General features: G+C 45.1%; 3 protein-coding genes across 3 annotated transcripts; 1 reads left to right on the top strand and 2 right to left on the bottom strand.

The window, feature by feature from the left end:
- Positions 1–10,851: 10,851 nt before the first annotated feature.
- On the bottom strand, positions 10,852–13,257 carry PtA15_2A376 (uncharacterized protein; the record flags this gene model as incomplete). The annotated part of the gene is made up of 2 exons (XM_053166391.1): positions 10,852–11,171; positions 13,131–13,257. 2 exons carry the CDS (start codon positions 13,255–13,257, stop codon positions 10,852–10,854), a joined length of 447 nt encoding a protein of 148 aa, XP_053017618.1.
- A 21-nt stretch (positions 13,258–13,278) lies between these two features.
- On the top strand, positions 13,279–13,673 carry PtA15_2A377 (uncharacterized protein; the record flags this gene model as incomplete). Its single annotated transcript, XM_053166392.1, has 2 exons — positions 13,279–13,380; positions 13,461–13,673. The coding sequence occupies 2 exons, from the start codon at positions 13,279–13,281 to the stop codon at positions 13,671–13,673; spliced, it is 315 nt and encodes a 104-aa protein (XP_053017619.1).
- A 1,285-nt stretch (positions 13,674–14,958) lies between these two features.
- PtA15_2A378 (uncharacterized protein) lies at positions 14,959–60,459 on the bottom strand (the record flags this gene model as incomplete). The annotated part of the gene is made up of 5 exons (XM_053166393.1): positions 14,959–14,979; positions 15,041–15,562; positions 15,707–15,770; positions 59,861–60,185; positions 60,276–60,459. The coding sequence occupies 5 exons, from the start codon at positions 60,457–60,459 to the stop codon at positions 14,959–14,961; spliced, it is 1,116 nt and encodes a 371-aa protein (XP_053017620.1).
- Between the last annotated feature and the right edge of the window lie 489 nt (positions 60,460–60,948).

Here is a 60,948-nt window from a genome sequence, read left to right on the forward strand (position 1 = left end):
TCACAATTTCGGGAAAGAAATTTGCATGCTGCGTCCCCGCGTTGGATCTCGTAGGTCATGTTGTGTGCAAGGAGGGCAGAAGAATTTCGGAAAAACAGCTAAATAAAATTGAAACATGGCCAGTACCGAAAAATGCAACGGAAGTTCGAGGTTTTCTAGGAGTCTGCGTCTATGTCAGGATGTTTATTAAGGGACTTTCAGAGCTTGCCGCACCGCTTAGAAAATTAACCAGAAAAGACGCGGAATGGAACTGGAAAAAGGAGTGCCAGGATGCGTTTGATCTTTTGAAACAGATAGTAGGTCATGATATAACTCTAAAGAAATTGGACTACTCTGAAGGAGCGGGAAAAATAAAATTAGCGGTGGATTCTAGCTACATTGCGGCAGGAGCAGTACTCACTCAAGAAGATAACCAGAAAGACAGGCCAGTCTTATACGAATCCGTGGTTTTTTCGCCGGTGGAATCCAGATATTCTCAATCAAAACTGGAGCTCTGTGGCGTCGCAAAAATCCTAAAAAAATTACAAACTCAGCTTTGGGGCCAGCAATTCGACCTCTTAGTGGACGCTAAAAGCCTTATAGAAATGATTAACTCACCTGATCTTCCAAATGCTCCCATGACTCGTTGGGTGGCTTTTATTCAATTATTCTCTTATAATTTGGTTCACGTCCCTGGGAAAACTTTCACTATGCCCGACGGATTATCTAGAAGACCGCCAGACGATGATGAAGGAGAGCAGCCCAGTTTTGACGAAGATGAGAAATGGATTAAGCCTCACCCCGGTTTTGGCGTCAAAGAGGTTAACACTTTAAATTTGGGGGTGGAGTGCGGTCAATTTCAGCAAGAAGGAATTTGGGGCAAGCTTCAAGAATATTTGCTCACTCTAAATAGGCCAACAGATACCTCTGACGCGGATTGGAAAGTCATAAAGCTTAAATCTGCCGGCTTCATGGTCTCTGACGGCAAACTTAAAAAGAGAAATAAACCTTTCCCGCAACTAGTTATCAGCAATCCAAAATACCAAGAACACATTCTGGAGGCGCTTCACGAACAACTTGGCCATAGAGGAGTGGAAGAAACTTACAAACGGACTAAGCTTAGGTTTTGGTGGCCGCACATGAAAATAAAAGTCAAGAGTTGGGTCCAGTCCTGCGACGCCCGTCAGAAGAGAAGCCCCTTGAAACCTTTGGAACATAAGCACGCAACAGGGAAATCTACCATTTTTGGGCGCGTCAGTATGGATACAGTACATATTAAAGCGGGAAAGTGGAAATACCTAGTGATTGCAAGAGATGATCTCTCCGGATGGGTCGAAGCTGTGGGATTGGAAACTCTTAAAGCTAAGAAGATTGCGCAGTGGTTTACGGACGAATGGATTTTCAGATATGGCGCACCTCACACAGTTGTAGTCGACGGCGGGGCGGAATTTGGGAAGGAACTTCAGGATTGCTTAAAGCAGAAAGGATCCATGGTAAAAGTCACTACGCCATATTATCCGGAAGCAAACGGGATGGTAGAAAGAGGTCATCAGCCCATCAAAGATACCTTGGTTAAACTGGCTGGGACGGACGGGAAGAAATGGCGCAGCTACTTATCTCTTGTCCTTTTTGCGGATAGAGTTTCTACAAAGAGAACCACTGGTTATACGCCTTATGAACTCATGTTTGGCCAACCGGCGGTTTTACCAATTGACCTCGAACTGGAAACTTTCTTAGGGACTGATTGGGAGTCAGTAAAATCAACCGCAGACCTCCTATTTGCCAGAGTTTGCCAACTGGAGAGGAGAGAATCAATTTTGCAAGAGGCTTACAAGAACATGAAGGACTCCAGGGAAAATTCTGCCGAATATTGGAATCAGAAGAAACCAGACAGAGGACCGCTTGCGCCGGGATCCCTAGTTCTTGTGTACAATAAATCTCTAGAAAGTCAGTGGGGAAAGCTCTTTGAAAACCGCTGGAATGGGCCGTACCGCATAAAATCACAAGAAAAAAGTGGCTCATATACTTTAGAAGAACTTGACGGTCAAGAACTCAAGCGCAGGTATGCGGCGCCTCATGTGAAGCTGTTCCATTCAAGAAAACTCTGATTTTATTCTGGTGTCGTTGCTTTTTTTTGGGAAAGATTAAATTTTCTATGGCTATTCACATTTCAGACGTTAGATCTATAAGGGCTTTCAAGATTTAAAACAAAAAAAAAAAAAAATATAAAAGAATAACTCAAGAAAAGAATAGAAGATGATTTCTGTCAAAACAGGGGTCGAAAAATAAGTGCTAAACCAATAAAAACACACAAAAAAAAAAAAAAAAGAAAGAAAGAGAAAAAGAAGTGGGGGACTGGTGTCGCCGATAGGAAGCATAAATTAGTAAAATAAAAGAGTTAATTTCAGTAAAAAAAAAAAGAAATTAGGGGCTTACTTAGTAGGCCATTTGAATCTCAAAGCTACCATTTATCAGCGCCTCAAATTCGCGCTCAACATGGCGGAATTCCAGGACCACCGGACGACTGCCGCGGGCACGGCCATTTCAACGAGCTCTTCTAGTTGGTTGATTATGTTGGAATTGCGCTCTGGCGACAAGGAGGCGGAGGCGTTGCCGAAAAACATGAAGTTGCGGGAGCTCAACAACCCGAGTAACATAGGAGGCTGCTACATGTGCTCCAGCGATGAAATCTTCGTCGTCGGAGTGGATTAAGATAGGATAGTTTTGTGAACCTAGGGGATAATTATTTACTAAAGATAAGGGAGTATTGGTTTCGCCGTAACCGCTGCGCGCGTTTGTTTGGGAGTTTGGGTCCCAGGCACCATCAACAGGCGATTCGGGAATAAAAGACATGGTCAACAGGAGAAGAGGCGAAGTTTGTGTGTTGGTTTAGCAAGGACTGATAGTAATGAGGAATTTGGGGGTGGATGTGGATTTTTGTCATCATCTCAATCCCCTTTATGTAGCTTTGGGTGCTCTCCTTTTGCTCGGAAGAATCCGAGGACTTCGGACTTTCGGCTAGTTGGGAACAAGACCATTGGCTTAGATCTCTGCGACCACGCCGGACTACAAGCTTTTGTCTAGCCAGTAACATGACCTTCGGCCCATCTCCATGACCACAAGGACTCACAGCTTTCGGCTGGCCCGTAACATGATCTTTGGCCTACATCTCTGCGACCACACCGACTTCGAGCTCTCGGCGGGTCAGTAAAAATAACATCGGTATAAATTAAAGAAAACAAGTTTCCGGCCTAGGCCGGTCCAAAAACAAAAACATCAAGCATAGCTTGCACAACTTGGACTGGAAATGGTGCTTGAGGCGATAGCGGTAGCGCCGTCCTCAGTCAAAGGTGGCCTTGCTAACAACGCGGCGCACAATACCATCTAGAAGCTAGACCGGAGACGAATCGTGTGGTGCTTGCTGTTTGAGGGGTTTGACCGACCAGCGCACTCCCCAGTTTCTTTCCTCCATCTCGCGAGAGCTTTCTTACCACGACACACTTACATCTCGCCAACCTGTTCGGATAAGCATTTTTCGTGATCAGCTCAGTAACAAACCCTTCAAAATGAGTGAAAATTATAAAGTCCCTTCACATCAGCCAGCAGAAATCTCCTTAGCACAGTTCTGGCCCATCTATCTCTTTAATATCGCGCCGGGAACGTCCGCCGCAGACATCACAGAAGCTCTAAAAGAGCACGGACCTATCAGAGAATCTTTTACGCCACACGTCGGATCTGGGATGGAGTTATTTGCGCTGGTTGTGTTCACAAGTCGGGAGGGGGCTAGTAAAGCTATTGGAGCTCTTGATGGCGCGAAAGCCGACGGATTGCTATTGGAAGCGCGAGCAACGACGAAGGAGGAGCGCCGAGATCTGGAACTTCTAGCACGGATGACATAAACAGCCCTGGAGACGAAACTAAGGATAGCTACGCCGCAAGGATCACACCAATTTGGGGGTGGTTTCTCCACCCATTTCCACTAAAAATTCTTGTTACATTTTTCCTTTAGTTCTTCATCTAGCTATACCTTTTCATCGTCACATTATTTCCTGGAAGATTACTATAAAATCAAACAAGAAAAACAGCATAAAATTCACTAAAGAAATATAAATCAACCAAATCCTATTTCTGTCTCACTTGTTCATATCTTTTCTATTCTTCAAACTCAACTCAATTCTTTTTACGCTAGAAGGAAAATCAAACATACAAAAAAATCTGCCCAAAAAACAACTTGCCACGTCACAGTCTTCTTTTGCCTTGCCCTATTTTCTTTCTCCTCTCTTTGTCACACCTCACTCAAGGTTGGATGATGGGGACATCATCTAATTTGGGGGTGGATGTGGTGAGCCTAATCAAAACCTTATTACATCACTCAGACACTCACCAGGAAGGGATCACCGCCCAACACCCTCTAGAAATCACTCTGGTACATGTAATCCACGCCCACAGACACTTTATAATAGCCTAGAATCATCTCTACAAGGCGCCTCAACTTCTCAGTATTCACTTTCATGGATGGCCCTCCACAATGGGTAATAAAATATGTACAAAATCAGGTTCAAAGTGGGAGAAAGTCCACCATCAAACAGAGCCAGACTATTAGGAAGGACCCTGAGTGTTCACTAGAATTAACTCCTCTATATTCCAGCAAGGCATAACTCTTTCTCAGATGCATGGCGGCTGATGCGCCATGGTTATTGTTTTCCTCTTATGTCATCCCAAGCCATGTAGTAGATGCCTTGTTGGTTTGTTGCCTTGTCACCTTGTTGGAGGCTTTTTGTACTCTGTTCCCATCTTTCTCTTCGTCTCAGAACCACCTGTTGTCCCCTCACTATAAATGTAGAGCCTTTTTGGCCCATTCTGTTTGTCCCCCATCAGATTGTCACTTTGCATCCCTGGTCACAGAATAAGAATTACATAGCCTATTTTACCACATATTTTACAGTATATTTTCCCCCTTGATTTCGTCTAGAAAGCACTATTCTCAATACTTCATCAGCCACACTTTTCTTTAAGAGTCCATACTCTTATTCTTGTCCCATATTACTCTCCCAACCTGAGAGGCAGCTTTTCACGCACTCATCCCTCTCTAAACTCTATTCCCCCAAAGAGTAGTTCCACACCGCGGGAACAAGTAGCTGGTTGCATCAGTATTTCTTCATGCGCTTGGCTGCCTCCCAGTCATGTCGTTGGTAGTGATTAAGGTGGTTGAAGAGACAATCAGTTTGGACCAGTTGTTTAACAAGCCTGGCCCTGACACCAAACAACACCACTTTCTGCCCGGCGGATTGAGAGGAGCATTGTGCCTGAAGTTGTGCGGGTGGCGGGTAGGTGGTAGGGAAGTCCAAGCAACGCCGTGTTATGCCTGGCAAATCGAGAGGAGCGTTGTGCCTGGGATTTAGCAAGTGGCAGGTGGGTGGAAAAAAATGGGTGATTAGTGGTTAGGAGCTGGTCCGGGCAATACATATGTCGCTGGGGCAATGGCAGGCTGTATTTTGGGGTGTTGGGATACATTACCATGAAACCAGGGCGCAGCGGATGAGTTGCTGGGACAAGGGGGGAGGTGTGGAATGGCGAGGGGGTATATTGTACAAGTCAGACCGGCTGTCTGGGTGGTGGGTGAAGTTTTGGGACTTGCGTAGCAACACAAGCGGAGGGGCCAGGCAGATATTGGTGAATTTGAGGGCGGTTGAGGGGGTGATGCGAGTGTTGTTGTGCGGCTTGAGTGGCAGGGTTGTACGGCTGGTTAACTGTGGAGTGCGGGGTGGGGTATAAATAGGAGGACCCAAGCAAGTGTGAATCCCCAGTCGACTCGCTACGCTGCACTTCCAGCCAGTGGTAGACCCAAACCCCTCCGCTGTGGCAGTTGCACAGTTTGAGGTTTAGATAATGATGACCCCCCTTTGCAATTGCCTTCAATGCGGCGCGCTGGGGGTTGTTGGCGCAATACTTGCAACCTCTCTAGAAGAGGTTGGGTATTGGCCAGGTGGTGTTGGTTGCGGGTTTTTTTGGTTTTTTTGTTTGGGTTTTTAAAAGGGGGAAACCCTTGATTTTTGTTTTTGTGTTTGTCTGTCTTTAATAAACTTAGATTACAATTTATAGGGCTGTATTTTTATTTTTTGCACTGAATATCCCTTCTGCTCCTGCCAAAATTGAGGGATAGCAAGCAAGCCTCTCCTACGGAGAGCGCTCCGCGCGGGTCCCCCGGACCTCCGTTCGAGTGGCTTTGTTAAGCTAGACTAGGGTTTAAGGGCGGCTACGCCGCCCTGTGATACAAAAAAGGGTATGTAAAAACAGAAAAGAATTTGTGGACCCTTCTACAACAAAATGAAAAAAAACTGTTCAACAAATGGACCAAAACTTAATAATCAAACCACAAGAAATCTAAAGGAGCACAAATCTGTCAACCACATTGAATAGTTCCATAGACAATCCAATTTGGAAAACCACCAAATTTCCTGGACATTTCACCCTCAACAAAGCTACATGTAGGTGACCATGCGCAAAAACTTGAGACTTCAATAGGACAACTACATTATCCAAATTCCCGAAAATAGGGCTCTCTTGGAACGGCGGAGGAGGATTTTGTAGAGAGTATCACATAAGTGTGCAGAAGGCATTGGAGATGCACCTCCTGTTGGGGAGTAGATATAAGTGATGAAGTCATTGTTTGAAGAGATGTGGCGTAGGTTGGATAGAGGGATAGAAGCGCTGAGGGTTGGGAAAGCCATCAGGTGGAGATGAATCAAGATGTTGCATTGTTGGAAAGGTGGGAAAATCATTGGGTATTGGACGTTTTATTTATGTTGGAGGGGGGAGGGGGAGTTTTTCTGGGGAGAGGATTGTCATGAAGCGCGAAATTGGTTGTTGGTCCGCAAAAGGACAAAGCCAGTATTGGGGCGCTGGTAGTGAGAGGGGGAAGGAAAGAAGGGGAGAGCATTGTCATGAAGCGTGAAATTGGTTGATGGTCCACAAAAGGAAAAAGGCGTATTGGGGTGCTGGTAGTGAGAGGGGAAAAGGAAAGAAGCAAGGCAAAGTTTTTTATACCCGTGATGAGTGAGGCAAGATTTCTCAGAATGGCTCGGAGGAAGATCCAATACCAGGAACACACGCAAATTAATATTTTTCAAGGGCAACCCAAGTTTCCCATTTTTGGAGGGGAGGGACTTGATTTCACGAGGAAATTAAGGCAGTGAGATGTGATTGTTTCCTGGTTGAAGACATTTTCTGAGGAAGTCTTGGAAAAATGTAGGCCAGGCAATGTGGGTGGCAGTCTTTGACAGCTTCCGCACCACAAAAGTGGAAGGCAACACGGACATAGCATGACTTAAAGGAATGCGAAAGGAAATGATGGAAAAATTGTCATCTGTTCTAGTCGCTTTGTACAATGCAGACAATGGGGGGAGGGCCACATTATAAAAGCACACGGCCTGTAGATGGTTTCAGTTCATCGCTTGGCTCTTGCTCGGCGCCAATTGCTTACAGAGCCAAGCGATCCAGGGCAGATTAGACCTGTAGTTTGTTGTTGTAATGGCAAAGAGGGAGGAATGCTGCCAACAAAGTTTTTGGCGGGCACCTGTCGGTCCAGTTAATGTTAAACCGCTAATGTACGATTGGAGAATTAGCACGTTGGCTGAAGCCTAGCCTGCAGGAATTCCACAGTTCAGAATAAAACCAAGAGAGAAAATCAGCAGATACAGAAGGCTGGAAAACTTTGGTTCAAGGCCTAGGAAAGAAGCAGACGTATTACTGATGAAGGTTATTCTCATACATGGAGAGGGAAAAGGGTGATAAGTAGATGGAGCTAAGCGTCGCCAATTTAATAATTATAACAATGAATTGCAAAGGTGAAAATATTGCCATTTTAAATTTCGGCAGATCCAGCCAACTTGGACAAGATGCGCAAATCACCTATTGCTCATCCCGTCGGCGTTTTGGGATAACGCTGACAGGAGCTTTAGCTCTTCTTTAGGATGTCGGAATGCATTTGCCAGTAAGTTGGATTCCGTCCGTTGGCGAGTTACAGCGGTCGACCGGGCTGGCACCTATGAGTCATGACTTCAGATGCGGTCGGGGTAATCATAGCATCATCGACTTGGATTTGCGATGTCCCGACTGGTTGCTCAGCATCGACTGGCAAGGGAGGGATAGATGCTGAAGCCTGTGCGCTACCAGTCCAACGGGCGCTGTACGCAACATCCGAGATACATAAGCACTGTGGCAAATAGGATAGAAGACCAAAATATTTTCTTAAACCTACAGGTTTCTTCCAGGTCTTGCGGGACTGCCGTTCCCACCTGGAGGGGGCGGAAGACTGGCACCGCGGTTGCCGCTTGGTGGATTAATCCAGCTGAGGGCAAGGACCTGGGAGGGATAATATGAAATCATCAGTTGAGTCCGAAGACATACATTATTCATTTTATCTGTTATGACAAACCTCGACTACTGGCATCCCATTCTCCAAGTCCCAGTCACAAAGAAACCCAATCAGGGAAAATTCTTGGTTGACTTGAAAGAGGAAATGGGTATTGGCCATGTTGCGTCGACCGGGGATGCAGAATTTTGGACCGATCGAATTTGGACATTTTCAAAATTAGTGTATGCAATAATATGCATTGTGGGTGATTTCATGTAGATGGGCTCAGGGGGAAACCGTACTTGTGGATCCCAGTCGTGGTGGCGCATGGTCACCATAAGGTTATTTTCAACATGACCTTTATTTTCAGCTGTCTCGCGCTCAACGGCTACAGCAGTTCCAATACCGTCAACTGAAGTTTTGTTTGTCATATCGCCGAGGAAGCTCGGAGGGATGCCGGAAAAGGTGTTAAGAGGTGGAAAAAGTTCGCGGTCATTGAACTGGACATGGATTACTTATTATGGATCGGAGAAATGGTCAAAGACCTTGTCCTGGACACAACCTCAGAGGAAGTTGGGGAAGAATCCATTCCTGGCAGCGCAATAAAGTCACAATTTCTGAAATGAAACTCAGTTTCCCTTTTTTGTGGGATCAATTGCATCCAGGAAGACTCGGAGGCACTCCGGAAAAGGGCTAGGGAAATGGCTCGGGGTGATTTTAAGAGTTCTGAAAATAATCTCAGGTAACCATTTTCGAGTGATCAATTGCATATGGAAAGGTGACAATGGAAGAAAAAGGGGAGGGGGATGTGGGCGAAGGTGGGAGGGGAAAAGTAAATTAAATTAACGGAGTCCGGGTTGGATTGAATTATACGGGAAAAGTATAAAAGGAGGCAGAGAGTCGATGATTGCTGGTCATTGCTTGGCTCTTGCTCGGCGCCAATTGCTTAAAGAGCCAAGCGATCCAGGTGCATTGGTACCTGTAATTTTTTTGGGGATGGGGGAAGGGAGAAATGCTGCCATTTTTTTTGTTGGTGGGCGCGGCGGTCCACTTAATGTTAGAGCATTTCCACCGCGGGCGGTATTTTTGGGGCGCTAAAATATGATCTCTGGCAGTGCGCAGCCAGTTTTAGCGCCCCAAACTGCTGCGGCATACACCGCGAGAGTCTGTAAAAAGTCATGAAAGGCATGCGTTGCCCCCGGTCCACTCCCCCGTCAAATCCACCTGGTTATCAAAGGGAGTTCTCTTGTTGATGATCGGAACAAAGCGGGTCGTTCCGGTCATTGTGGGGAGTATATACCCCTCTCGATAACTGGAACAAACCAGCCATCGAGGGGAGTAAATATGTACCTCCCTCGATGAGGTTGGAACAATCCGGGTTGTTCCGGTCATCGTGGGGAGTATATACTCCCCTTGATAATTGGAACGAACCGGCCAACTCCCCTCAATGATCAGAACAGACCAGTTTGTTCCGGTCATCATGGGGAGTATCCTCTTGATGACTGAAAGGAACCGGACATCAAGGGGAGTATGTACTCCTCTCGATGACCGGAGAAACCGGCCATCAAAGGGAGTATGTACTCCTCTTGATGACCGGAAGGAACCGGCCATTGAGGGGAGAATGTACTCCTCTCAATGACCGGAACAAACGGGCCATCGAGGGGAGTACCTCTTGATGGCCGGCCTGACTTGGCCATCATGTGATGGGATTGTACATTCGGGGGTGTGAGCTGTAGTTTCACAAGGAGTTTGGTGTGTGAAAGGGAGTTGAGGTGGGGGTGAATGAGTCCCTAGTGAGTCCCTACATGTAGGGACTTGAGGTCGATATTTAGGGACGGCCGTAAATTTTCGACGCAAATAGCGCCCGCGGTGGGTCGGGTTGAGGCGGTAAACTCCTGAAATTTCCAACTACACCACGGGTGCATAATTTTCAAAGTTCGTTGTCGAACCGCCCAAGGCAATAATTTGACATTGACTTGCCGCAGCTACGGCAAAAAGAGGTCCCAGTGAGGCAAGACCGCCAATCACCATCTCCTGACGGGGTAAGGCTAGCCTTCCACACAGCATACCTCCTAGCCCCGTCGGGCAGGAGTTGCCATTTATGAGCCGGCAATCCCACCATGTTACAACGGTGCTGCAAGACTGTGCTGGCTCATTGTCCAAAACAAAATGCCCTGTATTTGTCCCGGCAAGAATACCACCCAGCCACGGGCATGGCATCACAACACAGCCCACCCATCACAGACATGGCTACCCGCCACGCAGTTATGTACATAGATACATTTTTTATTTCTAGTAGTCGTCATATTTCATAAATCATCAGATTTGATATCTTATTTTTCTAATTTGTGTTCGGTTACAAAAAAAATTCACATATATATGTGTAGATAGAATTCTGTCAAGTTAGATACTAAGTTAGACACTTCAAAGAAAGGAGGAGGAGGATGGATAGCTTTCTCAAGTCGGTTGGAATCGTACGAGGGTCAACGCTGAAACCGCTCCAACTAATGAAGAAGCTAGTGGAAGACAGTCGGGGCCAACTGACGCGCAGGATGGGGGACGGCAAGCGAGCAGGTGGGGGAGAAGCCGGCCAAGAAGATTATCGAGGAGCGCGCGGAGGCTGGAGGGGACGTGACGCCGGGGGAGAAAGCTGGCCGGCCGGCGCCGCCGAGCTCATGCTCCGGAACCCTGGTGCACAAAGAATTAGACCCGAGCCAGCCTTTGAAAGTCTCGTCGGAGGACGAGCTGGCGTTGATCCCGTTGGCGGACGACAGTGAGGCGCGGATCGTGACCTTCCGCTCCTTGTGGTTGGCTTCATCGTTGCTATCTTGGGCGCCTCGGTCACCCAGGTATATAAGCTCTCACTCTCCCTCACACACCCTCCCAATTTTCTTGATGACTTATGTGTTGTCAAACACCTGTTTTTTTCAGCTCTTCTTGTTCAAGCCGGTCCACATGCGTCTCCAGCCCGCCTTCCTCCAAGTACATCCAATCCCCGCAGATGATGAGTGCTGGAGTTTGAAGAAAATTTGATGTGGGTTGCGGATTAGCGTGTCAGCGATGATCTTGTTTGCATTATCAAAGTGTCACCAAGAGGCCAAACTTTTCAGCTCTGCGGGTGGCGGGTGGTCAGTTTGCATAAATTGAGCTTGGTCCTTTGGCCACAGGGGCTACTCCCTTCTCTCAGCTTGATGTGGACATAATTCAGCCACCCACCGAGCTTGAAGTCATGGTGAAGATGGTGAAAATGCTGCTCTGCCTCCCGGAGAGGCTCTGCTCTCAATCTATATATGGTTTCCAAATTTCTAACCCCCCTGTACAGAGCTCTTGTATGTCTCTTTTCTTTCCGCGCTTTCACCTTCACTTTTGTGTATTTTGTTTTGTTGTGTGTGTTTTTCCGGGCAGATTGTTTCCTACCTCGGATGTGTGCGCAATAAACAATGACTCTAACATTTCTCACGGTTATTGGTGGCATTGTGCGTTGCACATTGCGCCCCGCTACCGCAAGCGAGTGGGCAATACCTGCCAGTTTCATCTTGCCGCGGACGGTTGCACGCGGTAGTTGTGGTGGGGTGCCGTACATGTGGTGTGCAATTTTTCGGCCGTGTGGTTTATGAGCCACTGTGTAGCGGCCGTCTGTTCTGGCCACTCCGTTTGGTGGATGTGCTGCGAGCAGCCGACTAACGTCGGCTGCTTCTGTCTGGTGACGTGGGGTTTGGACGGCGGATTGGGCAAGGGGGTGGAAGACGGCTTCATGAAGCCGTCGTGGGGCCTGGCACGGGGCCCGTGACTGGGCTGTATGTTGTTGCGGGGAAGGTCCTGTCGTGAGACGTAAGGATCAGCCGAACTTAACACAAGTCCCTCCCTGTGCTCGCGGGGCGCGAGCACCCTCCCGCTTGCGGGAGGGACTTGTGCCTAATGTCCAACATTTGGCTTGAGGCTGCCCAGCCAAATGTTGAAAAATGCCTTCTAACCCAAATATCACTGTATACCCCTCTGATTTATTCACAGCCTCCGGTACCATTAGAATCCTCTTTCATTTCTACATAATCTCAGCGCTCCAAAACAACACCTACCGCCTTCCCCTAATAAAAAAATTAATGTAAAAATTCCACCTGAGAGCCTATCCGGCCTGATGTAGACCGGATCGCCCATCCGGCCTAAACACATGAAGATAAGGTTAGACATCAGACGTCAATACCCTTTTATGTCGCAAGCCACCTAAATTCTGTATTGACGAGAGACCTGTCATTCTTAAGTCAATACTGAAAAAACCCGTGAGAGCGTGTCCGACCTGGACCTTCGGATGATCCGATGGCTTCATTGCATAGCTCAAGACAACCCCTCACAGGAATGGCCGCTGAGCGGCGAGTTTGGGACAAATTTAATTGAAAAAATATGTACAAAAAAGCTGAGAAGCAGGGCTACAACATGGTGTAGGAGGCTTTGAATTTTGTACTGAGAGAAATGAGTAAAAGAGATGTAAACACAGAAATCATGATTTTCCGTGTAAATATCTCTCAGCCTCAGGCAAAGATTGGGACATTAGTCCTAAGCCTCTCCTTCGGAGACGCTTCGCGCCTCCTCGGAGAGGCTTAGTTAAGCTCGAGGATCAGCCCGTCCCCAGACGTTCTAGTGCACCCGGGTGTAGGGCCCCGATTTAGGGCCCGCGGTGGAAATGCTCTTAAACTGTTAATTGTTGAGAGGGTTGTGGCCTCTCGATGACCGGTCTATGCCGGTCATCGGTCTTTGTCGGGCTCTATCTGGCGATAAACCTCATCCTAATCATCCGCACCGGCATCAACCACCAAGTGCTCGTCCATACTACCCGGCTCCGCGAGGAGATCGAGACCTGCGCCAGGGACTACCACGCCAACCGCTGCTACCCCGCCAACCAGCGCACCCCGTTCATCGAGAAGCATTGCCTCCAATGGGAGACCTGCATGGCCCGCAATCCCTCCCTCATCAGCCGCTCCAAGATCGCCGCCGAGACGTTCGCGGAGGTCATCAACGGCTTCGTCGACATGATTTCCTGGGAGACCATGGTAATCCGCCCCGCCCCTCTCCGCCCGCGACCCCGCGCCCATGCCCAGCCAGCTGATCTTCCCTTCCCACACTCGCACAGCTGTTCATATTCCTGTCGATTGGCGCGGGGATCTACGCGACTAATATGGCGATGAACAACTACAAGGCCAAGTGGGAGTCCGTCTACAACCACCCCAAGCCCCCCTCCGCGTGGGCCCCCCGTCTGACGCCGCGCAAGAAGGCCGGCGCGGACCAGGCCGACACTCAGGCCGTCGACCCGATCACCGTCTTCGCCCGGAACCAGGAAAAATAACCCGAGCTGCTTCTTTCTCACGTCCTCTTGGATCCTCTTGGATCGCTCGCTCGCGTCGATCGCTAAGAGCCTTGTATGTTGTATGGATACTCATAGAGATCCTACCGCTCGCTCGTTCCGCCCCGTCGATCGCTAAGAGCTTTGTATGTTGTATGGATACTCATAGAGACCCTCCTTTTTTGTCTCCCTCTTTCTTTATCCCCTTGTTCGCAAACCCTCATTCAGAACATGAGAAAAGCTCAATCATCCAGTGTTGCCATCCTTCCTTTTCTTCCTGTTTCTGTTTCTGTTTTTTGTTGCATTGATTTACATTCTCTCCGTCTCTTCTCTTTCTTTGTATCTCTCATTATCACCGCCCCAAATAAATAAACACCTTGCTATCCTAATCAATCATGACTCATCTTTTCATTCACTGTTAGCTCATCAATCACATAGTTGAATTTATTGGTTTTTGCTGAGATGTGTCGCTTGGTTGTGGAGGTCTAAGAAGAGCTGTGCAACAGCTTCAATTTTTCCTCAACGCTTAAGGGAAGAAAAAGTCCATGAAATCCAGAACAGCTAGATTTCAGATTGAAACAGACAAGATTCATTATCGTCAACCAAGTGATGCAAGGCCATCAACTCTCCTCGAACTGCAAGACTGCAGCAGGTTTGTATCTGCCTTGAGGTACCGTCCCTGTTTTTGTATTTATCATTATGGTGTTTACATATGATTATACGCAGAACAAGCTGAAATTGTGTAGAAATATAACCTTTGATTTCTTATAATGGGGTGTTTCAGTATCACTTCAAAGCACTTCAAGGGCATCCAATAACTTTTGAATGGCTACAGAGAACTCAACCTTCCAAGTTATCAACCAGGTCATGAAATGTTTCTGAACTGAGAAGCTGCTGTCGTCCGCAATCAGAGGAAGAATATGGAGGCTCATGGAAAACAGAGAATGTTCGACATTTGATTGGAGATTGTTGAGTATTTGAATGAATCTGTCAGAATTTATAGGGGCTGGGCCTCGGTTCAAATGAGGCAAAAAAACTACCAAGTAGTTAAATTCGTTTTTGGCAGCTTGAGGCGAGTTAGTTAGGTGAGCCAGTTCAGCGGAGGACATCTTCGTGGAGAAGGGCCATTTTTTATTCATCCCCAGTCTTGGCAACTTCCTGTAAAAAATTCGCGCGAGTTTGGCCATTGGGATGATCAATTCAGCCAGATGGATGGCTGGTGTGCTGAGGGGATTCGAGATTTCACGTCCGTCTGATTCTCTTCCATCGATCAATTGCAAGAGGCTGACTATTTCAAGATCGATGCACTCTGCGCGCGATGGCCAATCAGATTGAACGAGGTCGATTTCAGATGCTTTGAGGACACCAACGATCAAATCAATTTTAGTCACGGATTGAGACGTGTAATGAAGCACGTCCCACTTGGACCTTATCAATTTTTCCCTGAAATCGGAATCTTTGGCCGGGTCCTTCAGATATTGAGTAACCTCATAGTACCTATGACAGGCGGGAATGATCTCATCTACCCATCTCATAAGTCCCACCATGCCGCCTTCCACCTTCGCAATTCGGTAGGGTTTGAGTTCGTTGGTGTGTTGGTCATTTGGTTCGTATGGTGGGGGGGTGTGTTGGTCATTTGGTTCGTGTGGTGTGGGCAGTTGTCCATTTAGAAAAAGGGTAGACCATGCACGTTTAATTTGATCCCAACTTTCGTCAAGCGCTTCCACAAGCTTGAGCAACAACTGAGGTTCTCCCACCGAATTATGCAGCTTTATCAAGACTTGTCGGAGTTTCGGAAGGGTCGATTGCAGTTCAAGTGACGAGTTTTTCCTCTGGGTGGCTAGTCCGGAAGAGGTACTGGCTCCTGCAGGGCGCCCGTCAAGTCTCTGTCCCTGGTTCATCCCGGCTGATCAAAACCAAACCTGAACAAACCCAATTTAGTTTTTCGACAGTCGAGTAGGGTAGTATTAGTGTGTATGGTCGAGATAAAAGTTAGGAATTCTTTATCCAAGGCGACAGCTGAGGAAAAGACTTACTACGAGTTCGTATCCTGAACACGTGTGTCTATATCGAGCACGACCACGAGGAGGATAGTAGTCGCTACATGGGATAACAGAACGGTTTGTTCTGGACAACGCTTTTTCGGCTGCGCTGCGTTTTGCGCAGCGCAGCGATCTCTTTAGTCAACGCGCAGCGGGCAGATCGCCGCGCTACCCGCTTTTTGACTTCCCAGGAAAAAAAATGTAAATCTAAAGAGCGCTAAATCAGCGGTCTCCTAGCGGGGGACCGCTGATTTTTAGTGGTAGCGCAGCGGTTTAAATAAGAAAAAACAAAAAAAAGAAGTTTCAAAGCAGAAAAAAATTCTACTATCCCCTAATTCAGCAGATAGCGTAGCAGATTTTTGCTTCCACTGCCCTGTTGCATTGTGGGAGAGTGGATGACTTCCCATTGGCATTTAGAGAGCTCTACATGCCCCTCTAAATCCTAAATTCATACCAAAACTACTACTAGCACACTCAAAAGCAGTGAGCTGTAAGGTTGAGAAAACATTTTCCCCTCTAACAAAAATTAAGCTTTTGGGTGTCTAAATTGAGATCTGGGAGGCTCCCAGACCTGATGGGAAGTCATCCAGTAGTGGTCAATTGCTAAATAGCGCAGTGATGTTTCCACTGTGCTATGGTTTTTTGGTCTGGTCATGTAGCAGTCAACCGCTGCGCTACGCTGAAAGGTCACTTTTTTTAGTGTATGTAGCCCAGCTGATATACTGTTGATAGTGAGTGATTAGTCAGCCAAAAGGGGCATCTGAATTGAATACAAAGCAGATAGTTAGACTTACCTTACCTTACTTTTTCAAAATTTACTGCAAACTAGCACTCAGGGAAAAGTTTTTGGGAGCTTTATTGCAAGACCACCATGTCAGGACAGTGCATAGCACATCAAATCAAATTGATTTGAGTATTCATATTTGTATTTTATTTGAGTCAAATAATGCCTGGGCAAATTTAAGCTTGAATATTCAAATAAATTCAAATAACGGCTCAAAGGGGCGCGTAGAGGGCCAATGCAAGCTTCTCTGGGGCCCAAAGGCTCCAGATGAGTTTGCACAGGCCCTCTACCAGCCCCTTTGGTGCAACACAAAAAAAAATCTGCCTCTGGCACTTTGGAAAGTGCGTCCGCCACTACAAAAAGTGCGTCTGCCACTATGAAAAGTGCGTCCGCACTATGAAAAGTGCGTCCGCACTATGAAAAGTGCGTCCGCCACTATGAAAAGTGTGTCCGGCACTGTGAATAGTGCGTCCACCATTATGAGATATGCATCCAGCAATATTATAAGCGCCTTCGGCACCATGATATTTTTGACGGATGACCCCCTCAAAAATATATGGCCCAGAAATGGGCCAAAACAAGTCAAAAACACAAAAAATGTCATTTCTTGGTGCTTTTAATGTATTTTGGAAGTTTTTCTGTCAAATATCTCCAAATACTCAAATATTTAATGAATCAGTATTCTAGGGGCCCAAAAAAGGTGTTGAATACCATCGTGATATGCACTGTATGCACTTTGTAAGGACCATTGGTTCCCACTGTATCTGTAACAGGGAAAACACCTGAAGTGCTTAAGGATATCTTTATATACACTGGATCAGTACTCTCAGATACAAGCTTTTGTCTCAAGTGAAAATTTGCTCAACCTATGTGCTTAATTTTTGTTTTGTTTTGTTCTCCTGACCTAGGCAAAACTTCATCTGAGCCTGACTATTCCTTCTCAACACAAAATCAGACAAAACCTCTTGAACTGGAAGGAATCCTTCCAGTTGAGAGGTTCTGCAACCCCTTTGACTGGAAGGGATTCCTTCTGGTCAAAGAGGTTACAGAACCTCTTTGAACAGAAGGAAGGCCTTCCCAGTCCTTCTGGTCGTCGTGGCAGCCGCCACCTGCCCAAACAAGAGCAGGTACCCGCTAAGAATACCCGGGTACCGCTTGATTTCTCTCAGAAATCCAGCATCCGCACCCAAACACGCACACACTGGCGGGTACCCGCCAACAAATAGCAGGTACCCGCAATGAGGCCATCTCTACTTTTTAGACCACCTTTTTTCTCAGGTGAGCATGAAACAGCAACCCATGGTGCACTCAGCCATCAATGTACATTTTCACTTTTCGTTTGTCAAAGTTTTATAGGTTCTGCCTTTTTGCAAACCAAAAAATTACCCTGTGCACACCAAGAAGGTGTGCAAGTCTATGCACACCAAATTACTTGGTGTGCATGTCTGTGCACTCCAAGTTCCATGGAGTGCGGGTCAGGTACTCCAAAGATCACGCTTCCCTGGAGTTCTCAATGACCGGTTGATGCTGGTCATTGGGAGGACTCATCTCTCTCAATGACCGGTATAGAGCGGTCATTGGGAGGAAACAGCCATCTCAATGACCGGTATGGACCGTTCATTAGGAGGAAACAGCCCTTTCAATGACCGGTGCTGGTCATTGGGAGGACTCATCCCTCCCGGTTATTGGGAGGAAACAGCCCTCTCAATGACCGGCGGTGGTCATTGGGAGACTCATCCCTCTGGATGACTGGGGCAGACCGGTCATTGAGAGAGCTGCTTCCTCCTGATGACCGGTCTATACCGCTCATCCCTCTCAATGGCTGGTATGGACCGGTCATTGGGAGGAAAAAACCCTCTTGATGACCGGTGCTGGTCATTGGGAGGAAAAAACCCTCTTGATGACTGGTGCTGGTTAGAGATGGCCCCTGTGAACCCGGGTACCTGTTTGGATGCGGGTACCCGCCAGCTTTTTTGCCAAAAGTTGGACACCTGCACCGCCTGGGGCAGTCAGAGCGGGTACCTGCAGGTACCCGCGCCGGTACCTGCCCCTCAAAATTGACCGGAAGGAATATTCCTTCCAGTCAAAGAGGTTGCAAAACCTCTTTGACTGGAAGGAATCCTTCCTCTTGAAGAGGTTGCAAAACCTCTTTGACTGGAAGGAATCCTTCCTCTTGAAGAGGTTTTGTAACCTCTTTGACTGGAAGGCTTTCAAAGAGGTTACAAAACCTCTTTGACTGGAAGGATTCAAATACCTCTTGATAACCGCTGCTGGTCATTGAGAGGATTTATTATTGAAGCTAGAACCAGAACTGAGATGAAAAAACAAGTTAGAGATCAAGGAATAGCAGACAACTACATGGCAGACTGTAACTGGAGAGAAAGTGAGCATACCACAGTGTGAGTGAGTTTTTGAGGGGACAAGCACGGAAAGCAAGGGTGCAACCGCTGTGCTGCGCTAAAAAAAGCGGCCTTTTAGCGCAGCGCAGCGGTCTATCGCTACATCCCCAGGCCAAGTAGCGGTAGCGCCACCCCTAACCGCTGACGCTAACGCTATATTTAGCGCGTGAGTGCTAATCCCCACAGCTGTTAGCGGTAGCGCAGCGCCAAAAAAGGCGCTAAAAGCTAATAAATAGCGCAGCGCAGCGGAAATCCGCTACATGTGCGCTAACCGCTATATTTAGCATTAGCTAGCGCTTAATCATTGCACGAACTTAACCCAAGACCCTTGCTGCTGCGGGCGTCTGGTCTTGCGAAGCAAGCCTCCAATAGCCCTCGGCAGGAGGGACTTGCGCGCTATCGCCCCTTTTTGGCGTGCCAAGATTCTGAGTTTGGCTGGGTGGTTTCTTCAAACCATCACAGTTCCTTGCCCTCAAACCTTAATACCCTAAAAATTTGCTTGGCGCAAAGCCTTGCTTCTTGCGCGTCATCTCATACAATCTGAGTTTCAATACACTTCTCCATCCACTCCAAATAAATTATCAAAGTAGTCAAAATTTTACCTTTGCCCCAGTTGGTTTACAGAGAGCGTCCGTGCTGACCAGCTTATGTACGTTCCTTTTTTTTTGAGTTACAGAATATCCAATGCACAATCCCACACATACACATTGTACCGCTCATCCAGGATTCAATCCGATCATTCTCAACAAACCCATTGCTTTCCTACATTTCAGGAATAAATCCCAGAACATCTCGGCAATGCGGCTTTTGCCGTACCCGGTGCCCGCAAGGACAAACGAGTTCCGACGTTTGACTAAGTCCATGACAGCAGTAATCTGGATTTCTTTTGCTTCATCGCCATATCTTTCTCTGGCACAAGACTGGATGAAAGCACGTAGATCTTTGTCGTTGAGCTTTGTGATTGACTTGGGCAGGGTGATTGCTGTTGTTTTGCCGGAGGGTGGAGTAGGCCATGGGTCTGGTTCATCACTGACTGGCGGGGGCTCTTCAGAGACATCTGAGGTGGATCCGTTATTGGACATGTTGGGGCAGTTGTTGCTGCTTGTTCAGGTCTTGCTTTCATCCATCTCAGTTCTCTACTCACCGGCACAGTGATGAGCACGGTCCTCAAACTAGCTACACCTGAGGTAAGCCGGGGTAATTGAATGAGGGCCCGTGCTCTAGCAAAATGAAATATTTGCAGATCTCCCTTACAGAGTCGGTTACTTTTTTGCGAGTATTTTGGTTTGTTTAATTTCTCAAAGAATATGTGTTGCAGTACATAAATATAAAAAAATACAAGGCTCTTGAATAACATCTTGCCCTGACAAGCAGCCAAAAAAAATTCAGAAAGAGTGATCTATGAAAAGTGTACAACAAACAAAGTGAAAAGAGGCATGAAAAATCCAATCTCCGTGCGCCAACTTGGGGTGGTATGGTCTAAGTCCCTCCTGACGGAGGCTCGCTTCGCGAGTTCAGCCTACCCCCCGGGGGCCCGAAGTCTCGAGGGACTTTGTTAAGTTCGATCATTGCAGCACTCGCTAATCTCCTGCCACGTTGCAGGTATGCTGCAGCCGCAGCACCCATAAATTCCGCCAAAACACATTGACTGTTTGTTTCCGCTCATTGCCGGACATATATATAGAATTTAGTTACCAACATACTATTACGAACAAACATCATGGCTGGATCAGTAGAAATTGTCTCTGGCTCCGATATAGAAACACCCTCTACTCCGCCCAATACAACCAGCAGTTTGAATAACCCGCCGCCGTCCACCCGCCGTGAATCTAGTCGTCTCCGTACCCCAAGCAGCCGACCCGGCTTTGTACAAACTCAAAGCGATTCTCGACGTGCCCTTGTATCCAAGTCCAACGCTCCTGTTCCCAAACCTAAAGCAAACAGAAAGATGGCTACTATTCCCTCAGCCAATAATGGAGACAATTCCCCAGAATCAGCAAATCAAGATGATGCAGGTCCTCATCCTTTTTCGGGATTAAAGCATGTTTCTGGTCGAACTGGAAAGGAGGTTCGTGTCGACACGGCGCAGGATTCAGAGGGGGAAAACAGCAAGGTTGTTGCCTCCAACAAGAAAGACTCGACAAAAGATAAGGATGGTTTTGACCACGTCAAACTTTACTTTTATTCTCCAGGCACTGGCCCCAAACAGGTATGTATCACATGTTGCGTACAAGGAATTAGAATTGTTGTTTCTTCAACTTTGGATATAAATTAATTGCATGATCTCTACCTCTAGGATTCTGAGGCGACGTCTTGGGCCTGTCGATGGTGTCCCAATGAGTATCTTGCTTCTGCTGGTTCAAATTACAATCTCAAGTCTCATCGTGATGGGGCCAGCATCAAAGGAACTATCCGTGCTGCGTGCCGAGGTCGTGCGGACGCTATCAAATCTGGATGCCACCTTCCCCCATCGGCTGCAGAACGACTTTCCGAGAAGGCGAAAGCGCAACCTGGCGCAGGAACTCTCATCCCATTCACATCAAAAGGATGCTTCAACAACGAGACCTTGAACAAACTTCTTGTCATCTGGATTCTCAGGCAGTCGCTGCCTTGGCTACGAATTGAGGACTTCATTCTCCGGGTCTCTTTTGACTATGCAGTCCACAACTCTCGACTATATTCTCGATCTTGGGCCGCATCCCTTGCTCATCGACTGTATCTTGAGCAGCGCGGACAAGTCCTTAAAGCAATTGAGGTGTGTATTCCTCAGAGTTTCCCCAATCAAACAATTAAACTCTCTTCTAATTGATTTCTTGGCCTCACTTTTACTAGGATTCCGATTCCAAAATCTCGCTGGCCTCCGATGTATGGACCACCAAGGGGAGCCATAAGGCATTCATTGGTATCACTGCTTTCCACATTACAAAGGATTGGGATTATATATGCGAGCACCTGGCGATAAAATATGTGTCATGGCATCACAATGGAAAGTATCTTGCCACTCCTTTGGCCAATGTGCTTGTTAAGCATGGGATTCACAAAAAGATAGGTTTTCTCTACTTGATTGCAGCTCGCTTGCTGTTTTTATTTTATTTGAAAGTTATATTCTTCTCACAAGTTTGCAATCCTTATCTACTTTCTAGCGCAGACAACCGACTCAGGCAGTAATAATTTTACGATGGCAACCGGAGTTGCGGCCATTTTCCGCAAGGTTGATTCTACGGACTGGGATGTGCAGAACAACCACCATTGTTGTGTCTGTCACGTTATTGCGCTAATTCTGGGAGCCGGATTGAAAGCCTTAAAGCTCTCAACCAACATAATCCGATCAAACAAGAGCGAAGAGGCTTTTCCAACTCTAGAGACGATCCTTGAGGAGGAAGACGAAGATTCAGCCAAAGAGGAAGAAGAAGAAATTGTTGATGAGTCATCTGATGTCAAGGAGGTCGATCCAGACAATGCTGAACCTGAATCCCCCCATCCGGGTTGGGAGTGGAGCACTGGCAAGGCTGAAGTTGAGTGCAATGACAAAGGTATTGGGTTCACTTTGAAAAAGGCAGGTTATGTTTCAGATTCTACAATCCCATTTCAATAAAAGAGATAACAATCACAAATTGCTTTTCCCAGATTGATTACATCTGCCGTCGAATTGCTTGATCTCCGCAGAAGCAAGCTGAATGGAAACTTTGGGCTTCAAATTTGGGGTATCGAGGAAAAGGCCTCATTGGGGGTTATGGAATTAGGTGGAATATTGCTTACGATAGCCGAAAACGAGCCTATGAGGGAAGAAAAGTTATTTGACAACTTATGGATAACAAGGACAACAGGCATGCTGGAAAATCGGCGGGAAATCACTTCTTCAAGTCGTATCAGTTAACTCCTCAGGAGTGGGAAGATGTTAATAATCTAAATAACATTTTAAAGGTACGTGTTTTTCTTATACCGCACAATTTATGTAGCATTTAAGCTTACTGATTCATGTGTTGAATTTACAGGAATTTTTAGACTGGACAAAGCGAATGGAGGTTGACGGGCCAAAACTCCTGATGGTTTTGTATGAATACGTCCAAATCCTTGATTCTCTTTCCAGAAGGAGTGAAGCCGCAGCATCAACACCTCTTGAGCCAATGTTTGAACCCATGATTAAAATCACAAAAAAGTACATCAAGCTTGCTATCAACTGCGATACTGTTGTCATAGCTACTTTCCTTCATCCGGCATGGAGAATGATGCTTTTCATCAAACGGTTTGAGAAAGATGTCACACAAATCACCCGGCTTATTAATTGGGTATTCAAAGAAAGAGAGGCTCATTTGATTTTGCTTCAGCCGGAAACATCAACTCAAGAATCACGGTTGGAACAAAATGCAACCGGTCCTGAATCCAATAGTGGTGGGGATGAATTTGACTTCTACCCTCAAAAAACCCAAGTGATTGAGATGAGCACCAAAATCGAGAGGTACAACAATGGTTCTTTTCCGATCGACAAGAAGGGGTGTGTTTTAAATTGGTGGAAGGTCAGTTCTAAATGACATTTTTTTTATTCTCCTTGCCGACACTGATCATTTATTTCTCATAGGCTCATTGCAAGGATTTCCCGATCTTGGGATCCTTGGCAAGAGATTATTTAGCTTGTCCTGCTAGCTCGGCCAGCGTTGAACGGACTTTCTTGGCGGCGGCCAAAGTATGTTCCACAGGTAGAGCGGGATTGGCAATCCGCACCATTGAGCACTGTATCAGTAGCCACATGTGGCTACGTAATGGTGTCAAGATGGGCGGAGATTTCTCAGATTGTCAAGCATTGATTGATCAGGCACACACCAACCCCAAATTCAAAAAGTACAAAGGTAAAACTAGAAAATCAACCAAATCAACTAAGGCTGCATCTAAGTAGCCCCCTCTTCGACAAATTTCCTTTTATTCTCTTGATTCCTATCCGTTTTAACTTCTGCTATTTTCATTTCTCCTTGTCTACTCCCTTTTTTTCACTGGGTTTTTTTTGTACCCCACTTGTATTCTGATTAGCGGTTTGTAGGCGCTGCGCTACCACTTTTTTTAGCGGATTAGCGCTGCGCTACCGCTAAAAACAGGGCCTCGCCGCTAATTGTTGCGCTGATTAGCGCGCTGAAATCAAGTATTTTTCCCCAGTGACTTTCAGCAGCGCTTAGCGCAGCGGCCCAAGCGCTGCACATAGCGCAGCACAGCAAACAGAGATTTCCGTAGCGCAGCGGTTGCACCCTTGCCGGAAAGACTAAGATAGATAAGATCAAATAACAAAATATAGTAGACACTGAAAAGGAAAAAGAAGGACAGTTTTAGATTATGAGTAAGTTGACAACCAGGAGTTCATTGACGGAGGTAGGACAGTGTTTTTTCTCTCCAAATTAGAAAGATCCAATTGATGAGGTCTAGAGAGTGGGTCAGAGCCACTAGAATCAGAGGAGTTGAGCTTGAGGTGTGGCCAAGATTGAGCCAGAAGCAATGAGATCGGATGATGATTGAAAAGAGAGAAGTATGTAAAGTGTAATGGATGGGAAGATGTGAAGGCGGATTGGAAACTTGAGGAGGGGAATGGTGAATGATGTCAAGGATGGGATATTGGAGCAGAGGCCAAGCAGAAAAGACTGAATGTTGAAGTTCGGTGTTGAGAAGTCTGCTGAGGAGAGGCTGGAGGGGAGAGAAGGCGCTGCTTTTATAGATGAACAGTGAGTGGCCAAGTTGTGGTTGCAGTAATTGATCCAGTTGGCCAGCTTGTGGTTGCAAGAAGGTTTCAGGAGTAACACGGCGTAGCTGGTGAGAATGGTTGACAAAGGTGTTTCAGGAAGATTTGGAGAGAAGTTTGAGATGAGAGGGAACGGAGGAGAGGACGGAAAAGAGAGGAATTGGGGACCCCAAGTGATGCGCGCTGTCATCAGTTCACCCAAGAGAAGGAGATTTCAACACAATGGATACATTCAGGTGCGCAGGATAAGATGGAAAAGTGTTAAGAACAAAATTGAAAAATGGCTCCAGGCCAGGTGAATGCTTGATAGTTGACTGTGATGTATGAGTGGTATTCTGACAATGGCAGAAGAAATGATGTGAAGTTACGTTATCCAGTTCCCCTAGGTGTGATTTAGTTATCCAGTCCTCTGGGGTGTGAAATCCAACATAAATTGAATCTGTGGGTGTCAAAAGAAAGGCTGAATGTTGATTAACAGTATGGTCCAACTTTCTTTCAAAGATACTCCTATTTTTGATGTTGAAATATCACTTTTGTGGCCAAAAATCAGTTATCTGGGTAACTTAGACCAGATAACTGATATTTGATCACAAAAGCATTATTTTAACATCAAAAAGAGGACTTCCTTGGAATAAATTGGGGTCCATATTGTTAAACAAAATTATACCTTTCTCGTGACACCCATGTAGACACCAGGGGAGACTTTGACGCACTCTCCGGAGAGTGCCAGAGTGTAATTTTATGTTGATTCAGGTCTGATGTTAGTCACATGTGCATTAGGAAGTGATTAGTAAATGATTCAGAAGTGAATGAGAATTGTGTTGGGAGTTATGTGGAAGTGATTCAAAAGTGGACGGGAAGTGATTCAGAAGTGGGTTGGAACTTTTACCAGAATTGAGTTGTAAGTGAGTGTGAATTGTGCCAGAAGTTGAGTGGGAGTTAATAAACATAACTCATTCAGTTCCTAAGTGGAAGTTTAGGCCAAATGGAAAAAGGTTCAAATTATATTGAAAGCTAATTCAGCAAGAGCTTATGTTGAAATAATGTTAGATTCTAGTTCAACTCAATCATAAATAATCTTATCCAATAAACCTCCAAAAAATGCCTTAAAGTACCTTTCAACATGTTTACTTTGCAAAACAACAGGCAGAGTTAAAATCCCTTCTGGCAAAGCGTTTTGTTTTGACATTTGGATACACATTTTCAAAATTACAAAGCTAACTACAATTACTTGATGGCTAGACAAGTTTAACTAAAATTATAGTTTCTACCATATGAAATAATTGTGCTTTTGGCCCCAATCTTATGAATTGGTACTCAGCATATCACATCAAGCAAAAAAATGTGTGTAACATACATATTTTTACAAAATAATCTTACCAATTTACAAATAATTCAGAAAGACATGATTGCGCATAGGTCTCTGAGAGATTTGATATTCGTCTAAGGGACAGGGCTAATGATTTCAGTGTTTTGATATCTTTACCTTGAAGCATGTTTTTTGCAGATCCAATCAATGTCTTCTAATAGCATTTCACCACACATCGTTCCAGTATGTGATGGTGAGGAGCCCAAATACAAGGACCAAACAAAGCTAACGATAGATTTTAGGATATCATCATGGTCAATAATATTCTTGGGGTTGGATTGCCCCAATATATGGAAAGGAGACAACCTCCTTGGATGTTTTTCTCAGTTCCCGTCTTTACCACAAAAAACAATTGAATTATCCATTGCTCTCCAAGCATGTCTTCAACTTTCTGCCTCGGCCAATTTATCATATCTTTATCTTCTTCTAGTCCTTTTGGCCTGACCTCTGATGTCCCTCAGGTAGCCTTCCTTCAATGTGGGCACCATCGAGTTCATGTATATTGTGCACCGCAGAATAGGTTTGGTGATCTCAGTGAAAACCAAAGTCGCCATCTAGGTCCCCTGTTAGGACCAGTTTCAAGCTGTTCAACTCCAGTAACAAATCGAGATATCCCCCCCAACAATGTTTCCCTTGTTAATTTGCGTGCCTTTCTTGTGAAAAAGAATTGCATAGAGCCTCAGCTCAGGGGCTGCGTCTTCAGCCGTTTGGAAAACATAGCTCAAGTAGAATTAGCCTTCAAAACTGCAAACGTGGATCTCATCCCAATCTGGAACTACAACCCAGCTGTTTTCTTTGAAATTCCACAATTAACGTCTCAAACCACTCCAGATGGCTCGAACTCCAGACTACCCCCTTGGCTTTTGGCATCACTTCAACAGTGCCAAACAGATATGAAAACACATCAGCTATCCGCCCTAGAATTCCTCCTGAAGAATGAGGACCCAGAAAATCACGAGCCAGAAGCCTTGTGGTACCACAATGATAATGCCTGGCTTCGTGATCGCTTTGATGTCGAGTCTAATTCTAGCGAGACGAATTCCCACAATCACCAAAGGTCCCGAGGATCAATACTAGCTGACGATATGGGATTAGGAAAGACGTTGACAACACTTGCATTCATTCTGGCAACAATTAACAAAGGAAAGAGCTTTCAAGACGGTAATACAAACACACGATCAGCTGCTACTCTAGTCATCTGCCCTCTAGCAACCCTGTCAAATTGGCGAAACGAAATCAGTCTTCATTTCAGAGATCACGCAATAAATTACAAGGTATTCCACGGAGATGATCGGAAAAAATTATCGAAAGAAGACCTGCAGTCTGCAATGCTTGTCTTGACAATTTACGAAATGATTGGGACAAGCGGTAACAAGAAACATACCAACCAGATTAACATTGAATCTCTGGGCATATTTTGGTTCAGGATTGTCTTGGACGAAGCACAGTAAGTGAAATAATTCATGTGAATGAGCATTGGACTTGGTTCTGATTCATATTTCTGCATGATGATAGTTTGATAAGGAATCCAGAAACCAACCGAACCCAAAGCATCCATAACCTTCAGTACCAGTTTGTTCTTTGCTTAACGGGGACACCTGTCCAAAACAGATTGACTGACTTGCAAAGCTTGATCACACTATTGAAAATATATCCTTGGAGCGAAGAATGGGTCTGGAAGAGCTGTCTGGTTCCTCAAATGAATGTTGGATCTCGAGAGGCAATCAAAAGCTTGAATAGACTGATGGAAGCAATTTGTTTGAGAAGAACCAAGGACGTTTTGTTGAATCTACCAGAAAAAGTTGAGAAATGTGTTGTAGTGAACATCAGCTCAGAATGGGAGGATATGTTGAAAAATTTGCACCAGTCTTTTATCCAACTTTTTGGAAGGTTACAAGCGGCGGGGGAGAGATGGGATTCTTTGGAGTTTTTCAAACAGTTAACAATGCTTCGCCAATTTTGCAATCATCGGTTATTTGCACGATCAGAGATACACTTCCAACCTGAATGGCGATGGCAAGATTCGGGAAAGATCATCCACCTAGTTGAGAATCTCATGTTGTTTTTGCGAGGAGTTCAAGGAGTTGAAAGGACAAAGGCGGTGGTTTTTTCCAGCTTTACTGGTTTTCTAGGAATGTAAGTGAATTTTAATTTCACAAAATTACAGTAGAAAGCTGCAGATGCTGATCTCACCTTGAAGTATTGAACGTGCACTTGAGGAGAATGATATTTAATCAACCTGGCTTACTGGGGAACAGACTATTAAAAGGCGCGATGAAAATCTGAAAAAATTTCGAATCAACAAAGAATGCAATGTTCTTTTGGCCTCAATCCAAGCTGCTGGGGTAGGAATTGATTTACGTTGTGCACAGAATGTGTACATGATGGCAAGTCATAGGCATTGTGTTACATGTATAAAGGACAAATCTGATAATAATACATTATTTAGGAGCCAGGTTGGAACCCCGCAGCAGAAACCCAAGCCATTGATTGACTTTACCGCTTGGGACAGGCACATCCAGTTCATGTCTATCGATACTATCTGAGAGGAAGTCTGGAAATGAATATCTACCAGGTACAGAAGAGGAAAGGGGAGCTTGCACTGTAAGTGACTATGAATTTATATTTTGTGTTTGCATTCACTGAAAGTAGAATTGGTGGTGGAATAGGCTCAGTGTACCATCGGGGGGAAATGAGAATTACGAATGTGCTCAGTTACTGATGAGAAATATGATGGGTTGAAAAGTAAGCACTCATTACTTACTGTATTAAAACCTATCCAACTGTTAGCAATTCAGACATATTGATTGGATCCTGAGGATTAAGTAGAATTTTCTGCGACTCGGAAAGTGTGGACAGGTATTCGGGTGCATAACAGTTTAACGGGAGATTGCGAGGGACATCTTTGAAAGAATCTCGAGACAATACGGCCAAAGTCTTCCTACGAGCTTCCAAAATGTAATCGTGTACAAATTGACGTCCTTTGGTACATGTCTTTTTCTGAATGAATATGTTGTCCAGTTCTTGAGAGAAGGTTCCAAATTCTGTTGATCTCCAACGTAAGGGTATTTTGACAAGATTTTGGGGAGGATTGATTTCGGTGTCAGAGGTAGCCTTGATGTTGTCAAATAGCGCTTTGATGTTGGAGTTGAATGGGAGTGTGGAGAGTGTTTCTTGACGATGCTGGGAAATCTAAAATCCAGGAATTCAACAAAAGAGGGATCAGGGAAGAAATGATGAAATTTGCATACCTGCATTCACACTTTGGATCTACTCTCTGATTTGCTCTTCTTCGATTTAAACGCATGGGAAAAATGACCTAATTGTATTCCTTTCTGCCTTCCCATGAACCATCTATGAAGAATACCAAGCTGCAAGGAGGTGTTTGAAGCCTGAACTGGATCCATGAAAAAGTGGGTGAAAGCTCCAGAAGTGTAGGCATTCCTCCAATGCTTCAAGACAAATTTCGCAAAGAGCTGATTCCAGTGAGAATCCCAGGGATGAGACCAGGCAAACGTTACACCAGTGAAATTGGATTCTGAGAGGTCTTGTAAGAATAGTATTCGGAATGCTGGTGATATCTTTTGAGATGTTGGCAATGCTGGATTGATTGGAATGGGATCTATGGGACGCATTAGAATGGAGTCTGGAAGGTTCGAGCCAACGTGAAAATTGTGGGCAGAGGGAGAGAGCATCCAAGAATCTGAAGGTGATTTCTTGTGGTTATATTCTATATCTAGGAGAGCTCAAATGAATGCAGACATACAACGAGAAAATGGTGAATTGGAGTTGGGCAAGATTGTGGAATAAGCAAGATTAACTTGTGCAGCACCAGCTGGAGGTTTGCCATCACAGAAGTGAGTCTGGGATGGAGGCATTGCAAAGTGAGGAAAGTCAAGAAGAGAAATGTGCAATTGAGCATGGGGCAGGAGGGAGAAGGGTCAGATTATATATCGTAACATTGAGCAATGGTATTTCAGAATAAACAAGGGGATGAGTATGGTCAGAATTATGTAGCTTTCAGGTAAAAGGGGTTCATATGTTATGTAAACTACAAAGGGTGCTTTGAAATGTTGATTGTTATTTGGTTACAGTGAAAGGGTTGAATTTTCATAAATTGAGTGTCACCTTTATGTACGCGCGTACATGCGGGTGACTTTTGTCAAATAAATTGGCTGGGAGGGAAATTGGTCAGTGAAACTGAAATTGTGTGGAGTTGTATTTTTTCAACGACACACAGAAGAAAAAGGCTTGTCTACAGGTACATGTCACCGCAATGTACGCGCAAACATAAGAGTGACCTTCACTCAACTACAACTTTATGACAGTGTCATGTTGCAATATTATCTTGCCGGGACACCCTCCCATCCCCAAACTCATACAATGCAGTCTTGCAAGGCATTCAAAAAGACAAACCAACACCTTTTCTGAACTCAATAACAAAGTACAAATCTAATTTCCCTGGGCTTCACGCTCAATACATATCAAATTTTCCTCACCACCTGATTAACAATAGTCAAAAAGTTGACAAAATGAGAACCACAATATTCTTTGAGGTAGTAACTGGACATTTCATTTTTGACTTTATGGGAACATGCAAAACGCCACAGGAAATGTGGTGTGTGTGACATGTTCCCTATACTATCATTTTTCTGTTTAAATTTCGGCTGAGAAAAACAACTAAAAATAATGGTGTGACAGAAGGCCATATCATGAATGCAGAGGCAATAAGGAGAAGGTTTTTTTTGGAATAGGAAGCCAATCTGGAATTTGAGGCATTATGGAGAGAGAACTCAGCAATCATTGAATGAGAAATTCTTGACTTCGCAACTTTACTCACTATCTATCAGCACTCGATCTTGCCACAACAGTGATCCTAACAAATTCCATCTCACTGAACAACATTTGGTGGGACTGTGCCTGGACTAATAAACATCAGTGGCCCTTTTTCAACACATGGGTCAAGGAACACAGGAATCAGCTGGATAATACGCTAAAAAATTACACTCAAAACAAACGTACCTTTTCCAAGACGGTTCCTCTTGGCGTCCCAAATCGCCTTGACATTTGGAACTGCCCATTTGGGAATACCCATATCATGTGCCCCCGAAGTCATTTTACCCTGACAGACAATATGCCATTTCCAGGCCTCCAATTCACGCTCTCGTTGGTTTGTGTTGGATGTGGTGGACTTGTGATCCTCATTTTCTGGCTCCCAGATCTTGAGTGCATTATCAATCGAGATCTGCATGTCTGTTGAGTTGTCTGTTAGTCTGCTACCATGATGTATCACCACAGTATGGAGGGCTGTTGGATCGACCCATGAGCACTACCAACCAACCACCCAGCTGGCAGCCACAAGCGTCTGTAGCCTAGTTGGTAAAGGCAGCACTCTAGTATGTGTCTCAGCATAGCTGAGGTTGTGAGTTCGACTCTCACCAGACACATCTTCATTTTACAGTCTCTACAGGTTATGAGCCCAGAGCTACCTGAGCGCTACTCGCTTACAATAGAGACTTGATGAATTTGTGAATGCTTACTTGTAAGACCACACAAACCCCTATAAGCCTACATCTAGATCACGGGTTCAATCCCTACACTGATCATCTTTCCCGGGCCTCATTCCCACTCTCTCTTGGGGTCAATCCCCACTTCCCATCATGTAGCAAGGGGGGGTGTTGAGTTGTCTGTTAGTCTGCTACCATGATGTATCACCACAGTATGGAGGGCTGTTGGATCGACCCATGAGCACTACCAACCAACCACCCAGCTGGCAGCCACAAGCGTCTGTAGCCTAGTTGGTAAAGGCAGCACTCTAGTATGTGTCTCAGCATAGCTGAGGTTGTGAGTTCGACTCTCACCAGACACATCTTCATTTTACAGTCTCTACAATGTCTTGGAGCCATCTTACTTGGATGGGAGAAAGGGTACCACAAACGGGAGATGATTGATGGTAGGAAGGTGGTTCATCACCATAATACGGCATGACATATAACTCAGAACAACAAGAAATTGGTTTGGGATGTGATGATTTTCTTGCTCAATTCTGGTGGGAAAGACAGTGGGACCCACCACTAATTATGTGGAACAGTGTCACAAAATTCTTTACGGATTCAAGAATCATCTACCCCGGTCGGACAGGAGTGCTGCTGAATATGAAATTTGCGGGCATAAGGTGGTGGTATTTTTGAGAAGTTCAGAATGTACAAGGAATTATATGAGGATGCAGTGCAGCTTTTCTCAAACACCAATGTAGACTTTTTTATCTCCTCCAATTCCGAATCACATGATACCTGAGTGCATGTGTTATGATGACTCTATCTCCTGCATGAGGGTAGCACATGACTTGAATATACTCTCCAAAAGATTCTTTGTCTGGAATTCTTGCAGCCAATCACGTGCACAGCTGGTTATTTTGCTGTGTACACATATCTTTACTCAACAACAGAAGAGCAGTGTGATTTCATCTATCGGTGGTGATGATTTAAGGCTTGGGTTGGATCAAGTTTTCTCACGTGAAGTGTGAAGCTTGATTACCGCTATTTTATTCTTCCTTCCTGAAAAAGTCCAAAGTCATCTGCTCTGCCTATATAATTTGAGTTAAAGCCAACACATCATGTCCCGACCACCCAATTTGATTTGCCATTGCAAATTCTATGGGTGCAATAAGGCCCAGCATGAAGACGCGGGTGGTAGGGTTGCTTCGGGGAGGGTCTTGATAGGCAAAACGTACCATATGCACCAGAGGAAAGAAAAAATGCAACTGGAGAAGAATGCGACCACCCTTTTGCAAACTGGCCCCATCAACTACAACCAAATTGAAGTGAGCGAAGTTTGGTTTACAATCATAAAATTTATTTCTTGGGGCTGATGGATGTGTGGTTCAGACTGTTCCGACCACCTCCAACTCAAATCAAAGTGCCTCCACCACAGGGAAGGTGCCACACTTGGAGGAGGATTTTTGTAAACAGGTCATGATGCAGATGGCTGAATTTGTTTTAAAAAACCGGCTAAGCAAGGAGTGTTCTGCTGCTTTCCTTGAGGCAGCAAGGCAGAACGTCTCATTTCTAGGAGACTTGTGGAGCACTGAAGATCGGATCATCAATACAAAATCTATGATTCAACAGATCCCTAAGACTCAGGAGGCGGTTTTCCATTGGCTTGGACTTTTTCCGAATCTTACAACACAGATATGTTGTAAAAAATGCTTTGCGCTTTACCCCCTGAAAAAGGATAATCGAGAACCTTTGACTAAATGTACTCAGTCTTTTTTTTCCCAATATCAGGGATATTGTAAGTGGGCAAAGTCACAAGAACTTGTGCCTGTGTGTGATCAAGAACTCATGAAGCTCAACAAGCATCAATCACGCAAACCGATTTGAACATACTCTTATCTGACTCTCAAGTCCTGGTTGAAAGATTGGCTTTCCCAACCTTCCTTCGAGGGGCTTCTAGATGCAAGTCTTTCAGCAACTAGTTGGGAACCACACAATGAAATGGAAGACGTGTGGCATGGAAGTGTCTGGCGAGAATTTCCAAACTTAGACGATGGGACGGGCGTTTACACACAGAATTCCGGAAACCTTGTGTTTAGCCTGTATCTTGACTGGTTCAATGCTGAAGGAACTTCAAATCTTGGAAAGCATAACTCTATTGGAGCAATCATCTTGATCTGCTTGAATCTTCCTCCAGCTCAGCGTTACAAGCAGGAAAACATCTTCCTTTTCGGAATTATTCCAGGGCCAAACAAGCCTAGTCTAGACGAAGTCAACCATCTTTTACGGCCGCTAGTGAATGAATTGAAGGAATTTTGGAAAGGAATATTCTTTGAATCAACAGCTTCTCATGCACAAGGAAGAACTATCCGTGCGGCAATTTTTCCTCTCATTGCAGATCTTCCTGCTCTCCGCAAGGTTGCTGGATTTGGAAGTCATGCCTCAATTTGATTTTGCTCTTTTTGTATGTTGAGCAAGAATGAAATTGAAGAAACGGACAAAACAAAATTCCCCTCGCGCACAAATGATGAACAACGGAAACAAGCAAATGCATGGCTCCAACTCCAAAATGCAACTGAACGTAAACATTTTGTCAAGGAACACGGCGCAAGGTGGAGTGTACTCAAAGACCTTCCATACTGGAGGCCAATAGAGTTCTGCTCTATTGAGTTAATGCATGCATTGATTTTGGGCAACTTAAAGGATCACACAATGCGCTTCATGTCCTTGCCATTGGTTGCGTCCAAGCTCAAGATTATTCAAGAGAAAGATGCAGAATGGCAGAACGACAAGTCACACACCGAGCATCCGTTTGCAACGTATTCTGGCCCTAGCTCCATAAACAAGGGGAAACGTAAACTAGATGATCTTGAAAATCCAAATGTGAAATCCGACAAACCAAACAAGCGAGCTCGTGCAGCTGTAACAAAGCAAAAAAGTACCACAGCAAAGCAAGATATCATTGACAGTGTGCTCTGCAGTGGCTCTGAGACAACTTCAGATGGGTCATCATCACATTCATATCGGCTTTGGATTCGGAAGAAGGCTTTATGTGATGCGGATGAGGAGGTAACCACCAACTCAGAAGATGATAGTGCCAGTGATCACACTGCCACTCGAGCTCGACATAGAGCCCGCAGAGCTGCTCCATCACCAATACTGGACGTTAATGAACCTAAACTCTTGCCGGAGGAGCTGGAAATAGTGCGGAGAACAATCTTACATACAATTGTCCCCTCTTGGATTGATTGTGTTCCACGCAACTTGGGATTGGCAAGCCATGGATCTTTGAAAGCAGCAGAATGGTTGATACTGTACAAAGTTTACTATCCCATTGCGTTAATTCCACTATGGACCAAATTGTACAAAGATTGTGCAACAGCCGAAAGCAAACAAAGAATATCTTCACTCCTGGAATCAACCACCCTACTATCGAAAATCTCACACTTTCTCACTCTTCCAAAGATCAAACTACAGGATCTTAGTGAGCTTGATGGCTTGGTTTTGGAATACCGAAGGTGCCTTCAGGAAGGTTGGCCAACAAAACCAAGCAAGCCAAATCTACATCTAACACAACATTACTCTGATGTTATTCACCGTTTTGGACCCCCTCGATCAACTGCCGCTTGGGCACAGGAAAGAGTCAATGGAATGTTGCAGAAACTCCCTACAAACCATCACATGGGTGAGTTTTATATTAGTGTGTTTGTACTCAATTTGTAGAATTTTTAAGCTGACAATAAATCGGGTCTATTGCAGATGAGATACCTAAAACACTGATGAAGGAGTGGCACATCAACTCAACGTTCCAGCTGATTCTCAAAGACCACAATAAAAAAAACATTGGTATCATAGGGAAAAACGACAAGAAGGAAACAACTCAAACTCAGTTGAATGGAACTTTGATGAAGAAATGGAAGCAAGCTGTGGCTGGTAAGGAGGGTTCAAGGGGAAGGCTGGGTCAAAGTGTAGAAGAACTTCAACTTTCCTTGACTGTTGAGGTTGTTGAATACATCAATATCAATGAGAAGAAGTTCACCACAAAAAGCCATCACCCAGGAAATTTCTTAGTGGAGTTCTACTTAGGGAGGGATCAACGATTTGGAGAGGTGGAACAAATATTCCGATCAGAAGAAACACCTACGAAAACTTGGTTGATAGTCAAACCATTCAAGGAAGTAGCACAACAAGAAGATCCATACAGGGATTACCCGGATCTCAACTGCCGTCTAGTTCAATCCAATCAGGAGGTTAGTGAGGTGATTGACAGTGGAAGGGTTATTGGTCATGTTGCAATCCTGGCAAATCCGATCTCAACCTTTGGAATTTCAACAAACACCATCAGTGCTGTTGGATTGGGTACAGCTGTGAGTCTCATTCAATTTTGATACAACATTTGTGTACATACTTATCTGAATTTTGGGTTTGTTTGGTTTTGTTTTTTTTTACGTATGAAGGGGTGGGAGGGCCTTGTGAATTGATTGAAAATTGAAGGAAGAAAAAGGGATAACTGATTATCTGCCAGACCCCCTTTTCTTTGTTGTAAAATTCAGAAATGCATTTTCCACATATTCGGTGTTGTTTCCCTTGATTTGCAATAGTGATACAAATCCCCATCAGCCTCAATTGCTGAATATTTCACCGAATTTGATGCACTTTAGCCAGTTTATCCTTTATTACTCTACTTTCTCCTTTTCAACCGTCAAACTCTGCTCAAAGCGCTTTTTCTCTTGAACTACTGCATAAAATACTCTTTCAATCATATACTGTCATTCTTCTGAGATCTGCTTTCATCAAGTGTTCGAGACAAACTTCTGTGTGTCATGCCTTCAGAATTCAACGAACAAAACGGGGCTGGGAATGAAGACAACAGGAATGATGCCTCTTCTGGTGTGGGTCCGGATGATAGTTGGATTTCGGCGGTTGTAGATGGATTAATTCCCAAGTTTGGAGTCAATGGAAGCGCTTCTACAATGGAAACCGGTGTTGGTGGTCAGTGTATAGTTAAATTTGATTGGTTTTCTGCTTGCTGATAGATGGGTGCACTTACTAGCAGGAAGTGATGCCCAGGAGCCAAACCAGCCATCAAAACTGCCAGAGACTTCTCGATTGGATCCAAAGTTTGTGGTGGAGAATGCCCAGCGTGCAAGGGAGGAGGCAGAAGCAAATGAAGACCACCATCGAGCTGAAAAGAGGTTGAGGGGTATTGCGGGAAAACAGGCTCTGGCAGAACATTGCGACAAACTATCTCGTGGTATCCAAAGCTTTGTAAAGTTCTTTCTTGGAAATCCTGACAAACCTCAAGATTATCCGCCTGCCCCGACGCGTGAAGAAATCAAGGCCCAGTACTGGGTGGACCAACGGACGGCTTCAATCAAAAGGGAACTCGATCAATTACGCCAGAGGCTCCAAGGGAAGACTCCTGCAGAGTTGGACTACTTCGTATCTCTGGCAGAGAAGGAAATCCGAAAGAACATCCAGTTGCCTTCTTTCATTCCCGCCGCTCAGAAGGGTAATCATAAAGGTCAACCTGTCAGCTCGCAAACTAAGGGTGATGTGGAGAGAGCTCTTGCTTTGGCCGGCATCTCAAGGCTCACTTTTGAATGGGAAATTAGCCACGGCGTTGTATCAACCTGGAACTCAACCATCTTAGACGTGTTGGGAGGCAAGTCTGTTGAATGGCTTCGACGATCTATGCCAGTCACCGATGAACAGGCAGCCCAGGCGCCAGCAATAATCCAACGATGGGTCCGTACCAAGTCCCTCGAGATTCAACAATTCAAGAACATGAGCAGCGACACTTATAGTAAGATGAAGGACGAAAAGGCGAAAAAGGCGCAGTACCAAAGATGGAAAAAGAAGGTAAGTTACAATTTTTTATTGCTAAATTTTGTTTTGTGTCCCTGTCTGATGAATTACAAATTTTGCATTGGCCAATGGATGTTCAAGATAAGGGAAAACAGGTGCAAAATGGTCAACAAAGTCTTCCAAAAGAATGTCCAGCTGGCGCACATTGTTGAAAACAAGGACTGTGGCTCCGACATTGAAGATGGCGAGCTGAACATGTTACCAGTAAGAATGTGTCCGAATTGGCGTAGTGGTGATCTCACTTCGGTACTCCACTGCCTTGACAAAATGGTGAAGGCACAGGCGCAGCACCACAAAACCATCGAAACCAACGAGAAGATCTACGGCCGCTCTAAGACAATTTTCAAGACTTTCAAAGGCGCAAGGGGGGTGCCCAGAGATTTGCCTTGAGATTGCTATGATGACGCCTGGTGGGAAAAGTTGAGTCCATTCGAGCGGGAAACCATCTCAACAGTCAAATCATTTGGCATCAAGGATATTACGAAGAACCTTGAAACACACTGTCATGGTACAACTATAACGGGCGATTCAAATGCGGCATCTTGAAGTCCCACTCAGACCTGCAAGAACAAGCGACGATTGGAAGACGATTCTGGGAATGCTGGTCCAAGTACGACGTCTGGGGAAGGTTCGGGTGAAAATGGAGGGAGAGGGATGAATGTGGATTAGATTGAATTCTCTTTATGCTTATTTTCCATATGCTTTTGACTATCCATTTTCCCTTAGTCAAAATTGGAGATAGTTGGGGTACTTTGTGCCAATATGAAATCGTACTCTCCTGTGTGCTAACCGGGTTGTATGTTTGAGTTCCACTCTGCTGGAGTAGGGCCAAAAAGAGGATTGTCCTTATTTGTCACTCTCATGTACGCGCGTACATAGCAGTGACATAGCCCTCTAATGCAATCATAGCAAAAAAATGACATGCAAGGCAGTCTGCATGTAGATCTTCATGTAGCGGGTGAAATTTCATGTTACATTTGCATGATGTCACCCTGATGTACGCGCGTACAAAAGGGTGACTCAAGTTCATACACACTTCAGATGGACTTCCAGCACACATATCACCCATTTCCTCTTCTAAACCCACATATATTGTTGTCAGTACCACATGCCTTCCTGAGAAATCTCTTTGCAGCTCTGAATAAGTATGTGCTTACGTTTGGAATTCCATGATTTGCTGTATCTTTTGAGAGTACAACAGTTTCATGGTTGGCTAATGACGAGATAATCCACTACTCTGTAAACAGAAAGTCACATGATATTCCAGTGCTGACCTCCTCTTCGAATAAGCATGCATATTTCAGGCTGATCTGTTTTAGGCTAATGAATACATAAGATTGGGAAGGGTTTGGCCATGCCAAACAAATACGTCTTTGTAGTTTATAACAAAGGTGGATTGTGGGTGAACAAAGGTTAGGTTAAAGGTTTTTCACACAATGGGAGTATTCTAGAACCGTGCACGAAGACTACATAAGAGGTCTCCTTCCCAGCCCATTCACCCCACATCAACCAAAAATCTCAACATCCTATCCTTCATCGTTCAAAATCCTCCTGATATCATTCTAAAATTTCACATCAACATGGAAAACAATCAGCCTGTTATTTCAAATGCGCCTTCCAACACCTCATCCTCTTTGGACCCATCTTTTCCACCGGGTGCTTTGACTCCCCCCCCAAGTACTAGCTTTCAGATAATCACCCGCTCTCTATGTACATCTCACTGCAAAAAAAACTGTGTCAACTGTGAGCAGTTGACATGTGGCAACTCTGAGGAAGCTTGTGGTGTTACACCAGCCTTACTCAAGGTTTGACTCAACCCAAGCTTCAATGCACAGTCACTGTGCACCTTGCACAGTGACTGTGCCAACAAAGGCACTTCTGCATTCATGTGGAGTTACAATGGCAGCTTGGCTTGAGTATCCTGCATGTCAACTGCAAGCAGTTGACCAAGTTATTTTTGCAGTGTCTAATTCACTTGCTTCTTTCCATAGGTCAAAATGTCATTGAAGCAAACTTTCCATCCAAGACTCTACCGGCCCCCACGTTCAAAGAGTTTGCAATCAGAAAAGACGACCCTGGTGCACCTCTCCCACTGAATCCCGATGAACCCATCCTTGACAATGAAATCCAGCAAATTACAGCAGAAGAATTTGGCTACACGATCCAAGCCGCCGAGGAGGCTGCTAAACATCTTGCCAAACTCAAGCTCCCCCGAAGTTGGAAGAAACAGGTGGACAAACTTTCTCATTCCATCAACAGCACCAAGCGCAGTAAGTCATCTAGTTCCAGATTTCCCCCTCCCGAAACAACTTCGTGGTGAATTTCTTACTGACATCATTTTATAGCATGGGAGGAAACTGGTGAAATTCCAGATGACAAAGCCATCAAGATACAAACCGGTAAATCCAGTTCCAACTCACCAAAAACATCAAAAGGATCCAGCAAGCCCCCCAAGAAACGCGCCAGGAAAGCGAACTCCTCCAAGCCAGTCGATTTGTTGGTCAAAAAAAATAACACGTCAACACTCACCACCCCATTGCAACCAATACCACCTTCAAACTCGCCAAACCCATCCCAAATTCCGGTCTGCAAAGATTCTTGAGTTGAACATTGTCCTCCCGAAGATCCTCATTCCCCAGATCTTCCCATCCAGAGCACCACCACCGATTCAGGCGACGCGGTCAACTCAATCGATCCAGGAGCTTCTCCGGCTCCTGTAATAACTTCCAATCCCCTAGAACTTGCTCCTATTGACCAAAACCCTGCACCAAAATCAACTGCCAAAGATCCCCCCAGTATTTCCCCATCAAATGCCACAGAGAACAATGATCAACAACCAGCCCTTTCCAAAAACGATCAACCTGCTGCTTCCCACCCTCACCAAAATAGCTCCACCTCAGAAACTCAAAATTCAACCAAATCAATCCCTTCTAACCAAAACCCTGGCCCAACAACCTCTTCAGGTCAACCAAATCAAACTGGCATCGGCCCACAGAACCGATTTTCCACCAACCCCCCCTCAAAATCGCCTGCTCGGCTACTTACCATTCTCAAGTCTGACGATGTGCGAATTGAAGTGGTTCGCATCCACCGCGAGTTTGATGGAGCCAAGCCTTCCTGGCAAAAGTACCAAACAACCTGGGCGTCCCTTACTCTCCTGGTCCAATTCCGAGCACAGTCAATGCAGACATCAGTTCCATCCAACCCTGAATTCCGCTTCCAACGCACCTCCTGCTCATATGCTTCGTGGATCAAAACCATAAGCTCTTTGTGCAAGTACTCCATCATTATATCATAATTCCTCTTAGAAATCATTCTACGACTAACTTTATAACCATTTATTTTATGTAGCAACAGAGTTCTTGTCACCATCTTCCAACAAACAATGGTACTTCCCTGATGTTATCGACTTTCCCCTGCTTTCTACCTTCGGAAACAAAGATATCCCTCCCCAATCCTATATATCAACAGCTGCCAAAACCCCTCATCCGGAGTCAACCCTAGTCCGCTTTCTCTATCGCCTTCTACACCCTGCTCAAACTTCAATCTCTGATTGGGCCAAGCTGGTTGCAGCCTCTGTTGAACTCATGGCCGATAGTCTTTATGTCCCACCTGCACCCACCGCCGTACACGATGAAGACCAACTCATTCAAGGTGTGCAAGTACTTCAACATATTGAGGCCATCAAAAATTCTTCCTCGAGCTTTGACACTGTGGAAGACAACCCTGGCGAAGACTCTCAACCTACTCAACGTTCTCATTCCGTTGATGTTCTTCACAAATTTCGAGATTCAATTCTTGATGTCTTATCAGCATATGTTATCTTCCAAACCCATGCACTGAGCAAACCACCATTGATGGATGCGCAGAAGAAGACCAATTCACGCAACCTTTGCACGACCACTCGGAACCCATCTGGCACTGTTATTACCTCTGAAAACAAATCGTTGGACTTGGCGAACATTCAAGCTGAATCAAACCGTCAACTCCAATCATACCAGCACCGCCAGAACTACCAGCCATTGATTTTCTTTGTCCTTGCTGGAGTTTGGGGCCTTTTTCTAGCGTCCAGAAACCATCGCCATGCTTCCACAATTGATTGCATGTCATTCAATCAGGCAATTACGGTAATTAAACAACACTCAACTGCGTCACACACGCCTGAGGAACCCATATGGAAGAACCTCTCAGCTTATATCGTCAAAATCTTTGCACCTGTCTTTCGCTTGCCAAACAAAATATCCCACCTTGAAAAGACACCAACTCGATATGAGATTGCTGAAGCAATCACTATGGATTTTCTTAATCACTGGCGTGAAATCCAGCCCACTTCCCCGTTTCTTATTCCTCATTCATCACATCAAATTCAAGAAAGTTGATTCTCAAAGCGTGTACATAGACAAGAGATTATCTCTTTTTGCTAGACAAATCAATACTCTTGACTGCCTTTTTCCCAAATTTTACGTGTTTATCTTCTTGTGATTTGTACATGGGGGGAGTATTGAGCTTCTCACCCATTCACACCAAAATTCAGATATACTTTCTAACACGGTGAAATGTGGATCATATGCAAACTGTCAGCCTTAGAGTCATCACAGCTGACCTAAAAGCTGCCTGTTCTACCTTTGTTACATATAAATTACTTTATATCTTTTTCATCTTAAGAGATAACCTTGTTTTGACTTCATATTCTGTTTCCTCATGCAATTTTAACCCTAGTTACAACTTATAAATTCCTTGTAACTATACTCCTTCCCTGAGTTACTGAGTTATGGCGCCCTTGCGCAGTTGTGACGTGTCAGCGCTACCAGGCGCGCCAAACCACATGTACATATGTAAATTACATAAGCAAACTGTGAAAATTTTCGTAGTCAGGATCCCCCTTGACTGAGGCGGATCTACAGACTTCAGCACACCAGAACCACCACCCAGATAACCCCAGGATCACCACCAAAGAGCCTACTCTACTCCCAGTATACCTACCGTCACAGGCGCCTAGGATATTGACAGTAAGTAACCTCTTTCACTGAACCTTGATTATCTCAGAGGTACAACTCTGTGTCTTGCTTGATCTGCCTTTTCTTCTTGCTTTGCCTCCTCCTTGATCACAGGGCTGTCCCTCCAATTCTACAGGCCTTTGCCTCTATCTTGATCACAGGGCTGTCCCTTCAATTCTACAGGCCTTTGCCTCTATCTTGATCACAGGGCTGTCCCTTATAATCACTTGGCCTTTGCCTCAAAATCTAGGTTGCAGGGCTGTCCCTCAGGTTTCCCATTAAGAACCTTGACTGTCCAGAGAGAAGTCTAAAAAACTGTGGCTGGATTAAACTTATCTAATCCAGATACCCTCCTGAGAGGAAGCTGTAGCACTTCTAGCACAGATTAGCAGCACTCTTCTGAAGATTAGCATTGCCAGTGGACGTGCATTCCCACTAGAATAACCTAGTACTTCTCTTCTATCTTATCCTGCTTGGTTTCTTTCTCTCTCTTTCTCTTTTTCTCTTACAGTTGTATTTTCTTTATCCCAAGAAATCAAACTGTTGTCCCCCATTTCTTGTGTCCTGCTGTCACTATAGAGACTCAGGCTCACACAAACACACTGCAGAGCCAGCTTTGGCACGCATAGAACACATGAATTGAGGAATGAAGAGATGAAAATCAGGATAAGATTTCATGAGTCATACTATCCATTGACATGCCCGTTGGAATTTTTGATACATTTATTGTGTGAGACAAAAAAGAAGTGGTGTAAAATTGAGTTAGGTCCGCTCGTGTCAATTTTTTTTGTTTTTCTTTCTTCTTAAGGCAACAGGGAGCCTCCAATCCTTCACTTTCAGCTGGAACCTCTTCTTTGGAGCACCCCTTAAGCCATATTTTGATATTTCAGATCGACCAAGTTTCACCGCACACTCAACCTAACAAAAGCTCCAAAAATCTATCAGGAAATGTCATATGTGTCACCTGAAAAATCATGATATTGAACCACACGTACACCTACAGCAAGTAAACCACCAAGACTTGGGACTCGCGATGCCATGCCCCCAAACCGAATGGAATTGCCAGCGCTAATTGTCTGAAACGTTTGAAGTGCCTGACGACTGAGTGAAGCCAGTTTGATACAGCCAGATTGGGACTGAAAAAGGACATTGAATAGACATTTTTTAAGCGCATAATTTCTCCTCTGAAACTATTTATTAATTCTAGAGGGAAATTCATACCTGCTTCATGGTCCCATCAACTACCTTAATGTGAGTCACACACTCCCGAATTGGATGCCACTCCACCTTCGCCACTCGAGCCGTCCCAAATACTTGTGCATTTTCATATTCGTATAATCCGGGAAGTTGCCCCTGGTGTACATACCAGTCTAACATCTCTACTTTAATTGTTGGTTGGTCTGAATCAGGACATATGGTTAATTTTCCGCAAAAGAATACCTGGCTAGAACTATCATTGAGGATGGGATGATTAGCTGCATCCAACGACTTGAGAACAATGTGATATTCTTGATAGCTATTGTTGCGGTAGGGAAGATGAAATAAGGCTATAGGGGTTTGCATATGAATCTCTAGCCCATCACTGTGTATACTACGCTTGTTTGAAAGAAGTACATTTGCTGCGATTTCAATCATTCTGTTGATAAATTGAGCTGATTAATATGAGAGCTAGTGAAGTGCTCGGGGACACCAAGAGCAAGGGAGGTATGAGAAAAAACAGACCCAACCACCTCAAGGGTTGATTCATCTTATGGCCCACATGTGTGATGGGTCTGGCAGTGATCCTTTTTGGTGGTTTGAGCCAACAAAGGCAACACTTCTTCTCAGGCCTTCATGAATTTTTTAACATTAAAGATTAATTGCGGGGACACCATTACATACGGTAGTTACTTTAGTGGTATTCACAGGTGCCTTTGTCCTTCACCGTTGGTAGTTGGACCACCCCTTACAATCACCGTGGGTTTGGTCCTGAGGGTGTTTGTTTGTTTGTTTGAATTCGTTTTCAGCAATCCCCTTGTGAATTTATTCCCTTTCACTCTTCTATTTGGACACACTTGGTCCCTTTCAGGCCTGACAACATGCCAGTGTCACTGCGATGTAAGCGCGTACATGGTAGTGACATGAGTAGTCTTCTGCTTCTTGTCCCCTCCTCTGACCACAGACATGGGACCAATGCCCTATAATAAAGACTAACCAAATTGTATAAATTTATGCATTGTATCTGGCCCAACAAAAAAGGCAACAGTACCAAATGTTTTTGTTGTCAATGGCATTGGTCCCAATCCTGTTGGAGACCCCAGTCCCTGGCTTCTGCCAAGCTCTGATCCAAACATTCAATCTATAGTAAAAAAACTTCTCCATAATTCATTATCTTCTGAAAATTGTGTTGACAAAATTCCAACCTTGTAATTAAGTTGCATCTCAAAGAAAATTTCACAAGTGTTCAAACTAAATCTTGGAAGTAAAATTAGATTATTTGTTTTCTGAATGCTTCTCTGAAGGCATACGAATAGAAATTTGGATGGAAATCACCTATCTTTGATGCATCCACAACACTTAAAATATTTCAAGATATTTATCAACCCATTTTATTATTGGTTGCATTTCTTCAATGTAAAGTGCGATGTAGGTCTTTCCTGCAGATCCTAGTTGTGTCCTGCATTCCGATTCTGTGAGACTTTTTACATGTGGTGCACCTGACCAAAAATAATCCGCAGCCAGCAGAAATTGTTAATATTATCATCTCCCCCACATTAGAACAACTAAACTGGCCTTCAAATTACGTTGAATTTTATCACCATGGTTATGTCTCAAGGCTCAATGTTTCCACCCAATTCCACCTCATCTCCTGGTCCGAACCCTCCACAGTTGAAATCATCCAGCCCAGGTTCACTAATTATGCGCATTGGGGGGGGGGGGGGGGGGGGGGGGGGGGTGATGAGAAATAGGCAATTGCTTGGCATTAGTCATTACTCTTTTAACTTTGGCTGTTGATTTTAATACCCAGAAAGATAGCACAGATGTTTTTGCCCCAGATCAACAGCCACAAGAAATCTGTCAGATGAGTTGTCCCAATCCAAAAAAGATGGCTTGTGATTGGTACTGTCCCGGCTATGAATACACTTTCATCTCTTTCTTTTTTGAAGACCCGGAAAAAGCTCTCCAGACTGTGGAATCCACTGTCTGCATCCAGAAAATAACATTGTGAAGTCATTTTTGCGGGTGAGGAGAAGGGTTCCTTGCAAGCACGTTTGTGTTGTAGCAGGCGTAAAGACAAACCCCCTGGGTATGTTAAAAAGGCTTATTTCAAAAATATGTCACATTTCCAGAGGATAAAAGAGAAACTGAGCACAACAAGACAAAATCTGACTCCAGAAGCCAATCACATCAAAGTTACTATCAGGTTGGTTAAGTTTGAAAAAGCAGTTTTTCAAAAGGGAAAGCATGATTTGTTTTTCCGTTTTGTTTTTGAATGGGTCATTTGGGTGAAAAATAACTCATGGCTAGTGTGAAAACCTGGCTCAGGAGCCATCTACCCAAATCTTGAGTTCATGTCTTTATTTTTGTTAATTCTTTGCATTGTCTCATATCATACTCAAATCACAAGTCGTCCCTTGGTACCACTTGTTATACATACACAGATGGCTTCTCAAATACTGCGTGAACAGCTCTCCCCCTCATACACCGCTCATCCATGGCTCCTCAGAAGCATGATCCATTTCTATCATTCAAATCATCAACCACTTGTCCTCCCATGGCATTCATATGGCATTTTACCTCCAAGGCTGATCTCAGATTCATGTGAAGGCAACCTAGTTTTGTCTTGAGATGTCTATTTTGATGTCACTGTGTTGTACGCGCGTACATAGTGGTGACAATACTCATCCTTTTTCCCACATCTCCATTGATGTCATTGAATATTTGTACCGCTGTTCTGCTCCCCAAATCCACTTGCCCCCACACTCACAAAGTTTATTTTTAGAAAGGTTATCAGATTGAAAGCAGTTGATGCAGAGATAACTTGTTGCCCTTCTGCTGAGCTTCTGAATGAATACACCCATCACATGACGTTTTGCTACATATATGTATTAATTAAGTTTACTCCGGTGGATTTCTCTTTTGAATTATCCATAGTATATATAGCTCGAAGCTTTGATTTCAACTTTTAAACCAACTTAATTTTTGTTATAACTTCACCTTTAATCAATCTCTCACCACTTGGGTATTCACGTCTTCTCTCATGCCAGAGTAAATTGAACTTTCCACCACTCATAACATACCGCTTCTAGACCTCATTTCATCAATCAGAACACTCTGATGTCGATGATGATTATTAAATGAAGCTGGATTTACTGTTCAAGTGGTTGTTTAGTTTTTTTCTCCCGTACATATCACTCAGACCAAATGCATCACTCAGGCTTATTGAGAATTCCCTCGCCTCATTGAATGCTGACCTGGCTGCACTGCCTTGCATGTATTCAATTCTAGTTGCTATTTCAGTTTAATTTGGCCTGTTATTGATGAGAGCGCTGTGCTCATCATGGGATGTGCCAAATCTTGTCATGTATGTATTTCAATGTGTTGATACATTTTGCATCAAAATAAGCAAAAAAATTCACACACGTAGGGAGTACAGGCAGCTGTCCACATTTGAACAAAATATGGTTTGTGTGCTGAGATTCTTTCAAAGTTTTTGTGTGCTTGTTTCAGACTGGCACGTGTGGGAATTGATGTGTGTTCCTGCCCACCATGTCCGGTCGGACCCAGCTGTCTTGCTTTGTGTTTGAAAATCCGAGCTTGCTGTTTCACTGTGAAACCCTCACCCGTTGCCCTTGAGACCAACTCCAAGACTCCATTCATCGAGACTTGCACACACCTTGCCACTCAGTTTCTATCCACTCGCCATCACCTTGCCAATCGCCCCTGGACAAACACTCGCCATCACCTCGCCAATTGCCCCTGAACATACACTCGCCATCACCTCGCCAATCTCCCCTGAAAAAAACCAGCATGCCCGAATCGCAACTTGCCAGCAGCAGCGATAACTCAATAGGAGCGAATGCCAGCACAAGCCCCGCAGCTGTCTTCATCTCTCTCAATGCTGATTTCTCCGCTCGATCGCGCGATTCAATGGCAAGTACCTCTATCTATGTTGTTGAAGCGATCTGTTGTTGATAAATAACTGTTTGGTAATCGTTTGTCCACTCCATTTGGATCATTGAATCTTTTTATAGGACAATCGATCATGTGTTGAGTCTTGGATCAACAACCGTGAGCTCTGGCGCGACCAACTTCAGCAGAAAATGCAGACTGATCTGATTAAACCCCGTTCCTGCCTGTGTTAGCAATAGCTCCCCCAGAATCAACCAATCAATCCAGCTCGGTGGATATTGTCCGCTTGGATCAGACAGACCAATCTACCTCGGTCAGTTCATTAATTCCAACTCTTTGCTACCTGAATCAGCAATTACTCATTGCCACTCCTTTCAATTTTATGAATAGATATCAATGGGTCAGGATGCTCAAAATGCTGTTCAAGATCGGCCTGAGGGTAGTGAGTCCTGCCAAGTAGTAAACAAACAACATACCTGTTGTTTTCTGACCAATTTTTTTTGGTTATGTATATGCTGGCTCAACAGCATCAACGGAACAAAGTTGGATTGAAAAATACATCGCCTGCGAGGATCATCGCCAATTGATCCATCATCCCCTGCGATACACCTGGGCAACCAGACAGACAATTCGGAACGAGAAGGTTTCCGTGAAGCCACCATTCCCCCGTGTTGGCTCGGCCACCACCACTCACTTTTCTCTCATGGCTCCACCTACAATGTTTTCCTTTGGTGGTTCTTTCAATGGTTGTTTGCAGCAAGATCTCTTCTCCTTTTCTCCTGATCCTCAATGTCCCGAATTGCACCTCACAGTCTCTGTTCTCAACACACGCGGCTCCAACCCGGCACCTCGCTCTGATGCCGTTTTGGCTGCAAACAATGGCCAGCTTTTTCTTTGGGGTGGCCAGCTCTCCTCAGAGGGCCTCGCCGAGCAAGACACGAATCTCTATGTACTTAAGCTGTCTACACATTCCTGGACTCGCTCAGAAACGTCGGGCCCCTCTCCCCATGCTGTGGCTGGCTCAACTGCTACACTATACGAGGATTTTCTTTACCTCTTCGCTGGTGAAAACCTTGATGGCTCCATCAATGGCGACCTTTGGCGAATAGGTGTGGATTGGGATACATTTAAGCCATCATCTGTCTATAATCATGCGCCTGGTACCCAGTAGAGTTGATTTTTGCAATTTGATTTATATGTACAACAACCCAGCTCCATCACCTCTTTACTGGCATCGTTACTCGTTTGCACAGGACCTGAAACTACCTCCTGCTCGTACCAGGCACTCAGCAGTACAGTACAGGAAATCCTGGATCATCTTTGGCGGCACAAGCGGTATGGATCTACTCAACAATCTCTGGGAGTACTCTTTTGAAAATCAAGAGTGGAAGCCTATCTCTTGCTCCGGTTTAATCCCAGCTCCTCGCAAACTGCATTCGGCAACCCGAATTGAAGACTACATGTACGTTCTTGGTGGTACTGGCGATGATGGTGCCATACTCCACGACATGTATGCTCTAAACCTAAAATGTTCGTGTTTATTTCCTTGCTTCTCTCTCCAATTGATCTTTTTGTATGACTCACTTCCAACAAATTTTTCAGCTCATGTTTGGTATGCTTTGCCGGTCGGTGGCCTTGAGCAAATCATCAATTGTGGCCAGCTCTTAGCTTCTTGGAACGAATCCATCTACGTTTGGGGTGGTCAGGCAACGAATCTGGGAAAGCTCAGCAATACTTCACTTTACCACACTCTCAACATCCCCGTGAATCCTACCTCCGCCAGTCAACCTCTCTCGCCAATATTCTGCTTGCTTGCAAAAGAGGAATATCCAACCAATCCATTTGTGTATGTCCTTTCTTCCCTTCGTGCATTTCCTTCTTCCCTTGTCAGTGGTATTGCGTAGGAGTAGTGCAGTTGGTGAAACCATCATTTTCGCCACGGCTACTCCTACAATATGCTATCTGATTGAGGGAAAGTTATTTGGGTGCAAGCAGAAGAGTGTTGGCCAAACCATCATTTTGGCCGCGCTCATGCTGCTGGCTGCACCCCCATCGCACCACTCTCAACACTGAAATTAAGTGTGGTTTGCTACTGATTTTTCTTATTTGCCTCCTATTCATAGGCCCCACCGCCGAATTCGACCGCAGAAACAAATGAAACACCATGAGAAAGCGCGAGAAAAACAAGAAGCACCGCTTTGTCTTCCTAACCAGCATCACCACATCTACCATCGTGTTATTGAAAAATCTCGTCAACATGATCCGTGCCCTTCCGAACTTTTCACAAGCCAGAAGACCATCAAGGAAGAATACTACTCGCTCACACATGGTGTTTGCATTGTTGCGCCCGAGGACCTCCCCCCATTCTGCATGGCCGCCTGGTATCCTTTCGAGACAATGGCCGCCGATGAGAAGAAAGGGTGGGAAAGATTTGTCTTGCACCTTCTCAGCCGAATCGACTATGTAGCCGAAGTCAAAACAAACGGCCCACAGAAAGGTGGAACCTTGTGGGGTGATGGTTGGCGTAAGTGCTCCAAGAAAACTGAGCACTTTGGAAGGTTTTGTGCTGTTGAAATGCTGCGGAAACAAATGCGCCTGCTCAGATTCAACCCGATGACCAGAAGGCCCGTTTACTCGAAGCTGGCAAATGGCTCTCAGACCACTTGAAAGCCTTTGCACCCACTGTGCACAAAAACTATCACGAAACCCTAACAATCAACCAATATCCTTCGATGAATCACACAGAATTTGGCGAACCTTACACATCTTCCGACTTTGCCTCTTTCCTCACTTTCACTATGTATGACTTCTACAATCTCCCACACAACGACAACGACGTCAACGACTGGACCTTGGTGGGTTGGATCCCAATCTTCAATCCTCAAAACGGCGACAATCCTCAAATATTAGCCGATGAAGGGTTTGATATGATTGGTGGGCAGTTTACTTTTCATGATTTTCAAGTGTGTTTGGACTTGAATAAAACACTGGGTGTTACCCTCTGTGTGTTCCGCTCCCAAGATTATCGTCACCAAACTCTCTCTGGCTGTTCCCCGTCTGGCATGTACACCAGACTTGGATTTTCTTGTCAAATAAACGAAAGAATGGCAAAAGCTATCACTGCTTTTATTCAAGGGCATTATGAAAAAAAATTAAAAATAGGTGGTCTGAATGATCAAATTGAAGAAGCAAATGCTCCTCCCAAAAAAAGAAAGACCTAGTTGTATTTAGTTGGCATGTTTTCTTCTTGTGGCTCTTTTCTCTTTATCTACCAGAATCACCAACCATTAAACTCAGTTCTTTATCTCTTGCAGTGAAAAAGATTTTTCAGTTTGTTCCATTCAACTAAAATTTACTTCATTTGAGAAAGACCTGATATGTTATTCTCACTCATGGTGTGTTGAAGTATCTAATTATCCCTAAAATTCATCTATTTCCCCCAAACTAAAATTCTGTGTAGGTAAATGGGAAATTACAAAGTTATACGTAGCAAAAGCCTGATATTTATAAGAATTACAATTCTGAGGCACTGGTACATCCAATTCATACCACAGTGCTCCTTTTCCTGTTGGGTGCAATTTTAATCTTCATTATATTTCACATTGGAAATGGATCCTTGGTTGCCAGAACATGACAGTGACTAATTTACATGAAAATCATCAAGCCTTTTGCTTGAAATGTGCTACCATGGAAATTTCCCATTGCTATTTAAATTTCAGAATCAAATCAAATCTGAGAAACTCATTGTGCCAAAAACCTTCTCTCATTTTGTGTTGAAATCATAATTAAATCATTGTAATTTTGAGTTTGGGGGTACATTGGGTAGTTTTAACACCAATCAAATAGTTTTTCAGTTTTAATCCAGTCTGTTGAAGATGCTTTCCTGAATTTATGTTTTGTATGGAGATTTGAAAAAGGAAACTGCCAAAAATTGGTGGTATTTTTTTCTCACTGGGCAATGCAGCAGATTCTGACAGTGTTTCAGCGATATATCTATTTCAACCAAAATCATTTTTGGTTGAATTGGCCACTTGTGAATTGCGCTCCCAAATAATTGGGATTGAAGTTTGATTGGAGCATTTTACACAGCTTCTTTTTTATGGCCTGTTGCACATACTGAATCATTATAAATAAAATTATATGACTGTAGTCTTTATGTATCATCTGAATTTTATTTTTCTCTTAAATTCTACTTATATTTCAATTGCAGCCAATTTGTGATTCTTGATCAGTTTAGGTTCTAGTTTACTTCGGCAAGAATCTTATAACACTATTGCTATAAGTTGTGGATCAGCTCAGAAGTAATTCAAGAGTAGCTCCAATTGTGTTTTGGTGGATCCCAGTTGATATCCAAATGAATTCCAGAGGAGTTCTGGAGGATTTCATGTTGAGTTCCACATGGATTTTGGGTAATTTCTGGAGGATTTTGGCCAAAGTTCCAAATAAGTTCCACAACAGTTCCAGAATTTATCCTCATATTTCATACTATGATTACTCAAGGCATCCAGCACAGTTACATAAAAAGGGTATGGTATGGCACTCTCTGGAGAGTGCGTCAAAGTCTCCCCTGGTGAGAGCGAGTAAAAGGAATAGTGCAGACAGGGGGAATCAAACCCGCATCTCCCCGATGCATGCTGGGTTGCTCTACCGTTGAGCTATATCCACAGGTGTGAGGTGTACCAACATATACTACCTCTACAACCCACAGATTCAATTTATGTTGGATTTTACACCACATAGGACCGGATAACTGAATGACATCTAGGCAAACTGGATAACGTAACTTCCCATTGTTGCCGGGCAGGAGCACTCCCTTATATGGGGCCCCACAGTCCCATGGCTCTGCATGGTACTAAATCACTTGCCAACTTTTTTTACATTTTCCATGAGGGGAGCTCAGATGGGTGGTTGTGCAAGGATTGTGAGCCTGTGCCTCTTATATGACAGCAGGACACAAGAAATATGGTTGGGTACTGCTTGAATTTCTTGGGATAAAGAAATAACAAACAGTAAGAGAGAAAGAGAGAGAAAGAAAGAGATGATCTGAGTTATGATAATCAAGGTTCTTTTGACCTGTAGGTGGGAACTAACATCCACTAGCAATGCTACTCCTTAAGGGAGTGCTGCCAAGCTGTGCCTGAGATTGCAACAGCCTCTTCTCACAATGGAAATGTGGAAGGTAACTAAATTAGACAAGTCTAATCAGCCACATTTTTTAGACTTCTCTGTGGATAGTCAAGGTTCTTTAAAGGGAAACCTATGTGGTTTGTTACTGAAAAAAACCACAGAAAAAGAAGGATATGCAATCAGAGGGATCCTTGGGATAAGAGGTTTGGATATATGATTACCTGTGATCAAAAGAGAAGAGAAAATTCAAACAGGGGGAGAAGCAGTCAAGAGAAACAGATTTCACTCTGGATAAATAAGGTCAGTCGGAGAGGAAACTTACTGTCAATATCTGGTGTTTATACTGGGAGCTAAGCGGCCTCTGTGGGTGATCCTGGGCAGGGCATAGCACGGTGTTATGTGATGTGTTTTTTGGGCCACTTGAATACTGATTTGTTGAATATTTGAGTATTCAGAGATATTCAATGTAAAAACTTCCAAAGTACATCCAAAACACCAAAAAATCACATTTTTTGTGTTTTTGACTTATTTTTGGCCCATTTCTGAGACATATAGTTTTGAGGGGGTCATCCGTCAAAAATATCATGGTGCCAAAGGTGCTTATAATATTGCCCTAGTCATATCTCATAATGGCGGATGCACTATTCAGAGTGCCAGACGCACTTTTGATAGTGCCGGACGCAATTTTAATAGTGGTGGACACACTTTTCATAGTGACAGACGCACTTTTAATAGTGACGGACGCACTTTTCATAGTGACGGACGCACTTGTGACAGTGGCGGACTCACTATTCAGAGTGCCGGACACACTTTTGGTAGTGGCGGACGCACTTTTCATAGTGGCAGACAAACTTTTTGTAGTGGCAGACACACTTTTCAAAGTGCCAGAGGCAGTTTTTTTTTGTGTTGCACCAAAGGGGCTGGTATAGGGCCTGTGAAAACTTATCTGGGGCCTTTGGGCCCCAGAGAAGCTTGCATTGGCCCTCTACGCACCCCTTTGAGCCATTATTTGAATTTTTTCAAATATTTGAGCTTAAATTTTCCCAGGCATTATTTGACTTGGATCAAATTCAAATAGAAATACTGGAATCGATTCAATTTGATGTGCTATGCCCTGATCCTGTGGTTTGTCCTGAAGGTGTTCTGTGGTCCTGGTTGGCTGGTTGTCTGGTGTATGAAGTCTATGGATCCTCCAGCTGCATGGGGAATCCTGACTTCAAAAATTTTCAAAGTTGGATGACATAATCACACATGTACATGTGGTTTGGAGCGCTCAGGCGCGACTACACAGCGCCGCTCCGCATGTGTGTCACAAACCACAAACTCTATGAAGGAGTAGAGATATTGGAAATTTATGAGTGAACACTAGGGTCAGAATTGTATGAGAATTTAGAATATGAAATCAAAACAACCTTATGTCTTCATGTTAAAAAGATGTGAACACATTTAGGTATAAAATGGAGATAAAAGGCAGTTTTAGGTCAACTGTCTTGACTCTAAGGCTGACAAGGATGGGTATGGTCATGATGCTCATGGCTTATTGCCCAAAAAATGAAATCAAAGCGCAATTATCCATTTGTTTTCTACACCACGGGTGCACTAAGCTGTCCCAAGGCCAGCACACTGCGCAAAAACCCCAGGAAAGCAAAACAAATGCACACGATACAGTCCCGTCGCAGATCAGCTATCAGCACTGACTGATCCCGGTCTACAATCTTGGTGAGGAAAAGATTGGAGCCAGGGCGCGGGATTGACCAGACTAAGTACATGCGGTTAAACCTAACCGGGGGAAGATTCCCCGGTCTCACCGACTAGGTTTTAACTTTTAGTTCTAAGTACATGAGTATGTGTTTGTAATCTTGCTTGTACCGTACTACACCAACACCCCCCCCCCCAAGATTGCAAACACTACCCGCCTACACCGAGCTGATCCAGGGCCCCTTTCATTTTTGTTGGCCCAAGCCTTTTTGTCAGCACATCCGCCAGTTGGTTGTGTGTGCTTGTCCACAAGATGTTGATCTTGTTTTCCCAAATTAAATCATTGACGAAATAAAAGGCCCAATGGAGATACTTAGTTTTCTTTTTTGAATTATGATCCGTCGCAATGAGAATCGCCGCTTCATTGTTGCAGTGCATCAACAGTTGAGGTTGGTAGTTGAGTTCTTCAAATATTTTGAGCAAATACACCAGCTGTTGTGCGCCTTCCAATAGTGCTAGATATTTGGCTGCACAAGTCAACATTGCCACCACCGTCTGCCGCTTTGACCCCATGCGATGCTGTTTCCATCATGGGTCAGCAGATAACCAGTTTTAAACTGTATGTGTTCGCCTCCCCAATTTGTATCCGTCCACAAGTGAAGTCCCCCCGATCCCGCCTTGAAAACCAACGCCTTGTCCACCGTCCTCGCCAAATACCCAATCAACCAATCCAACGCCGTCCAGTGGTCCTCCAAAGGTGTTGCGCAAAACCGCGCCAACAGATTGACTGCATAGGCAATGTCCGGGCGCGTCCCGCAAGCCAAGTACATCAACAATCCAATGACAGATCTGAACTTTGTCTGGTCTACCGCATCACACGCTGAAGTTTTGAGATCTGCTTCAGGCAGCGGGCAATGGTGTCCGTATGTCTTCCGTTGGTAGGTCTGCACAATTTGGTTTGCCATCAGAGATTGATTCAGATTTAGATGGGCGCTGTCCCAAACAAAATCAATACCAACAAGTAGTTGAACATTATTCGACCACTTGATTTCCAGCTGTGATTCCATGCCTTTGCGCAATTCATCCAGCAGGGTGACGTGAGACAAGAGAGCAAAACCGTCATCCATGTGTAGCCAGATAATGATGAAACTGTTGCCGCGCCGGAACAGGTAGAGTGAGGGTTCCATTTCACTAGCTTCAAAACCAAGGGAGCCAAAAGTCTTCTGGAAAAATTTCCACCAGCACCGCGCAGCTTGCTTGGTGCCATAGAGTGCCTTCTTCAGCTTCATTACCTTCCCCTTGAGTGAGGGAGTGATCTCAACCGGAGGTTGTATATACACCTCTTCCTGAATAGGACTGTAAAGGTAAGCCGAGCTGACCTCGAAGGTGGCCGTTGCAAACTTGTTTGATATGGCAATAGAGATGAGCAATCTGAGGGTGTTGAGTGAAGCAGTTGGCGCATATGTTTTGTTGTAATCGAGACCCATCTGCTGATTGAATCCCTTAGCTACATCTTGCGCGTGGTACTTGTCAACAGTGCCATCTGGCTTTTGCTTGATGGAGAACACCCACCGGGCACCTAGGGCCTTGCAACCTTTAGGCGCCGTCGTCGGGATCCACACTTCGAGTTGTCCAAACTTCATCATCTCATACTCAGCCGCCACTCGCCAAAGATCTCCATCCGGTCCTGATAACGCCTGCTTGATGTTCTTAGGGAGATTATGCTCTTCATCCGTTGACAGCAATCCCATCTGACGCTGTTCTTCTTCCACGATCTCGGCCGTTTTTTCTTCTCCAAGTTTCAGCATGATTTGCTTAAGAATCAGGTCAACTTGGGATTCTTGGTCTGCTTCCGGCGGTGCCACAAGGTCCGGGGAAGGTTGAGTGTGAGATTTCTCAACAGGTAGGTTCTGAAAATCCGGGAATGTCACAGAGGCCAAGTGCACCATTTGTTGTTCACTCGGTACCCAGAACAACCAACCTGAGCCGGACGTTGGATAGCCTAACAGTTGACCCTCCCTTGCGCGTTCATCAAGCTTCTTGCGCCTTTCTTTTGGAATGTGAATAATCGCCCGTGCCCCAAAAGGATATAAAGTTTCAGCAATTGGTTTGACTTTATAGAGTATCTCAAGGGGTGATTTTTCTCCAGTCCGGGTATTGGGAATCCTGTTATGGAGATGCGCAACAGTCAAGTATGCAAAACTCCACCAGATCAACGGCAGCTTGCTCAAATGCAACATGGTTCGGGCCATGTCACCAAGAGTTTGGTTGACATGTTCAGCTTCTCCATTTTGAGAGGGAGAGTACGGTGTTACTGGCGCCAGCGTTGTACCTATTGCCTCTAGTTGCGGTTTGAGACTCTTGGTGTACTCCAGGGTGTTGTCACAGCGGAGATAGGAGGGTACTTTTCCAAGGGCCGTCTTCAAGTGGCGTATCCAGCCCATGATTTTCTCCGGTACCTTGCTTCGGTTCGCCATTGGAGCACAGAAAGTGTACGTGGTCGCGTGGTCGCGTAAAGTCACTAGGTACCTGTGGCCGTTTATATCCAGATTAAGAGGTCCAATTACGTCAGAGACACAAAAGTCCAGTGGATTGTCTCTTGGATTTTGAGTTTTCATCCCTAGTGCTTTCTTGTCCATGCTCTTGGACTTAGCGCACTGCCTGCAGAAGAAAGGTTTCCAGGTGATTTTCTTCTCCGGGTAGTTGATGCAAAGAAAATCCTTTACAACTTGGTCGGAGACGTGGCCAAGGCGCACGTGCCAGATGTAGGACTCAAATGATGGGGACTCTGAAACTTTCTTTGATTGCAACAAAGCACTGGTTTTGAGCAACCAGCAGTAGTTATGGAAGATCTTCTCATAACTATTATTACAGGGATCAAATACAGTTGCTTGAGTACCGTTATAAACTAGTTTCCAACCTTCAGCTAACAATCTACCAGTTGAGAGAATGATTCCATTGACGCCAGGACAGTGATAGATGTCGTTAATGACTAGGGGACCCTTCGGAGTCGGGATTGTCACACTGCCGGATTCAGATACCGTCACGTTGCAGTCAGAGACAGCCAGATAGAACGTATGGGGACTCGTCAGCTTCTTATTCACTTTGAAGAGGGGCAAGTCACCGCTTACGTGAGCTGAAGCACCAGAGTCTAGGAGCACTCCGTCAGACACTTCTGGGATATTGACTTGTCTGAGTTGGTTACCAGAGCCCTCAGGTTGCAATGGTGGCCGGTATTTTGAGTTCTTGGACTTGTAGTTGGCATCCGGCGGACTGATCTTTCTGGTTGCAACGTCCTTCCAAAAATGGGCGCAGTCGGGATACCAGTGACCCAAGTCACCGCAGTAGAAGCAATGATCTCCATGCTTCTCGACTAGGGAATTGGATTGACCTTTTCCTTTAAAATGGGTCGCTTTGTCAACAGAGAACTGCGGTTGGCCCCGTACAGGTTGTTGAGGGCCACAACGTTGAGGGGCCACATAGCGTGGTTGAGACTGCAATGCCTGAATGCGGTCAAGCTCCATTGCCATTGGGTTGATGTTTGGTGCTCCAGGGAGAGTGAGGGTTGCTCCAGTCTTGTTGCGGAGCTTGTTTGCCGCAAATTGGACTATAGTCAGGACATCATCGAAGGGTGGGGCCTCCTTCTCATTCAACTGTTGACTTATGGTGAACTCAAAAGTCATCGGCTTGACTCCAACGGGTGGCTTGTAGTAGGACTGAAGTAAGATTCTGAGTACTTCATCCCAGGTCACTTTCAGCTGCGACAGTTCTGACTTGAGTTTTTCCCAGACGGACGTGGTCGCATTGGTTGCGGGGGCCGGATTATTAATCAGAGCAACCAACTCGTTAAGGAGGTCAATCTTCCATCTCCTATCTGACCAAGAGAACTTTGTCTTGAGGAGATCAAACACCGCCTTTGGCGCCGTTAGTTTGGCAGCATCAAGAATATCACCTAACGAGTCCACGACGGTGTTACGCATAAGACATACAACCATAGAAGCCTCGTTGACAATGAGGGAGTCAAAATTTGCAGGCTGGTCGGTGAATGGGAGCTCCCGAACCAGGGCATGGCGGATTGTGCAATCCAAGGCCGTCTCCCAGGCGGGGAAGTTGGTGCCTTTGTAGACTAGGATTGGTTTTTGGGGATTGAGCTGGTTGTGGACCTGGGGAGGATTGCTAATGAAAGATTCCATTATCTTTTCCTGACAAGTCCAAGGACGATAGGGAGCAACCGGGGCAACTTGGGCTTGTAACTGATTGTTACGGAGGTCAGCAATTTCTTGATGCAAGTCGTTGAAATGTTGCCTTGCCTGAGCCGGGGTGAGATCTGCTTCCATCTCGTCGCTTGATGAGGGGGATGAGGGAATGGTAAAGGTGTTGGTGGGAGGGATAGGATGTTGGGAAGTCAATGGTTGGGGTGGTGGTGGGTTCAAAATTTGTGATCTTCGCTTATCGATCTCTTCCTCACAATTTTTGTTCTTTAATTCTTCTTCAATGGTTTTTAATCTTTCCTTCTTCTTCTCAATCCAGTTCATCAAGGACCGGACAGTGACTCTGGGATTTGCAGCGCACTTTGAGAGCCGGCTTTTAACCTATAAGATGCCGTATGGGTTTGGCAAATGGGAAACTGGTTGATACAGTCCCGTCGCAGATCAGCTATCGGCACTGACGGATCCCGGTCTCCAATCTCGGTAATAGATTGCATGTGGAACAGGGAGAAAACAACATACCTGGTCAATACAGTCCCGTCGCAGATCAGCTATCAGCACTGACTGATCCCGGTCTACAATCTTGGTGAGGAAAAGATTGGAGCCGGGGCGCAGGATTGACCAGACTAAGTACATGCGGTTAAACCTAACCGGGGGAAGATTCCCCGGTCTCACTGACTAGGTTTTAACTTTTAGTTCTAAGTACATGAGTATGTGTTTGTAATCTTGCTTGTACCGTACTACACTAACAATTAGAAGGAGCAATATTTCTCCCCGGGCCCGGCAGGCCAAGACACCTTCCGCCGTCCAGCGGGCCAATACACATAGCTTCTGTCTGCCTGGAGCAGCCTTCCTTGGCTAGCTGGTACAGACTGCTCCATAGTGGAGTCCTTCCCAATGTGCAGGAACTCACCAAAGAACACTCATCCCAGTGTAGATCAGGTGTACCTGCTGGCCAAGCTGCAGATTCTGGATGATTGACTGTTGCTGATTTGTCCTTGCAACTGCCTCTCTTTTCGGAATTAGAGAAGTTTTATTCAATTCCTCGCCAGTGGGCAGCTGTGGAGCAGGGGGGGTAATGTGATAGGCCATTCGCAACAGTTACTCATTGTGCTGATCTCATGGCAGCCCGGGGACGGCTGCCCAGCTTGCGTGACGGCTACGGAGCAGTCGCATCCCAGAGTTGGCTGAGGTGGGGCGGTTACCTCCACGGTGTATGTCTTTTTTTTTTCCGAGGCCCGACAACTAAGGGTGATTGGCCGAATGAAGAATTGCTTAGGGTATTCAACCCAGCTCGGAAGTAGGAGAGCTTTTCTGCTGGTCATCCGAGGGAAGATCCTGGAGAGGGTCGGAGTCAGCGTCGCCCAACTTCATCATCTCGACCAAATAATTGACGCATTGCTCTCGAATAGGGATCTGGTCTGCATGTTGCTTTTCGTCGTTTGACGGCAGATCTTTGTTGGCGGAAGGGGGTAGGTTATTGATAGAGCCCATCGCCTCGCTCATCGCACTCATCCCCCGGCCGTTCACTTGGCATATCTGCTCGGTCGTCAGCCGGGGACAGAGTAGCTTTAGGATCGGGAGATGATGGTTCATCGCCGCCCAATGAAGCGGTGTGTTACTGGCAGGTGGCAGATTCGCTCGGTGCAGTGAACTTGGCTTCTCTAGATTTTCCACAAGGTACTGGACGACATCTAGATCGGTGGGGGACGAGGAAAGACGAATCAAAATGAAAAACGATCCAAAAAAAAAATGAAGGAAAGAACTTGTAGAAGCTTTCTTGCCTTCGTGACCGTTGGCAGCAGCCATATGCAAGCAACTGTTTCCGCGCTCGTCCAGATAATCACTTAAGGGAGGGACCCCAAACCGACGCACGAACTCCCGAACGTCGTCCAGATCTCCATATCGACAAGACAAGATCAAGTCTTCGAGTTCCTCGTTCGATGGGGTACTGAGAGCCAGTGCCATGCCGAAAATGGTTGTTGTCCGCTGGGTATGTACAGTGGCTGCGCCAAAACTTTTGGCGCGCGGTAGAAATGAGTGACATCCCAGGTACATATGAGGTTCACTAGGGATGCATATCTCCCGCGCATCTTGCCGAGCTGAGCATCGAGCTTAACAAAGCCTCTCGAACGGGGGTCCCTACGAGCTTAACCAAGCCTCTCTGGAGGAGAGCCCCGCAGGGTCTCTGTCTCACAGAGAGGCTTGCCCCCAAGCCACCGATTTTGGCGTGAGAGCTGACAAGCCTGGGGCCCAACCAACCCCCATTTTTCCTTTGATCCATATATCTCACACCCATTTTTTGCTCAATAGGGACATGAGTGGTGCGGCCTTGTAGGCTAGCTTCTTGCGCAGGCAGCCATCCACTAATCAGCTTTTTATCCCCCCAGCTGGCCGCTGAACAACCTTGCAAATTCACTGCTGAGCTTGCTCCAACAAATCAAGGTTTTTTCCAAC

Source organism: Puccinia triticina, chromosome 2A (genome assembly GCF_026914185.1).
Source record: "Puccinia triticina chromosome 2A, complete sequence".
NCBI classification, from domain to species: Eukaryota; Fungi; Basidiomycota; class Pucciniomycetes; order Pucciniales; family Pucciniaceae; genus Puccinia; species Puccinia triticina.